At 39.1% G+C, this 67387-nt stretch overlaps 4 protein-coding genes across 9 annotated transcripts in view; 3 read left to right on the forward strand and 1 right to left on the reverse strand.

The window, feature by feature from the left end:
- slc4a10a (solute carrier family 4 member 10a) overlaps positions 1-10109 on the forward strand; it is a 46391-nt gene extending 36282 nt beyond the window's left edge. For 4 of the 5 annotated variants that reach the window (XM_017477622.3, XM_017477623.3, XM_017477625.3 and 1 more), the window contains 10 exons: positions 1527-1688; positions 1817-1930; positions 2175-2336; positions 4685-4936; positions 5029-5097; positions 5645-5818; positions 5911-6033; positions 6938-7002; positions 7142-7252; positions 9670-10109. In XM_017477622.3, coding sequence (XP_017333111.2) covers positions 1527-1688; positions 1817-1930; positions 2175-2336; positions 4685-4936; positions 5029-5097; positions 5645-5818; positions 5911-6033; positions 6938-7002; positions 7142-7252; positions 9670-9751 — 1314 coding nt within the window. In that variant the 3' untranslated portion in view covers positions 9752-10109. Of the gene's footprint in view, positions 1-1526; positions 1689-1816; positions 1931-2174; positions 2337-4684; positions 4937-5028; positions 5098-5644; positions 5819-5910; positions 6034-6937; positions 7003-7141; positions 7253-7680; positions 7718-9669 lie in introns of all 5 variants that reach the window. The other variant, XM_017477624.3, reaches the window with a different exon arrangement.
- A 5204-nt stretch (positions 10110-15313) lies between these two features.
- On the forward strand, positions 15314-20234 carry si:ch211-227n13.3 (uncharacterized). Of its 2 annotated transcripts, none has more exons than XM_017477755.3 (6): positions 15314-15448; positions 15638-15731; positions 17566-17845; positions 18031-18106; positions 18230-18343; positions 18738-20234. In XM_017477755.3, exons 3-6 carry the CDS (start codon positions 17590-17592, stop codon positions 19405-19407), a joined length of 1116 nt encoding a protein of 371 aa, XP_017333244.1. In that variant the 5' UTR covers positions 15314-15448; positions 15638-15731; positions 17566-17589; the 3' UTR covers positions 19408-20234. The 2 variants fall into 2 exon arrangements, with proteins under 2 accessions (XP_017333244.1, XP_017333245.1); XM_017477756.3 differs by having other exon boundaries at positions 15427-15519.
- Positions 20235-20466: 232 nt separating this feature from the next.
- nxph2b (neurexophilin 2b) lies at positions 20467-28215 on the forward strand. Its single transcript, XM_053683230.1, has 3 exons — positions 20467-20771; positions 20988-21095; positions 25272-28215. Exons 2-3 carry the CDS (start codon positions 21036-21038, stop codon positions 26007-26009), a joined length of 798 nt encoding a protein of 265 aa, XP_053539205.1. The 5' UTR covers positions 20467-20771; positions 20988-21035; the 3' UTR covers positions 26010-28215.
- On the reverse strand, positions 27558-49959 carry spoplb (speckle type BTB/POZ protein like b). The gene is made up of 12 exons (XM_017477733.3): positions 49741-49959; positions 39599-39727; positions 39203-39319; positions 37628-37749; positions 37355-37506; positions 37135-37262; positions 34707-34884; positions 34564-34619; positions 31446-31568; positions 31211-31353; positions 29852-29905; positions 27558-28597 (listed from the first exon to the last, which is right to left on the reverse strand). Exons 2-12 carry the CDS (start codon positions 39626-39628, stop codon positions 28453-28455), a joined length of 1248 nt encoding a protein of 415 aa, XP_017333222.1. The 5' UTR covers positions 39629-39727; positions 49741-49959; the 3' UTR covers positions 27558-28452.
- Positions 49960-67387: the final 17428 nt, after the last annotated feature.

A 67387-nucleotide genomic window follows, 5' to 3' on the forward strand; every position in this document is an offset into this window, starting at 1 on the left:
TGGAGGGGAAAAGGTAACACGTCAACATGTCCAAACAGTGGACTGTTGTCCAATCTAAACTAGGCATGTCTAATCTTGCTTCTATCTACACTTGTTGTGTGTATCTTTCCAGTCCTGGCAATGAGTGATCCCTTAAAAGGAGAACACCAAGATTTATCCAACATTATCCATCACATCTGTAGCATATGACTTATTTCATATTTCTCTCTATTGAGGAAAGTCACTTAGAATGGAAGTTTAAGGGCAGGTGTTCAAATCTGTCAATAAGCATTTAAAATACACGATGATATAACTGTGTCACAGCCGCAGTGTGTATTAGGATCCAAGTGCAGATTTACTGAAAAACGGAAATACAAAAATGTAAACGTTCAAGACAACACAATCATTATTCAACATTATTCAACACAACACAACCAAAATTCACAATCATGAATAATACAATGAGTAAGGCCTGTCGTGATTGCTAGGGCTAATCAAAACGGAGTTCGATACTACAGGCAATCAAGGTTGGGTGGTGGAACAATGTGTAATAAATAGTACTCAGGAACAGCGACCTCTTCTGGTTGGGAAGCGTCTTTTTTTGTTTTGTTTTCAGCAATAGAGCAACGTAGTAAACAGTCAAGTTTTGTGGTTACTGTAGGAAGTGTAGACCCACACAACGATGTTGGTATCACATCACTACAAATTGTTCTGTCTGGGGAAAAAACTCATCTCTGAATGGACAAATACTACAGACTTAGTTGCATTTATTTACTACCTTTTTTTTAAAACTAAAGAACGTGTTTTACCATTTTCCCTCCTATTATATTTTACAAGTTGTTAGTAAAAATTATTTCTTTTCTCTGTACAGGAAAACAAACGTGTCAAATTGCCAGTAGCACATACACAGTAGATGCAGAAGATATTAATGCAGAGAGACAGATACAGCTATGGATTAAACAGTCACTGAATTACACAGGAGGATACAGGTGGAGAAATAATAATAATGGGGTGAGGGAATGTAGGGACAAAGAGTGTTGCCCTGCATCTCCTGTTATACAGAAACGTTTCCTAGTGACGCAGAACAAAAACCAGGAGCTTAAAAACCTAAATCCTCTCCAGGTTCACTCCAGTTCATTCTCTCATAGGTTTTTTATTTATTTATTTTTTTAAAAAATGGTAAGAGATGCTTTTACTGAGCTTAATTAAAGAAATTATTCACTTGAAGCTGTGTAACTCGCACAGTATTATAAAAATCTACTATTCTATCATTTATTGAATTTCTTATTAATGATATATACGCAATAAACGTTTCTTCCCATGAGGAGTGTAGTTGGTCAACAAAGATTAGAGCATTTTATGGCCAGAGCAATAGCTTAAATGTTAGTTTTAATTAGTTGGTGCATTAATATTCAGTAATTCAATTATTGTGCTACCGTCACAGAGGTGCGTAGCCTTATGACGAGGAATTTACAGCAGTTTCAAGCTTAAACGTTGCCTTCTATAGAAAGTTCTGTGCTGAAGATGCTGTGTGTTTTGTGCTGCAGAGCTGTGTGGAGCTCAGGGGCGAGTTCCAGGGCAGTGCATGCGGCCATCACGGCCCTTACGTCCCAGACGTTCTCTTCTGGTCCGTCGTCCTGTTCTTCTCCACCGTCGCCATGTCTTCTTTCCTCAAGGAGTTCAAAACTAGCCGCTACTTCCCCACCAAGGCAAGTGTGTACACGTGCGGCATCGTAGTACATTTTAGCTTCTGGTGCAGTATGGGGATATTAACGTGGATCTTCTGGGTCTGTATCCTCACCTGTGCGTGTATCTCTCTGACTGTTTTCTACTCCAGGTGAGGGCAATCATCAGTGACTTTGCAGTATTCATCACTATCGCCACCATGGTGGGGATCGACTTTGCTCTGGGGGTTCCCTCTCCCAAACTGCAGGTCCCCAATGAATTTAAAGTGAGTCGCCTAGTAATGCACTTTACAATGATGAACGTGACTGCAGTGCTTTCAGCAGAGCTTTGTCTTACGTAGCCCTGCATTGTTGCCTGTTAGAAGTCAATAATTGTATATTATACTTGAGAGTATCTGTATTTAGTACTAAATCAATATGTCTAGCTTTTAATAGTAAAAAAAAAAAAAAAAAAACCCACACACATCAACATGATCCTCTGTACGTATCTGATCTCCTGACCCTCTATAGCCTACCAGAGATGACCGCGGCTGGATCATCAGCCCTCTGGGACCAAACCCGTGGTGGACAATCCTCATCGCCTTCATCCCAGCATTGCTTTGCACTATCCTCATCTTCATGGACCAGCAAATCACAGCTGTTATCATTAACAGGAAGGAACACAAGCTGAAGGTACAGGAGAGTCGAACTGTACGAGTCAAACGTAAACACGTGCATGCGGTTATTTTCACCATGGTGGTCAGGTGATTTTCGTTTCATAGCTCTAGAACACAATTGTGATGGTTGGTTGTTTTTACACCTCTGCTACTAGATGGTGAAGGTATAATTTTTTCAGTTGTTTGTGCATCTTTCACTCAGTCTGCCTGTTCGAGGTTCGAGATTCTCATTAGCGTGCTATCTGAAAAACAAGTGAACTGATTAGATTTTCTGTACGCATGCAATGAAAGACTTCCAAGTATCTTATGTATGGCAGGACTCGCATGACCGATCCATAAGCAATAGAATACTATGGAATATAGCTGAGTTTAGTTACACATTTACATCTTCAAAGTTGGTAGAGATGGAAGAACGAGCATTCGATGTTGAATCGATCATCAAATCTTGATCTGGTGCCTGTAAGTCCTTGAAGCTTTAACATGAAGGTTTTGTAGTTATTGATGGCAACTAACCTTTTTTAAAATCCGTTCAGCTGTACTGTATGTGGTGTAGATTGGTTTTGCATCCTGCTTACTCTTCAACAGTAAGAAGTCGCCATGATGACAGAGTAAAATATGACTTTCACTTAAAAAAAAAAACAACAAAAAAACAAAACACAACCTTATTGAAGTTGTAGTGCAACTGCAGTGCTGTCCATACATAGCCACACCCTTATTCCAAAGGTACTCCGGGAGACGTAAGAATAATATACTGTAGCCAGAGGTGGAATTGGGATTTTGGAGGTGGCTGGTATATACTGTCATGGAACCAGTATTTGGAATCTCTCAGGGACAGGACCTGAACCCAAGTCAGTGGCATGAGAGCCAGATGCTGGATCAGTGAGCTACAGGAGAGGGAATGAACCCAAGTGCAGAGACGAACTCATATCCACAAAGTTCAGTTGGTAAATCCTAAGAAAAAATCCGCAGCACAAAATTCCCCTCAATGAGGTAAGCCAAAAAAAATAGATCCTTCAAGAGGCAAAGGCAAAAAAATCTTAATAAAAACCACAAAAATGTTTTCACTATTTCAACAGGCAAGAAAACCCAGTGCAACTAAAGCCGGGTGCACACTGTGCGATTTTTAATAGTACTTTTTTGCGACTATTCGAACTTGATCCTTGCTGTAAGCCACGTCACACTGTAGGATCTCGGTTGTCATTAACGTTGGACTGTACGTCAATCAAGACGCCAAAATCGGACGCACACAAGAAGACTCGTATGGAGTAGGAGAAGCCAGACTACAGGATTGTGCCTCAAATCTTCTGACACTGCCAGGATTTAATCGCAACGGCAAAAAAATCTGCTGTCGGGGAACACGCCAAACTAGCGATCAAAGACTACAGATTTTGGCCTGGGATTATAGGAATCTTTTAGGATTCTCAATTTGTCTCAGACGGCCAAATCGAAGCCAAAATCACACGGGCCACTAAAGACTCGCCTTAGCACAACTAAATATCGAGTGAAGAAACTTATAAATAGGACAACCTAAATACACACAGGGGAAATGAGACACAGGTGGCAGCAATGACACAATTAACAAACAGAGGAGAAAAACGCATTGGGAACAATGGGGGCCTCTAGTGTCCAAAACACGACATGACACAGTCAAACTCCTGACAGAAATAGTCCTTTTCAATTTCTGTGTTATTATAATGTTGTTAGCAACAATATTATACTGTTGATGTTATGATGTCTGCAATGATCTGTTTCTAAGATAAGGGCTTAGTCTAGCTACAGTTTGGTGACCAGACCTAACGTTTTCACTCTTTCCCTGGACTTTCTGCATCATCGTTATTATTATTATTATTATTATTATTATTATTATCACCATTACGCAATGATACGATTTACATTTGTGACGTTATTGTACCAGAGCTCTACTTTACTTGTATTTCAAATAAACCATGGATATCCGGATTTAGCAAGTCAGAGGAGCAAGGTAAAACTCCCTGAGACAACCGGAGGAAGAAACCTGAAGTGGAAAAAAGGCTCAGAAGGTTTCTCGGTGACATTGGATATTAGGAGTTTAAATCAGTATACATTTGTGCAGAAATGGGAGTCCTGGGATGAGCACGGCATTGTCTTTATGATTACAGCAGCAGAGCTGAAATGTAGTGTCTGGAATGAAAACTGATGAGAATCTCTACACTGTAGCACAAAATGTTGTTTTTCTTCTGATTGTTGGTTTAACGGACTTAGCAGTTGGTCACAGGATTATTAATTTGACTTTAGAGAGAACTATCTTCACATGTCTTCTGTGTGTGCAAAAAAGAAAATGAGTTCCTGATGAAAATGAGATTTACACTTAGTGTGTATCTGCAGAAAGGCTGTGGCTACCACCTGGACCTGTTTGTGGTGGGTGTGATGCTTGGAGTGTGCTCAATTATGGGACTTCCATGGTTCGTGGCTGCCACAGTCCTCTCCATCACACATGTGAACAGCTTGAAGCTGGAGTCTGAGTGCTCAGCGCCGGGAGAGCAGCCCAAGTTTTTGGGAATCAGAGAGCAGCGCTTCACCGGCCTCATGATCTTCGTCCTCATGGGCTGCTCTGTCTTCATGACTTCCGTCTTAAAGGTCAGTGACCCTTTGACCTGTGGTATGTAAATCTCATTACTTCCTTTTACAAACAAGCCGTGTGTGATTGAATGCATTCGTTTTGTCTGTAGTTCATCCCAATGCCTGTGTTATATGGCGTTTTCTTGTACATGGGGGCGTCGTCTCTCAGAGGCATACAGGTAAGTGTAACTTGCGCACGCATAACATTCACACGTTTCACTTGTTCGTGAAACATCTCTAGTCGTAGGTCTGTATTTTACAGGAACCATTTTTCCCATTATGAAATGTATGGGGGTCTCAAATGGTGCAACACAAAAAGAGGTCACGAATTTGAATCCACGATAGCAAAAGACAGATCGTGTTACTCTCTCCCCTGTCAATCAAAGCGACACTAAGCAATCATGGGTGTCTATATACTCACGAATGTAGTAGAGAATAGATAGCACTTTTCTCTGTGTTACGCCGCCCTGTGCTGCGGTTTGAAAAGATACAGTGGCTGGCGTCACACGTCTCCAAGCAAACAAGCAGGAAGCTTTGGGCTTGCGCTTATGAAGACTTACTACTTGTTAGCTACATTAGTGTTGTTGTGCCAGTGCAAACCAAAATAAGAAAACAGTTAGACACCAAATATATCTTTTACATCTTGAATATGTTTAAAAATAGTACATCGTGTAATATTCCACCCAGCTTGTGTTCATGGTGGCGTGTTTTCTGTTCTGTTCGCAGTTCTTTGACCGTCTGAAGTTGTTTGGGATGCCAGCGAAACACCAGCCGGACTTCATCTACCTGAGGCATGTTCCTCTGAGGAAGGTCCACCTGTTCACCATCATCCAGCTGAGCTGCCTTGTCCTCCTTTGGGTCATCAAAACCTCCAGAGCTGCCATAGTTTTCCCGATGATGGTAACTCCAGCTCCTGTTTAGGTGTGAACGAGGAGGATACTGTTAAGACATAGAGACACAGTGAATCTGAGTGAATCTGCTTTGCTGCACAGGTGTTAGCGTTAGTTTTCATCCGTAAGCTGCTGGACTTCATCTTCACAAAGAGGGAGCTCAGCTGGCTCGATGACCTCATGCCTGAGAGCAAGAAGAAAAAATTGGAGGATGCACAGAAAGAGGTACAGTGTAACTCTGTCCAATACAGCTGGGGAAATAAGTATTGAATGAGTCAACATTTTTACAGTGAATATATTTCCAATGAGGTTATTCACATGAAATTTTCACCAGACTTCGGTATTAGCTCAAGAAATCCAGAAATGTAAAGAATTCACAACATTAAAGTCAATAAATAAAGTTATGTGTAATAAAGTGTAATGACACAGGGGAAAAAAGTACTGAACACGTTAAGAAAAAGCAGTTCTCCAAGGCAAGGTTAGGCAAGGAACCAGCTGAAATCCGTAAGTAATTATACCCCCTATCTGTGCAAATTAATATCAGCTGTGTTTGTAAATTGATGGTCTATAAAAAGGCTTTTCGTTACCAAGGTGTCACACAAGAAACATCTCACGATGGGTAAAGGCAAAGAAATTTATTTAATACTTAGTGGAGAAACCTTTGTTTGTTCCTTGCCTTACCTTGCCTTGGAGAACTGCTTTTTCTTAGCGTGTTCAGTACTTTTTTCCCGTCTCATTCCTCTTTATTACACATAACTTTATTTATGGACTTTAATGTTGTGAATCCTTTCATGTGTGGATTTCTTGAGTTAATACTGATGTCTGGTGAAAATTTCATGTGAATAACCTCATTGGAAATATATTTACTGAAAAAAATGTTGACACGTTCAGTACTCAGTGAGAATGATTGTACGTTCATGTGAATGAGCCGTCATTATAGAAACGATCATTTTCTTAAATTAGATATTACAGCAAGTGCATTAATCAGTGATTCGAGAACAGTGCTGTGGTGTAAAACAGCACAAGTTTAGCGGCACAATCTAAGTGTTTTTACGATAAGTCATTAAGCGGCTTTTTTCCCTGTGATTTGAGACAAACGTTGAATCGGGTGATGCTTGTTCTCTTACAGGAGACCCACAGTGTGATGGTGGAGGATGAGGGAATTGTCCAGGTGCCACTTGAAGGGCATTACAAGTAATCAAAATGCATCACATTTTTGTCCATTGTAGACTTTTCATACTTCTCTCAAAAAGAATGACATTTTCATGAATTGTGATAAAAATGTTGGCTTTCGCCTGCATGTCACTGAAAAGGTTTTCTGTGTTGTTTTAAGGGACGACCCGTCCACAGTCAACATTTCAGATGAAATGACCAAGACCTCTTTCGGAAATATCTGGAAAAACCTCAATACTGACAACAGCAAAAACGATAAAAGCGCAAAAAGGTTTGCATCTGTTGTATAATTCACTCCTTCAATCTAATCATACAATACAATTATAACTTCCTCATTGCACTAAACTGTTGCCCATAGAAGCCAGTGCATAGTATTGCTTTAGTGTTGTTATGAGATTGGCTTTTATTCTAAATTATGACACAAATATTTTGTCCCGGTTGATTTGCAATCCTCTTCATGGACAGTTTCTGCCCGTTCAAATGGACTCAAGGCTACAACCCTTGCATGTTCATTCTGTGCTGTTTATGTGCGAGTGTGAGCGCTAATCTCGAGCTGTATTCCCATGAAAATCCCCCTGAGCCACAATCCTTAAAACCTCCACCAACTAAAAAACGATTAATTTGCTCTCCTATTTAAAGCTTCTTTAAAGTACCTTTCTCCTATTTTGATTGAATTTCTCCTCCCATGTCACCCATTAGCTCCTCTCCTAACCTCCCAGCTGCAGACTTTCCAAAGGTAAGATAAGCTCCCAAATTGTTTTCCCATCTAATCCTGGTCACATTAATGAGAATTATTTCTCTCAGTTTTTCTCTCTCTTGTTTCCCCCCCCCCCCCCCCTTCAAATTATTATTATTATTATTATTATTATTATTATTAACTGCAGTCTGATTTATAAATGTAACCATTGCATACAAAGCCATAATTGTAACTGCTATGCTTTAAGTGTGTGTGTATGTGTGTGTGTATGTGTGTGTTGTGTAAAAACCATACAGAAGAAGATGCATGAGGTTTTTTTTTTTTTTTTTTTTCCCCAAAAGGTGAAGCATGGCCTGTGTATCTACATGCTTACTTAAAGATTATACAGTTGTGTACCTGTCACAGTTATTTAGTTATCCGTAAAAAAAAAAAATATATTACTTGTTAATTGCAAATCTAGTAGTGAAAAGATGCATAACGTTAAAGCAAGCCTTCATTCATTCATCTTCAGTAAACATTTTCTCCTGGTCAAGGTCTCGGTGGATCCCGAGCCTAGCCTGGGAACGCTGGGCATGAGGCGGGAATATATACTGAATAACATGCCAGTCCATTGACACCACATACACTCGTTCACACTTAGGGGCAATTTAGCACAGCCAATCGGGGAACCCGGAGGAAATCCATGCCAACGTGTGAAGCTCCACACAGACAGTAACAGTGCTACCCACTGCACCTCTGTTTAAAAATGAAAAATCAATAAGGAGTTTTCTTTGAAGAAGTTACTGCAGATTAAGTGAGATAATCTTGCATCTGCTGCCAGGGCGTGAGAAAAGTTCTGTTGTCTGCCATGATGGTCATTTGTAGCAGTTCTTTGCCACGTTTTTTGGCCAAAACAAAAGTACCAGTCTAGCTTGCGAGGCTGATGGATCATACACTGTTATTAAATGTGAAACAGTATCACACGTATTACTAATACAAAAGGCCAAATTAAGATTCTGTTCAGCAGAGGCGTTAGCTGGACCGTTAATCATCCAGGGCTGAGCCCAGATTCTTCTCCATCAAAAAAGTTTTTAAAATATACTAATAAATAGACTGCTTCCATGCATGTGAGGGCTAATTGCTTATAAAATGTGAAAATTGGACAAAAAGTTGGGTTTTTGTCTATCTAACTCAAGACTAGGCTAGTTGGGTGTCGCTAGCCAAGGGGATTCACGGCTAAGCTATCACTGTATGGGTTTAGCTGCTACATTATCTGTCCTTATGCTCTGCTCACATCATGTTCACGTAACTTGGAACTCTATAAAAAATATATATATGTACACACCTTGTTTTCCTGCTCAGCATCAGAGGATGTTACTGTTTCAGTTTTAACCCCTTTATGGATTAAAAAAAAAGAAAAGAAATCTGCTTATATCCACATATCCCTTCACACTAACTGACTGTGTGTAAGCTAGCGTTTAGCACAATTGAGAGCTGTGAGCCAATAAGACACGAGTATTTCTATGTATTTTCCTGTAAACCCTGTCTGATTGGTCTTGCCTCGGTTCACTGAAGATAAAATACAACACGCGGTTCTCTGAAGATGCAAAATGTCAACACCGCCGTCTGCTTTTACTGTCGTTCAGTTACGTCGTGACAAACTGCTCCGAGTGGAGAGGAAAAAATCTTCGTGCATACAACCCCCATGTATCAGATTAATATTTTTAATATACTAGAACATGAGCTGGTCTGATTTGTTCTGCATTAACTTCAGGAAGATTTAGATCTAAAAAGTGGGCTAAATTACTCTAAGTCTGTTTCCCAGAGAGCATGGTTTTATTTTTAATTTATTATTGTTATTATTATTATTATTATTTTTTACATGCATCCAAAAGTTTTATTCTTTATACTATATTCTTTCTTCTTAATACTTTGTTTTGGTGTTTTGATTTGAGCTGCTCTTTCCTTCTCTATTTGGCTGACCCGCCCGTTATTTCTCTTTCTCTGTGTAGATCCCCAGTGACAAACATCAGGAATCCTAAGGAAACAGAAGAGGTGAAGGACTGGAACATTGACAGAGAGACGAGTTTGTGACGTCTCGTGTTGCTTTTAAAATACAAAAGAGAAGTATTGTGCCATCATATAGCACTAATCTATGTTTTACTGTAGCTCACTGTATGTAACACTGTGCTTACACTCCATTCGAAAATACATGTTTGTGTGTGTGTGTGTGTGTGTGTGCTGAGTGCCTGAAAATGTGTGTTTGTAAAGGAGAAAGCTGTGTGTGAGGTAATTTTACAAGATAAATATATTCACTTTTAGGAGTTTTACATTTAAAGCTGCTTTAGTTTTAACCTAGATGTATTTTTTATGTTTTGTATTTTTGATTGTAACGTAACTTTTTTCAATATCCTTGTCATACAGAATTAAAGATACCTACTTCATCTCTGAAGATATTTAATGTATTTTCAATGCAACTTCATGAACATAAGGATTGCAAAACAGTCAGGTGACAAATTAAAGAGAAAAACATCACACGGTGTCTGGTGTTGGGCCACAACGAACCGTCAGAACAGCTTCAGTGCACCTTGGTATCGATTTTTACAAATCTCTGGAACCGTACTGGAGGGATAAACACCATTTTTATGAAAGATATTCCCTCAGTAGGTGTTTTGTTGATGGTGGTGGAGAGCGCTGTCTTACACATCAGTCCAAAAAGGGTTTCAAATGGATTGAGGTTACTGTGAAAGCCATAGCATATGATTTATAGTGATGCTTGAAAGTTTGTGAACCCTTTAGAATTGAATAGATTTCTGCATAAATGACCTGAAACAACATCAGATTGTCCTAAAAGTAGATAAAGAGAACCCAGTTAAAGTAATGAGACAAATATTATGCTTTCATTTATTTATTGAGGAAAATGATCCAATATTATATATCTGTGAGTGGCAAAAGTATGTGAACGTTTGCTTTCAGTATCTGATGTGACCCCCTTGTGTAGTAATAACTGTAACTAAACGTTTGCAGTAACTGTTGATCAGTCCTGCACATCGGCTCGGAGGAGTTTTAGCCCGTTCCTCAGTACAGAACAGCTTCAACTCTGGGATGTTGGTGGGTTTCCTCACATGAACCGCTCGCTTCAGGTCCTTCCACAACATTTCTATTGGATTAAGGTCAGGACTTTGACTTCATTAACATTAACTTTATTCTTCTTTAACCATTCTTTGATAGAATGACGCATGCCTAGGGTCGTTGTCTTGCTGCATGACCCACTTTCTCTTGAGATTCAGTTCAGGGACAGATGGCCTGACATTTTCCTTTAGTACTTGCTGGTAAAACACAGAATTCATTGTTCCATCAACGATGGCAAACCATCTCGGTCTAGATGCAGCATGTTTCACAGATGGGATGAGGTTCTTATGGAATGCAGTTTTTTCCTTTCTCCAAACCTAACGCTTCTCATTTAAACTAAAATGTTCTATTTTGGTCTCATCCATCAACAAAACATTTTTCCAACAGCCTTCTGGCTCGTCCACGCGATCTTGATCAAAATGCGGATGGGAAGCAATGTTCTCTTTGGAGAGCAGTGACTTTATTCTTGCGACCCTGCCATGCACACCACTGTTGTTCAGTGTTCTCCTGATAGTGCACTCATGAACATTAACATTAGCCAATGTGACTGATGCCTTTAGTTGCTTAGAAGTTACTCAGGGTTCCTTGGTGAGCTCGTGGACTATTACACATCTTGCTCTTGGAGTGATCTTTGTTGGTCGATCAGTCCTGGGGAGGGTAACAATGGTCTTGAGTGTCCTCCATTTGTACACAATCTGTCTGACTGGTGGATCGGTGGAATCCAAACTCTTTAGAGATGGTTTTGTGACCTTTTCCAGCCTGATGAGCATCAACAACTCTCTTTCTGGCGTCCTCAAAAATCTCCTTGCTATGATACACTTCCACAAACATGTTGTGAAGATCAGACTCTGATAGATCGCTGTTCTTTAAATAAAACAGGGCGCTCACTCACACCTGATCATCATCCCATTGATTGAAAACACCTGGCTCTAATTTCACCTTCAAATTAAACTGCTAGTCCTAGAGGTTCACATACTCTTGCCACTCACAGATATGTAATATTGGATCATTCACCTCAATAAAATAGTGACCAAGCATAATATTTTTGTCTCATTTGTTTAATTGGGATCTCTTTATCTACTTTTAGGACTTGTGTGAAAATCTAATGTTTTAGGTCATATTTATGCAGAAAAACAGAAAATTCACAAACTTTCAAGCACCAACGTACATCATTTTCATTCTCATTAAACCATTCAGTGAGCTCTCGTGTCCTAGGGAGGTGCACATTCTGGAAAAGACTCTCTCTCTCATCAGCAGGGAAATGTTTCATCCTAGGATAAAGGAGATCAGTCCGAAAACCTTTGTAATGATTTGCAGTGACTTCCCTCTTGCCAGCAAAATTCCCTTACAGGTTTTCCTATAACTTGTCACCTGTCTGTATACATTACTGTAATTTTGAATGCAAACGAAACAAATATAGATATATAACATTTAATTAAATATTTTCTGACAACAAACACTTGTCTATATCAAGTAATCCCAGTCTATGTTAATAACTGTATATACATGTCTGTCTGAATATGTTAAGTATTTCACTCAGCATACTAACACTTTGTAAGGTATGCTGACACATTTCTTTGTAAAAACCTTCCACAATCACTCGACCAATATTTCCAAATGTACTTTTATGGACTGTTGTATCTTGTATAGTGTTTTTTTTTTTTTTTTTTTTTTGTCAGACTTCTTAGATTTACTATCCAGAAATACTGAACATAAAATCTTTACACTTTCAACATAAGAGCTGATGCTGCGTACACTTGCAAATACCGAGTAATATATTTTGCTAAAACACTGCTAAAAAAACAACAACAACAACAAAAAAAAAACAATATTTAGTAATACGTCTGTGTTTTGCTGTGGTCATACTGGTTTTAATGTGCAAAACCATCATGCCATCGCTAAGAGGAGATTCATGATCCCGAACAAACCTAATTACACAACTGTGGAGGCAAAATACTGACAAGAGATGCAATAATCCTTTTAATAAGAGGGGCATTATATCATGCATTAAAAAGAGACAAATGACCTCGGACAAATGATCTGTACATCCAGTTGTGTATGTTGTTGGTGTGTAATATGTAATAAATAAGGGCGTTTATTTCACATGTAGATAGGAATAAAATGGATGGGGGTGTGAGATAGCGAATATTTCCATGGTGATGTCAACATTATTGTAATGTCTTTGTTGCCATTTTATTATTATTATTATTGTTATTATTATTATTATTTTTTGTAAATATTGAAGATTGATGCTGAGTGATAAAATCAGCATTGCTTATTTAAAGTTGTTTCTATTTATGATGTTAAACGATGGCCATGTGTCTTTACACCTGTGTGACATCTTCGACAGTTACGGTAATGGCACATAATCATATTGCTCATGCGAAATACGTATATAATAAGAGGGAAATTATTTACAGATTTCTTTTCTCCAACATGCCACTGACATGTAACCACTGTATCATCCAAACACATTAAATATGTGCAATTTAAATGATAAAAAGTCCCTTTTTCATATTTTTTTTTCTGTTAAAAAAAAAAGATGAAGTAAATGTCTAACCTTATTTGGTGAATGCACCAATAGGTCCCTGGTTTGATCCTGAGCTCAGGTTACTTCCGGTGTAGAGCTTCTGTCCTATACAGAACTTCACATTACAAACCTAAGGATACTAATAGACATACAATACAGTCAATCTCTAATCTAAATGTATAGTCATTGGGAAAAAGAAAGTCCACCCTTCATCAAGTCTAGGTCTCATAGAATATCACAGAACAGATGAACCTGCCACTCTGTGCGATTCTTCTTTAATGAGTCCCAGAGGTTTATGGCCAGGGAATTGCACAAAAGTGTGGAGGAACCTTTTCAGTGCACGGCATACTGTACACATGTTCTGCATCACCCACGTTATACAGAAAACTCCATGTGGCAAAAAAAAAAGAAAAACAAAGGGGAATGCATAAAATGTGCTCCATGTGTGACGTTGGCGATGTGAGGTTTCAAAAGATGTGTTAATTAATGACGCTCAGGTAAATATTCTTATGGATATGAAAACATCCATATGTGATCTTATCACCCTCACATGACAAAAAAAAACAAAACAAAACATTGGACATTGGATAATCTGTGCTTCCACGTCCAATGGATCTTCAAAAGGGTACGCTATGCTACGGAAACCCTAAGCCATACATTATTCATTTTTATTTGTCTTCTCGTGATCTCGACTTAATTTTCTCGTGATCTTGACATAACTGAAAGCGGTTTTCTCACTGTAATTTTATCCAGAGAAAATCTGGTGCTTTGTGAATGGGGCTGGTGTTACATGTACGTTGGCATCTTTGCCATCATGAATGTAATAAGTGCCGGCTGTAGATATGGACTTTATCTCTGCATTAAAAGAGAGGGATGAGCTATTTTTCTAGGCCAACCCAGAACTCACCTGGTTCCTTTGAGAAAAAGCCAATAGGATTTTTTCATTGACTTTTTGGATAATTGCAGAAAATAAACTCTGACGAACAAACGTTTATGATTCTTACACGTTTCGTTCATTAAGATAATCTTCACAAATGAACACAACTTTTATGAATTTTGAAGCCTAAATACAATCACCAGAAGTAAACAGCTTATGTTAGGCTTTAAACGAACTACACCACAGTCGCATGACTTCAACACCAACACTACTTTTCCGACAACTCTTTCAATCTCTAATTAAAAAACAAACAATACAATTGGAAAATACTATAAATTGATAAATCTACAAATTGGGAAGTTTGAGTTGCAAGAGTGCGAGTATAAACACAATGAGGCTGTAGTAGATGCGTTTTCCTGTTCGGCGTGATGACGTTTATGTCCCCGACAACCTCTGTAGTCCTATTTAGCCACTTGATAGCATCTGTCTTTTTCAAGACATGTAAAAGCTTTTGAAAAAAATCCTGAGTGGGGTATTACTGATGTATTTTATGGCGTAGTATAAAACGTGAACATATCTTGAGCTCGTGTTAACCACAGGCCATATTTCAGGCATTTAACCTAAAAAACCCATTCAAAAACCCATTGACGTCGGGACGATGGATGTCCAGTACACAGGAAAATGAAGTCGAGCTCACGAGAAAACAACTTTTGTTATGTCGAGATCACGAGAAAACAACAAAGAAAAAAAAAAGAATAATGCATTGCCCCTTAGGACTTCCGTACTATGTTCTGTCAGCTCTCAGAAACAAACCAACCCTGGAACTTCAGAGAGTAAGTTGCTATGGCTACTTACATACTTTGAAAGTTGCCTCCATTTTTGGAAGCGAAAGTTGAGGTTGCCTGTTAACCCTGAGTAAATTTACCCAGGTAAGTCGCATAAACTGGAATACACCCCATTATTTATTTATTTATTTATCTATCTATCTATCTATCTATCTATCTATCTATCTATCTATCTATCTATTTATTTATTTATTTATTTATTTATTTATTTATTTATGTTTATTTGTTTGCTTGTAGCAGTAGCGTTAGAGTGCAGTTCCTGTCCTTATCCAGCAGGGGGCGATACACATCACGACTGTTTGTTTAAACACTTTGTACCATGAAGAAGAAAAGTGGCACCAGCGGACATGTTTAAATCAGTCAGAGATAGAGATGGAGTAACGCTGTGGATTTTTTTCGCAGTAATGGTATGATAGAAACGCTAGAACTCATATAAACCACGTATTTCATTTGTTGTTTCTGTCATTTTGATGATATGGTATGAGTTTACATGTTCTTTATGTAGTGAGTTTATAAAAATAGGTTTCCAGCTCGGCGTCTATCTGGTGTTTGTAGGAGCTTTCATTTCCTCGCGCTGTGTTTTCTTCTTCACACAGACGCGGACAAAGCGGTGAATCCTCCATTTTTAATAAAGCAGATGTGTTCCTCTCCTGTCATCCAACACCCACAATACCGTCATTTCGAGTCGAGGTAAGAACTCCGTGTACTGCGTTGTAGCTGCCTGGTTATTTTACAAGCCGCTGAATCAGATTTGTCCTGCACCATGCAGTAGGAGCTGACTCCTGGGAACAGTTCTGGTAAAGGTTTAAATCCGGACAAATCAATTCAGAACCAGTTTCGTCATGTAGACCAATTTTAAATTGAGAGATTTGGGAAGGAAAGGAGATTTCTATTCGAAAAAAGCGAGTCTCTGTTATTCTACTAGGGGGCAAACTAGAGCTCCAAACTCAAGGCCACAATCTCAGATCCTGGGGAATATGTGCAAAAGTCTGCAGACCATCACACCCGTATGTGGTTCTTCCCCAAACTATTGCGACAAAGTTGGAAACGTTCAATAATGTCCTTGCATTTAGAGTGCACCTATTGTGGTTTTTCAAATATTCCCTTTCATGTAGTGTGTTATAGAGCTGTTTGTGAATGTAAAAAAAACTGCAAAGTTTCATAAATCAAAGCGCATGACAAAAAGAGTTATCGACTCCCAAAAGAAGGAATCGATTCTGAACAGCTGAAACGAGTCGTTAGTGATTCCAGACTTACTTCATTTACTAACCTATGTAGGTTTGTAACAAAAAGCCCCGCCTCTGGTCTTCTTTGGCTGCTCGGTGACAGCGGTAGACCAATCGCAACAGACTGGGACATCTGACCAATCAGAGCAGAGTATGCCCTCTGAAAGGAGGAGTTTAGAACGAATCCTTTAGAACAAATCTTTAGACACTGGGAGAGAGTGGGGGGGGGGGGGGGGATAATACTGCAGTTTAAATTAAGAGCACATTAAAGTGTTTTTTAACCTTGGATGCATGTAAATCTATTGTATGAGAGCTTTAAAACAGAGCTAGGTGTGTTTCAAAACCATAATAGGTGTGCTTTAACATAACAATTTCCCATCACTGCAACTAAGGGGTGACAGTGCATCTCTGGGGTTGGGGGTTAAAATCCCGCCCTCCACCCTGTGTGTGTGGAGTTTGCATGTTCTCCCTGTGCTTCGTGAGTTTCCTCTGGGTACTCCGGTTCCCTCCCCCAGTCCAAAGACATGTGCTGTAGGCTGATTGGCATGTCCAAATTGTCCGTTGTGTGTGTGTGTGTGTGTGAAATTGTGCCCTGTGATGGGTTGGCACTCTGTCCAGTGTGTCCCCCACTTTGTGCCCCAAGTTCCATGGGATAGGCTCCAGGCTCCCTTGTGTAGGATAAGTGATATTGAGGATGGATGGCCCAAACCTGTTCCAGCATGACAGTGCTCTTGTGCACGAAGTGAGCTCCATGAAGACATGGTTTGCCAAGCTTGGAGTGGAAAAACCTGAGCAGACACCTGACCTCAACCACACTGAACACCTTTAGGATGAACTGGAACACCGACTGCACCCCAGGCCTCCTCACCCAACATCAGTACCTGACCTCACTAATGTGCTTGTGGCTGAACGAATACACATCCCCACAGCCACGCCCCAAAATCTAGTGTAAAGCCTTCCCGGTAGAGTGGGGGCTGTTATAACAGCAAATGAGGGAATGGGAAAGCACATACGGGTATGATGGTCAGGTGTCAACAAACTACTGGTCATATAGTGTATGTAATACTTCATTTTTCATTTCACACTGTAACCCTCTCTCTCGTGCTCTGTTTTTTGTACTGTCAAAGAAAATTTAAATAACAATTAAACAGGGTTAACCATCTTAAATACAAGCAAATGCAGATATAAAGGTACAGGTAAATCAGTAGTGATTCTACGGCCTTGTATTAAAATGCGTCTCTATGTGATGTGCACTTTGAATAATTAACAATCTGTCTTTCATTCTTCTGATTAATCAGTGAAGGCAGAAAATATCCCTACCTATGGTGTCAAAGGCTGACGATACACTGAAAAGTCTCTGGTTGAACAGAGACGCTTCAGGCCACATGTGGTTATCTGACAGTCCATCTAAGTCGTGTGCAGAGAGTCCACTGGAAGGTTCCAGTTCTGAAGACTCTGTGGTCTCCGGCCCCAGCTCGCCTTCTGCTGCACTTCATTCACTGAGATGCACGATGTGTGAGAGACTTTTCTCCAAAATGAGGAGGCAAGGGCCTCCAAGCAAAAAACAAAGAGACCACGGTAAACATTTTATAAACGTCCATTTTGACAATTGACTCGTTCAAAACCGGACTGAGATCTTCACACAAAATACTGATATTCTGTTTGATGCTCTAGTTGCTTTGAGAACATCACGACCCAACATCTGCCCCTCGGGACTTTGGTTATTTGTAAACTAAAGAGTCCTCTCTAATTACCCCTCTCAGATCCAGCGTCGCTATCATGTGATGAGTGGCTGCTTAATAAAACCTGGCACCCACAGAGACGGAAGCAATCCAGAGGGTGTGTATGTTTGTTTATTTATTTATTTAGTTATTTATTTATGTATTTATTTATTAAAGGATTTGTTGCGCTACATGTTCTTGTGATGTGTAAACACGTGTGCTGTATGGTTTCCCCCCCCAGGAGGTTATGGGTGCACTTGAAGCACATCAGGCTGCGAGCTGCAAAGCAGTCAGACCATGACATGGCAAATACAGCATGGTGGCTCTGCTCCAGACCTCACGTGTTCCTGCAGAGGTCTGTCCACAAAATGTGATTGGAAAAGATTTCTAGATTGGACTTTCAATAATAAATATACTTCTTTGTAATTCTGTTTAGTATGCGATGGAATGCAAGTTTACAGTTCTTTAAAGTCATTAGCGTAATGATTGAGACGGTATCAACTCCTATACAACTATAAAATGATACTATTTATCCTGTAATAACTGAGTCTGGGTCATGACTGTATGCACCATATGGATGAGAAAACAGTAGATGACCCATAAGACCTCATTAGTTCCTATCAATGTTAAGGTGCAGGTCATAACAACAATACTAATACTAATAATGTTCTAATGGATGACAGTTTATGAGAGTGTTTCCATTGAAATTGATATAACAGTTAGTCGTTTTGTTTTGTTTTTACTTCTAGGAACTTGCGTCGCTGCAAAACGATGTTTGGAAAGCCATCTAAAAGCAAAGCGAAGTCGAGAAATCAGCAGAGAAATCGAGCAAAATCCACTATTTGTCTGCGCAGTGGAAATTATCAGAGGAGCAAGAGAAGGAAGTCCTCAGAGAAAGACGATACACCGGAGCATCTTTCACCAGTGGATCTCAGCACTACCTCGGAAGACGAGCTGCCTGGAAACGACAGGACTCGCCGTGAGGGTGTGCCGCGGTTGGAGACAATTCAGAGCAAACAATGCGTTAGTGATACGAGTGGCTTCATGGACACTCACGCTGATTGCAGTGGCCTGGAGGGAACTCGTAGGGTGCTGAAATTTGACACTTTTCCCAAAGCTGTGCTCGCTGAAACGCAGAAACCAAAGCACTACCTCGTAAATAAGAGTGCAGGAGGAAAATTACATGAAGGCCCAGCAGATTTCGAAGTGAAGAACGGACATTGTCCCAGAAGGCAAGATGAACTTCCGTGTGAGGATTTGGATGTGTTTAGAACGCCAACGGATCTCTTCAGTGCAGATTTGAAGATCACCAGGAAGAGCAAGCCATTGCGTCCACGGAAACACAGCTTCAGGTCCATGTTAGCTGCACTTGGGCACGGTCATAAACAGATTATTAAGGAGTCCCATTCCCATCACTGATGCTTTTGCAGAAATCCACGATTTATTGTTTTTGTTTTCTCCATTTATTTTTTATTTGGTGTTCATTACAGACTGCAAGCCAGTCTCTGTATTCAGCTTGTTCAGTAACAATTGCCCAGTCTGTACACCTGTTGTCAGATACCTTTCCAAGATACATGTTTGTGTTTTGCATGAAGATTATGTGTACTAAACCCTCCAAGACTGTGCATCACAGATGCTTACTAGACCTATTTGTTAACTGTAAATGTTAAGACTATTCAAAGGCAAGCATCAAAAGTCATAATGTTGTGGAAGCCAGAATATCGGTGGCTTTATTGAAGTTTAAAAAAATGTTAAATTGTAAATTCTTGCATAGAGTATTATTTTCCTTAAATTATTTAGTCACATTCTCCTTTTTTTGTTGTTAAAACAATAAATAGGTTGATGCAGGATAATGGCTCTGGTGCAGTTTCAACTATGGCCACTAGGTGGCAGTTGTAGAACATAAACACAACCATAAAGTCAAACTTAAACCATTATTATTATTATTCAGTCTACTTGCAATAAGTCAGTTTATTATTAGAGTTATTGTATGGAGGAAGTGCTGTCAGTATAGAAAGCTTATCAAGTGAAAACTGAAGTATCAAGTATATTAATATGCATATTAATATATGTTCAATCATTATCCCATTATCTGTCATCTTGTAAATCAGTTTCGTGTTATGGAGACTTTTCATTGCTGTTCTGCCACACACACTGTGTGTGTGTGTGTGTGTGTGTGTGTGTCAGTCACAGCTTGTGGCCAAACCTACGAAAACCATGAATATATTCATAAAGTGAAAATACTTCACTATACATCGCCCACTCTGAGATGAATCATGCATTTATAGCATTTTAGGACTCCATACTGCAGCTTGAAACTAAACAATACATTTTATTTAAAATATTCCAGCACATTACAGAACTTCTAGAGTCGTAATGCTTTAGGGACACTACATTACAGAATACTCATCCTTCTGGGTGTGTGTACCGACCCTCAGGTTAACCTTTTGTGGGGAAAACGATGCTTAAAGAAAAGGGAAAAAAGGCAGTTCTCTGTGAGATGGAGCGAGTTTTGTGGTGTCCTCGGTCCTGATTGGTCCAAAACTATCCGAACTGGAGATCTCCGTCCAATCAGGAGCTGCGCGTGCTGCCCAGCGAACGCCACTTGCTCAGAACTGACTTCAAACCGCGGAGGGAGCGCGTGCGTGCGCGAGACGGATCTCGAGGGGATCTGATGACTTTTCCCAGCACGCGAGTATTTTTTTTTTTGCTACGAACCTCCGTTTCTGAACGCATGTGTAGGTCGAGAAGGCGCTGCGCATCAACATGCACGGGGTTGAGCTGTGAGTTTGAATCCTTATCATACTGACGCATTACTCTCATTAATGTAGCATGTGTGTTGCTGCAGTTTTTTTTTTAATGCATTGTTTTTGAGTAGTTTGTCTTATTGTTTGTCTTGATCCATTATTTGCAGCCATACAAATCTTAAGCTTGAATCATCTTAATGTAATCAACTATAGTGCTGTGTAACTTTGGGATCTGTTCTTCCTGACTTGCAGAATGAAGAGCAGCTTAATCAGTGGACCTGTTTTCTAATAACCATAGTCATGTTAAAAGCCTTAAAGATGAAGCATCTCTCAGCTCTGCTGGTTTTGTGCTTGCACCTGGTAAGCTGTCTGTCTGTCTGTCTGTCTGTGAGGTAAATTTGGCCATGTGCAAAAACAAAAATTCCAACAATTCCACACTTGAAGAAATTTCTTGATACACAATTTATTTGGCCATATTTATTATTTGTTCTGAGTAGATCGTGGATTTACACACGCAAAAACATTTAAGTAAAGAAAAATAGTTTTTCAAAAAAAATAATAAGTAAACAAAACCAGATCATGGCTAGTCTATGTTGTCTTTTGTTTTGTGTGTGGTAATGAAATCAGCAGGTCAGAGTTTCAGAGCACAGCTTCTAAAGCACAACCCTACACATTTGCATGTTTCCCCTGCTCCCAGCACACTTGATTCAACTAATCAGCTATATAACAGTTGATGTGGGTGTGTGAGAGCAGGCAAAAAACTAAACAGGGCATACTCCAGGACCGGAGATGGGATCTGTGTTCTGTAAGCACTTGTAATACGCCCGCTACACTCTGAACTGCTTATCATGATGCCATTTCGAGCGAGGATAATATCCAAGCATACGGTCAAGTTGCCTCATCCACCTCAAGTGAAGGTGAGGCACTGACACTGTATAAAACGTATAGAGTTTGATAAAGAAATGGTGTTGCTCTGCTTGACCGTAGCAGAGATTCAGCAGAAGAAGCTGCCAAAAAAAATATATAATATCCTATTGTATTCTTGATTTGTACAATAGAATACAATCATATGTATAATGCATTACGCTATTACTATTCAATATTTGTGAAATATGATTTGTTGCAATGCTGAGTCAAGAAAAAAAAAAAAAAAAAAACTGTACACACAAGTCAAAAAACTAATCAAACAGTCCCTTAGTCTGAGAAAAAAGAACGAGGAGAAAGACAATTCCAGTGATCCACAAATGAAATACAACAATTGGAAGTTATGGACTGAACTTGACACCTACAATAGAGCAGCACGATGGGCTCCTGTTCTGAAAATTTCCAATCCCGTTGTGTTACGTGCATTTATTTAAAATAATCTAAAGCGTACAATTGCTGGCTTTCTGCATGTTCAAGGCAGAATAAGACGCATTTCTAGTGAATCTTTTACTGCGACTGTATAATTAAATCCAATGTGTCCCTGGAAAGTATTTAGTGCAGATTAAACTGACAGATAAGCAGTTCGGTGGAATAAGCAGAACTGCAACATGTTATATTTACCTAATCTGTCTCCTCAAGAAATCCGTAATGCACCAATTTTACCCACCAGATTCTTGCTCGCGGAGAGGCGAGTGCGTGATTTACTTTCAAACATGGTACATGTTCATGGCGAGGCCCAGACACAGAAAAGACAGGTTTTAGTCCTTAATCCAGTTAAATTACAAATGAGAACGGCTCAGCGTGGAGTCCTGCCTGAGCTTAATCCTCTGTTTTTCCCTTACGTTTTATTGCAGCTTATTTTTCTTTAAATTGTATTCAAATGTTCTTACATTGGATTAGATCTCCAATCTCGCTCTCTCTTGTTTTATCTAATTACATTCTTAGTAGAGTTGCAGAATTTGAATAAGAGATTAGAGCTGACGAAATTTCACCATCAGTGATATTGACTTGGATCTTTACCCCAACTGGCTTCTGAACCTGAACCTAAGGCGTATTTAATTGTACAGACTACTCCAGAATGAGCTTTCACCTCAAACCTAATACACCTCATATTTTTCGGTGAGCCAGCATGCTTACTTCTATTTGCCTTCTGTATCTAGGAAGGCATTTTCCAGTAATGACCTCACCAGAATAGGTGGCCTTTAAAAGGTCTAAACACGAACATTAACCCTGCATTCTGATTTCAGAGAAGTGCCGTCAGTGTGAGGCATGCTGCTTAGTCTCTGAAAACCTGTATATTTAACTCTCAGGCAAATCAGTGGGTTTGTGAATTGCGGCACCTTAGTGATTGATGAGCTGTGTGTGTGAATATGCACAGGTGAGGGCAGAGATAGTGCACACTGGGACTAAAGCCTAACTCATGGAAGCTGTGTGAGGAATTCTGGTGATCAGACTGCGTACAGACGGTCTTGTAGTGGAAAAGGGCCTGGAGTAGTGCTGTAGTGAAGCGGCATCTTTCCACCTTCTGATATTCTTCGGCGTCTGGTGTAGATGCTCCACATCACTGTTCTCACCTGAGCAGCCATCTGAATATGGTTCCAGCATAGGCCTGCTAACGTGCCAGAAATTGTGGCCCATTGTCTGTGGTAATTGCCAACGTCGGCTCACAGCAGGCAAGAGTCGCCAATAACTGCTTGGGTCACCTATGGCCACATATCCCAAAGTTTTACATTGTAGAGCAGATGCCCACTTTCACCCTTTTGAATTTTCTTCTAGAGGTTAAACAGGATGTTGTGGTTGAAGGCCATAAAACCCATTCGAACAAGGCACGCCCATGCAAACTTTGAGAACTTTGACGACGGACACATTGGCATCCAAAATAGTGATACCAAGAGGATCACTAAGTATGTCAAGAAATACATTTATTAAAATGAACTTTCCTAGGGCAAGGCCCAAAAGATTTGCAGGCAGTGTGATAAGTAAAAATCGAGAAGAAACTAAGTCAAACCATATTTTGGCATCTTGTCTGAAAAGATTGGACATTTTGAAGTGTTTCAGTGCAGTGTCCTTCCATCCCAAGACACCAGGTTAGCAGTGTACGTTTCATTAAATGTTCTCTAGTCCAAGTGCCACTAAGTACACTATGTGGTAAAAAGTATGTGGACACCTGACTATCATACCCATATGTGCATGTTGAACATCCCATTCCAAAGTGGGTTCCCCATTTGCTGCTATAACAGCCTCCAGTCTTGTGGGAAGGCTTCCCACTAGACTTTGGAACGTGGCTTTGGGAATTTCTGACCTTAGTGGCACAGCCAACGTTCCAGTTCATCTCAAAAGTGTTCTGTGGGGTTGAGGTCAGCTCTCTGTGAAAGACACTCAGGTTCTTCTACTCCAAACTTGACAAACCATATCTTCATGGAGCTCGCTTTGTGGACAGGAGCATTGTGATGCTGGAACAGGTTTGGACCTCTTAATTCCAGTGAAGGGAACTCTTAAACATACAAGACACCATTGTATGCTTTGAATTTTGTTGCAACAGTTTGGGGAAGATCTACATATGGGTGTGATGGTCAGGTGTCTACATGAATTTGTCCATATAGTGCATGTCTGACAAGACTCTGGTCAGCAAGACAGTTGGCACCATGGGTTTACCTGGTACTGCAAGGAACAAGAGGGTAGCAGTGTAAACGCAATTCTCACAGATTTATATTGGAAAAAAGTGGACTCAAAACTTAACTACACAAATAGACAAGACACACTTTCTGGACATTGAACCAACTGTTGGTCCAGTGCTGCAGCTCTGTATAATGTGTTGATAGACTAGTGCACTAATATACTCACTAGTGAATGAGTCTGAAACTGTTGACTAGTTGGGGGAGGATAAAATAGCAAGGCAGATGGTAAAGAAAGCAGGCTAAATATATTCCATTGATCTGGAAATATTTCAGATTATATGAAACCAAATCTTTAGTCAACTGCACTGACTCTGCTGGGAGAACTTCACTGTTTTATGCAGAGGTGTCCATCCCCATCCACTCTCAAAAAAGTTCTGAACAATTCTGACTTGCCTGATCCTGAAGAAATTCGGACAAATCTGTTCATTTGAACCATCTCATGAACTTTCTTCATTCATTTTATAATCCAATTGCAAGTTCAGATTCAGACATTTGCCATTCGTCTTACTTTCCTTCTGAGGACCTTCCACTGGTATAATTATTTATGCAGCTACTTGATGCTATGCAACACCTATATGTTTTGTTAAAAAGGCAGTTTTCCTAATGGGGACCAGACAAATGTCCCCACAAGGTCAAAACTTGGATATTCCTATCCTTGTCAGACATTTGGTCCCCACTAAGATTTAAGCACACAGACACACAGCCACATCTTGTGCATAGATAAATCATACATAGCGTCATATGCCTGACACTGATGCGTGAAGGAGGTTTAGGTAATTGTTTGTGTGTGCTTATTGTCAGTTGATACAAGTGTCTTATTTCCATGGTGTAATGGTTATTCTTTACTAATTCAATCTGTGATCGTACTTTGTTTTGAAGAGTAATGAAACCTTGAGGTAACCAACCACATTTTCCCACTGTTTTGTGTCTAAAGGTCATATCTGAGGCAGAGCCCAGTGTAGCACTAGGCCCACTAGGATGGAGAGAAAACGATAAGGATAAAAGCATTTCTCAGCATGGTTCGCGCTCAGATCTCCTCAAACCTGTGTGGCTTTTCTCACACCTGTCCTTAACCAGTGAAGCCCCCCAGCAGCTTGCAGTACAAGACCCGTGGGCCTGGCTGTTTAATCGCACAGAAGAGAACGAACATAGTCTGGCTAGAGCCAAGCGGCGACCCATCGTCAAGACGGGCAAATTCAAGAAGATGTTCGGTTGGGGTGACTTCCATTCCCACATTAAGACAGTCAAGCTCAACCTACTCATCACGGGCAAGATTGTTGACCACGGCAATGGCACGTTCAGCGTCTACTTCCGTCACAACTCCACAGGTCTCGGCAACGTGTCGGTGAGCCTGGTGCCGCCTTCCAAGGTTGTTGACTTTGAGATCAGCCAACAGGAAACCCTGGACGTCCCCAAAGACACCAAGTCCTTCAACTGCAGAGTGGAGTACGAGAAGACCGACCGGAACAAGAGGACATCCTTTTGCAACCACGACACAGGCAGGGTGTGCTTCCAGGAAATGACGCAGAGCCACGTCTCCTGGCTCTGCTCCAAGCCCTTTAAAGTCATCTGCATCTACATTGACTTCTTCAGCGCTGACTACAAACTGCTGCAGAAGGTCTGCCCGGACTACAATTACCACAGTGACATGCCTTATACTTCAATGGGGTAGAGTTCCAAGATTGCCACGAGCTTAACACGTCTGTGGAATTGAATTTCTGTTATCACAGCCCACCTTTCCTTGTTACCTTCTTGTGATGAGTGGGCAGAAGAAAGTAAAGCAAGTTGAAGGTAATGCTATGAGCAAGCCTCACGGAAGGTTCGAGATTATTTTAACGAAAAGAATCTTACAAATCTGTAAAGCCTAACAAATTTTGTCATGATCCACCTTTTGATAATGTTCCGTGTTTTGCATGTCGTAATAGTATTTGTAAACTTGATCGTCAGCAGTACTTCGGTGGATTTACACACTTGCAAACTTCTCATTACCTGACCTCATGAGTGTAACAACGTTCGTTCATTCACCTTGAACTATGATTCCTTACCAGATGATAAAGAGAACAAATCCTCTGTTTCTGATGTCCATTATGACATCACCCCTTAAATGTGCTCAGTGACATCTTTATGTCGTCCGCCAAGAAAACAAGCTATGACGTGATCCGTTTTATAATCGTAGTGAATACCCGTCTTCTTGATTCATTCTGTACAATTCGTTTTTATCATTAAAAAGCTGTGATCCCCAGACACTCTAGACTAACCGCGTTCTCATGGTTGTTATGTGTGATGTTTTGAACACAGGCCTGATTAGGGATTATATAGTACAAGACAAATTGAAAAGGCAGCAGTGAAAGGAATGCAGAAAGAAGCCAACAGCTAAAATATAATAGTGTTCTGACAGGCCTGACGTTAAGCACATGGTTTCACTATAATACAATATGAAAGGCTTTAACAGTGTGTCTCAAATACTGCACACATATAGAAAGGTTTCATATTGATGCTGGGAAATCTCTTATATAATATTTCAATTATCACTGATCTCACAGGAATGCTTTTTTCTTCTTCTATAAAACGGCTATGTATCCCCCCGCCGTGTCAGCAGTAACGGCGCACTTAACTGTTCTATAGGTTATTGTGTACATATAGTTCATTCCTACACTTGCTATATGCCTGCAATACCTTGGAACCACAATAGTATTATATTGCTAATGGAAACCAAATGTTTTTGACTGTCTACAAGGACCAAAGGGAGACAAAACTCTGCTCTTGGAGACTTATTGTCTTGTCAAGATTAAACCATAATTGAACCCATCTGACTAATATGGAGTTGTTTAGTTTTTATTTGCTAGATCTGATGATCAAGGTCTAAGACTGTAAGTACGACAGGGATCATGAAGTCAAGAGTCTATCCAGGATCTTCGATTCAATCCTGAGCTCAGCTTACCTTCAGTACGGAGTTTTGTATGTTCTTCCTGCGTCTATGGGTTTTCTTTGGGTCCGCCAGTTTCCTCCCAACTCCAAAAAACATGGTGGTAGGTGGATTGACAATGCCAAATTGCCCCTAGGTGTGAATGCATGTGCGTGGTTGCTCTCTGATGGACTGGCGTCCTATTCAGGGTGTTCCCGGGACAGGCTCTGGATCCACTGCCTACGGTTACCGAGAACAAATAAACGCATTCTACTATAAACAGTGGGACTAAAGTCCAAAAATAAGCAAAGCTACTTGTGCTTTTTGTGTTTTAATTTCAAAGCAATAAATCAAAGTTCTTTTAAACCACAATACCTTTTCCAAACACAAAGAACTCTGCCATTTCATAGAGAAAGCAAAGCTGCTAATCATAGAAAATAAACTCCATACAACTAAAGTCAAAAATAAGTCTGTGTGAAAAGGGGGAGAAAAAAAAACGGTTTTGTAAACAATATGATAAACAAATCTTCATATTTACCCAATAGTTAAGGAGGTGCAAAATACCAACATGTTCAGTTCCGCTTTCATGTAATACTCAATTACATACTCAGGAAGAATGCATCACATTTCACCAAGTATTCTAATGCAGAATCTCAGTTAATACTTGTGCCCATATTTACTGATGTTAAACACACTAGTAAACATTTCTGAAAACACCACGGGCAACATCATTTTTAAAAAGTGTCAGAGGAAATGATTTCGCACTTGACGTGTGGATCAGTTTGTGTGAGTTCACACACTATCCTTGTTTTTTTTTCTCCTTTTGTCCTCCAAAATGTCAATATCACAGGCAGGGCTTTAACATTCTGGATGCCAGTTAATGTGCCCCTGTTGACAACACTTCACAGACAAGGGACCTAAACATCACCTTAAAACTACGGTGTTACAGAAGAGTTAGTGCAATCTGGACAGGCCTGGAAGGGGAGAGCATGTCCTTTAAGGCCATTTATCAAATGACACATCACTGAGCAGAGAGAAGCCAGCTCCGAGGCGGCCATTTTAAAGCTGGTTCCTTCGTCTGCAGTGAGCAAAGAGCACTGTAAGCTAGTGCAGTCCTCCAGCTGGGCTTTAGTAAAGGAGAAGGGAGTGACAGGGCACAAGGGAATCAGGGCTGGCTGCTGCATCTTTCTAAAGTGTGTGTTGGCAAAGGTCAGGACTGTTTAAGCCGTTTCCTGGGCAGGCCGAAAGGAGGGCACTGGGCCGACGCGAGGGCACGAAAGGCTTCAGCCACTAGGTGAGGATGGGACTGGATCATGGCCTTCCAGCCTGCAGTCTCCATTATGTCTGCTGCATGACTGAAGGACCGAGAAAGAAATGGAGTGAGTAAGTGACTACAGTAATGAGTACTAACCAGAGCTGGGAAATAAAAAGAAATATTATTGCACTAATTATTATTAATTTTTTTTTGTAAAATGCCTCAAACAAATTTTGTGATGAGAACTGTTTACAGAAATTATTATCCAAATTTGCTTTACACTTGAATATAAAACGCAATTTACAAGCTTCTTCGGTATAAACACGGCTTAAAATCTTCAAGTCGTCCACAGTCAGGTCTCATCATCCCCAGAAACAAACTTTGGATGCTGTGCTTTCTCATTACAGCTACAAACACCTTCATAGTTTAGTCATCAATTTAAATGAAAACCATCTTGTCTGAACAATTTATTTCTACATTCTGAAAAGTCTATACATAAATACTTTATAATATAGTCTTTTGTTGTTTTTTCTTTCACATATGCAATAGTGAGGAGTTTATTTAAGATGTGTGCTGCCTTGGCTAGAGGTCGACCAATTGATTGGTTTGCTGTTTAATCAGCACAGAAACCGATTGCTGGAACCAAGGTTGGGTCCGTTCCGGGAGCGGCTGAGAAGGTCCGCTGTCATTATACGGTACGAGAGCGGCCTCTAGAGTTTAAATAAAAACCATCACTGACAAATTTTGTTGTGTTATTTGAAGTCTCCATTTTTATTTGTTATTGAGTGTTAATTTGTGGTTCAGTTTGGATGTATACCTTTTATTTACTGTAATATTAATAATTAATATTTATTTAATAAAAAAGTACAGTACATTTTCACGGTACAGTCAGTACTGTATTTTTGTAATAAAGTTCAGCAATATTTTAGTTTGTGTGTTATGTTTTTAGTTGATAGTCAGCAGGTACCGCCCAATTTAGTTATCGGTATCGATAAAATCCACTATTGGTCAACCTCTAGTCTTGGCTTATTGAGTTGCATCTTACACCAATCACTAGATTCTTAACTAAGCTGCTGTTCGTTTTATTTGTAGGATAAATACATGCAAGTAAAAAGTAAATACTTTAAAGCCCATTGCACAAGCCGCTTAAAATTATGCCTTTAGTTCTCCGTCTCTTTCCAAAATTAGCCATATAATCCATCAAAGATTAGCACAGATTACGTTAAAGATCACCAGCATCTGATCATGTCATCCCGAGCTCATTCAGCAGCAACATTTATTTTTAATTATCTCCCAGCTTTAATACTGACAGCTGATATATCAGAATATGGCAGCAGAACATGTGTATACGTACTTGCTATTCCAGTTCTTCCCATCTTTACAGCCCAGTTGTCTGAGAACACTACATCTGGAGTGGAAACAGGTAGTGTTACAAAAATATTTGCACTGGCATGTAATAACTACCAAACCTATAACATACCTTTAAAAAAAGAATTGAAGGTCCATAATTGGGCCATAATTAATGCAATAATACAAGGTACAATATATGCACCTTTCTAAGTAAAAGATGAATATTAAAAAAAGGTACAAAACCATCCCAGTTAGTACACCTTATTAATTTAATTATCACATATTACGTCTGCAACAACAAAAGCGATAAAATCGATAAATAAAATAAGCGACGACGAAGGTCATTATGGATTAGTCGGGTCTGTGAGGTCACTGTGGATAACCCCCATCAGGGATGTCACTTCACAACGGTGCAAATTTCTAGTAAAAAACAAAAACAAAAAAAACGTCTGAGAAACAGCAGAGGTCACAGAGTGAGCTGATGTGCAAAAAGTGCACGATCCAGGTCGTCCAAAACATGAGAATGTTTTATATTAATCGCTTTAAACAAACTCCTAAGTGTATTAGCGCGGCTTGTCGTGTCAGACGCTGCGACAGATACATGTAGTGTTTGATGCGTTTCTGATGTGTTTTCTTCAGTGCAGAAATGACACTTCTACCTTCATATCCTTATCTGTAAATATTAGAAATCCTCGCCAGTATTTCCATTCTACATCAAGCCTCGTCCTGACAGCGAGTCAGTCTCCGGTAAACTTCACTGAACGCGCGCGAGTCCAAGCGTAAATGAAACAGCGCGCAATAGAAAGGAAGAGTAAAATATTCATTTTGAACAAATATGTTGTTTGATGCTATATTTAGCGATATTTATAAACAAAAGTAGTTGTGTTTATGAGAGCGGTAACTAATGAGGTTATAACATGTAATTGTATATAAATGAAAGAAGTGTCATACATTCACAGAATAAAGTGACATGTTACTGTGTTCAGATGAGTGAAGGTGTCTGACTTGTACCAGTTAACACTTAGCTTGTGCTTTTGCTTTTCATAGCCTTCAATTTACACAATGTTTGACAACATTCAACCCCCTCCCCGAAAAAGTACAGAAAATAAAAACTGGCCTATTAATCCAACTAATTGATAAATCAAATAAATAATCAACAGATTAATCGATTATTAAAAATAATCATTAGATGCGGCTCTATTACATATACATTTCCTCATATGTACTCCACATGTGCATGCATGCATGTGGTGGTGGAATAGAGCAAAAAACAACCCTAAATAAATAAAATAAAATAAAAAACACCCCCCCCCCCCCCCCCCCCCCAAAAAAAAAAAAAAAAAAAAAACGAGAGCAGGCTTGCCTGTTGATGAAGTCTATGGCTTGTGCTTTGAGCTGTTCTGCACTGTGCAGGTCTGCTAGAATGAGGATGTCTGCCACATTCTCAACAGATAGACTGTTACACAAAGCCTCCTCACACATCACCTTCAATCTCTCCAAAGCGTACTGCAGAACCGGACAGAATTGCAGATAACATACTGAGCAATGACTCATGCACTTTGTAAGATCTTATTAATTAGTAACTCATTTACAGTCACCTTGTCTGCTGCAGCTAACAGATGATCAGCCATTTTCTCCAGGTTTGGAGCTTTGTCTGTGTAGATAAAGACCATCATCTCTCTAAACACATCTGGTTCGACATCACTGATGTCCACGCGGTTCTGTTGGAGAGGAAAAAAAAACAAAAACAACTGTAAATATCTCCAGGAAACCATGAAAGATCTGCTCTGTGATCAACTTGCAGTATAATGCTAAAAGAGCATCTGAAAGAGCTCTGTACCAACACCACACAGACTACCGCGCCACTACCTCATGAAACGTAACGTGAATAACGAGAACCGTCAGAGACGTGAGAGTCGCACAAATTGTGCGACTGTAGAATACACAGTGCTGTGAAAAAGTATGATTTCTTCTGTTTTTGTGTCTCATACTAAATAGTTTTAGATTTTCAAATGAAATACAACATAAAGCAAAGGCAACCCGAGTAAACACACAACACAGTTTTTAAAATGTATTTATTTTATGAACAACAACAAAAAAGTAATCCAACACCCATCATACATGTGAAAAACTAATTGCCTCTTTAAACTTAAAATCTGGTTGTGCCATCTTTAGCAGCAATGACTGCAACCAAACACTTCTGATAAATGGAGATCAGTCTTTCACAGCGCTGTGGTGGAATTTTGGTACACTCTTCTTTGCCGGACTGCTTTAGTTCAGACACACTGGAGGGTTTTGAGCATGAACTGCCTGTTTAGGGTCCTGCTACAGCGTCTCACTTGGTTCAAGTCAGGACTTTGACTAGGTCAATCCTTGTCTTGCTGCATAATCCAGTTTCACTTGAGTTTCGATTTACAGTTTGAAGCCCGGACAGTCTCCTTTAGGATTTTATGGTAGAGAGCAGAATTCATGTTTCTTTCAATTACTGCTACATCCCCACAGCATCACACTGCCACCACCATGCTTGACCATAGGTATGATGTTCTTTTTGTGGAATTTGGTGTTTGGTTTACATCAGATGTAACAGGACTCCTGTCTTCCAAACAATTCCACTTTCGGCTCATCAGTCCACAGAACATTCTCCCAAAACGTTTAAGGATCATCAAGGTGTGTTTTGGCAAAATTCAGACGAGCCTTAATGTTCTTCTGGGTTAGCAGTGGTTTTCACCTCACCACTCTTCCACGGATGCCATTATTGCCCAGTGTCTGATAGTGGAGTCATGAACAGTGATCTTTATTGATGCAAGAGAGGCCTGTAGGTCCTTTGATGTTGTCCTTGGCTCTTTTGTGACTTCCTGGATGAGTCGTTGCTGTGCTCTTGGAGGAATTTTGGAAGGTTTTCAACTTCTGGGAAGGTTCACTACTGTGCAGTTTTTCCATTTGGAGATAACGGCTGTCACTGTGGTTCTTTGGAGTCTCAGGGCCCTTGAAATAGCTTTGTAACCCTTCCCAGACTGATGTATCTCAAGTAGAGATGCACCGATGTATCGGCCAATAATCGGTATCGGCCACAAAGGGAATGTGTCACGCTTTCGGCCATTGGCCAATAGTTTAAAAACATCTGATGATCAGGTCTGATTATATCCCGTCAATCAAAAGAGGGCGGGAAAACACATCGAATTCGTGCTGTGAGTAAAGATGTCTCTTGTGTGGAATTACTCAGAATTGGGCGACAATGACAAAACTGCCGTTTGTAAGCGCTGCTAAAATTTTACACCGCATGGTGCAACAGAGCAGAAGCAGTGTGTATTTATTTCAGTGTGCACGTTAATGAATGAGTGCTTTTACACCAGATGCTGCAGCAGTGAAGCAGGAGGTTCGGCGTCGAGTCTAATTTTTATTTTGCCGAGCTGCTCACACTGAATAAAAGAGCCAGTACACCGTTCAAAGATTTAAATCAAGAGGAGTTGACCAAAAAAAAAAAGTGTGTGTATTTGATATATATATATATATATATATATATATATATATATATATATATATATATATATATATATATATATATATATATATATATATATATATATATAGCACAGAAACTCTCCTACTACTCTATTTGTAGAGTAGTAGGTTTCAAATCCAGTTAATGTTAACATGAGTTAATATATAAAAAAAAAAGTTTATATAATATATCAGTTTGATGTTAATGATGAAGTAGAAATGCTTGTGTTTGTGGAGAGTGAATGTGAGACTAACAGGAGGTTTTTTACAATTCAGTCAATGTTAATATGAATTAACATTCAATAAGTTACTAATCTTACTTTAATCTTCAGAATTGAGTTCATGTGTTAATGTGTTTTCTGTTTATGAGAGCAGTTACTGTGAAAAAACATGTTGAAATGCAGAGAATAAAGTTTTCATTTGCATTTCCTTCAGAATAAATTAATTTAAAAGAAGGTATAAAAGGCAGAACTATTGGTATTGGTCGATATAACTCAAAATTTAGTATAAGTGCATCTCTAATTTCAATCACCTTCTTCATCATTTCTGGAATTTCTTTTCAATTTTGGCATAGCGTGTTACTGGGTAAGACCTTTTAACCAACTTCATGCTGTTGAAAAAGTTCTATTCAAGTGTTGATTTGATGCACTAATCAGGCCTGGTTGCGTCTAGTCCAGCTGAAACCCCATTATGAATGCAGTTTCACAGATTTGGGGAATTAGTAACTACGGGGGCAAATACATTTTCACACAGTGGGTATTGGATAAATGTTATTTACTGAAGTAAAACAGTTATTTAAAAACTGCATTTTGTGTTTACTCAGCTTGCCTTTGTTTTATCTTCGATTTTGTTTTAATTTCTGAAACTATTCAGTATGAGATACAGAGAGAAACAGATGAAATTACATAAAATATATTTATTATATAAATAACAGCAAATCTGTTCAGATATTCTTTTCAGACAACACTGGTCTGAGATACACCTTAATTTTCTCAGTACCCTGGATGGTACCCCAGTATGCACGGACTATGGACCCTATCCTCGCCTTGCACATCTATTGCACTGGAAAGCTAAGCGGTGAGAATTGTATGCAAATTATGTTAAAGCAGGTATTTATGTAAATAAACGACAGATATGACCTCTTTCTCTCAATAATCTGTTGATCTGACAGAAATTAATCCTGGTAAGGAGAACTTTCAATCCTTAAAATCTTACCTTTTGACTCTCCTCCATTTTGTGTTCGAACATGGCATTGAATACTGGTGACCTCGCTACAAACCAAAGTTAAAAAATATTAGCAGTGGCCAGTTCAAAACTAAAAAACAACAGAATTATTCAATTTGTACTATCAGCCACACCTGCCAGGATGGATTTGTGCGCTTTAAACTCCTGTCCTCCGACAAACAGACTGCAGTCAGTAAACCTGGAGCCCTCCCACAGGCTGCCCAGGTCGTCAGCCAGCTGACACTCGGGCACCTTCAGCATGTTCATGTTGGACTGACCGGAAATGTTCACCGAGTCCTGCACCACACTCACCTGTGAGCAACAATGAAGCGTGCAAACCCAACATCAGTCATTACAGAACAGCAGGACATGCACACTAAATCCTGTTCTAGCTTTAGTGCTGCTGCTGCACTGTTACTTATAACTGACTACAGTACCATCAACAGCAGTTGCCATGGTTTCATTATTGCTAAGATTTTAGGAAGGACATTGAGTTGCAATCAAAATTATCCAACCCCCACTGCAAATAAGGGTTATTTTCAAAATTGACAGACTTTCAGCTGTTTGCAATGAACAAATCAAAGAAAAGCAATTGAAATAGTTAAAAACAAATGCTTCAAGTGGTTTCCCCAAACTCAACTGAAAATGTAACTTACAATGACTTCTCCAGTTTCAAAGTTATTCAACCCCCTGAATAAAATCCCTCACAACAGCACAAATATAAAAACAGGTGTTGCCTCAAGCACACCTGATGCAACTAATCAAGGTCTTCATTAGATGCACAGGTGTGCTTGAGCTGGAACACATGAAATACCTGAACTGGTTAGGGGTAGAAAATGCATGAAATACCTGGATGGGACAGAAAAAGGAAGCTATCAGCGGCTGCACACAGATTTCTGAGAAGGCAGGTTGTGAAAAACCCTCGAGTGACCGCAGAAGACCTGCAGCAAGACTTGGTGTAACAGACACTGAGGTTTCAATGAGCACAGTAAGGCACGTACTAAATGCAGAAGGTTTCCATGACAGAACTCAAAGACGTACACCACCCACTACTGACCCAAAAGCACAAGAAACGTCGCTCAGAATCATATAAATAATCCACAGAAGTTTTGGGATTCTGTTCTGTGGAGCGATTAAACAAAACTGGAACTTTTCGGCACGATGGATCAGCGGTATGTCTGGAAGAAGAAGAATGAAGAAAGAACACTCTGTCCACAGTCAAGCATGGTGGTGGCTCGGTGATGCTCTGGGGCTGCTTTTCATCCTCCAGCACTGGAAACCTGCAGCGTGTGGAAGGCGAGATGGATTCATTAAAGTATCAGGAAATCCTAGGAGAAAATGTCATGCCGTCTGTGAGGAAGCTGAAGCTTGGGCATCACTGGACCTTCCAACAGGACAATGATCCCAAGCATACATCAAATTCCACCAAGGCTTGGTTGCAGAAGAAGTCCTGGAAGATTCTACCGGGCCATCACAGTCACCTGACTTGAACCCCATCGAAAATCTCTGGTGGGATTTGAAGAAGGCGGTTGCAGCACGCAAACCCAAGAATATTACTGAACTGGAGGCCATTGCTCATGAGGAATGGGCTAAGATTCCTCAGGAATGCTGCCAGAAGATATGCATCTCGATTGCAGCAGGTCATAACAGCAAAAGCGTGCTCTACTAAGTACTAAGGATGATTGCCACGAAGGGGTTGAATAATTTTGAAACTGAAGAAATCATTATAAGTTGCATTTTCAGTTGAATTTTGGGAAACCACTTGAAGCATTTGTTGTGTTCAACTATTTCAACTGCTTTTGTTTGAATTGTTCATTGCAAACAGCTGGAAGTCTGTACATTTCGACAATAAACCTGATTTGCAATGGGAGTTGAATAATTCTGATTGCAAGTGTAGGCCCGTCACGATAACTACTTTTGTTGATGTACTCCAGAAATAATCGCAATAAACGATATTGTCATTTTAAGACCATTTTATGCCACTGCTATAATGATAATATAATAGCATAATAATGCAAGTACACCCTTTCAAAGAGCAATGAAATTTTAATTCTTAGAAATATACAGGATATATGTTTGGGCGAGTTAAATAACCCGCTAGTAAAGCGCTTCAATTTACCGTTGTTCATTCAGTCAATCCTTTACGTTATTGACTATGACTGGATTATTTGAAACACTACATCTATTCTGTCTAGATTTTTCTTCTTCAAAAAACATTTCATGTGTCATTTTTCCCCCCAACAGTATGCACAGTTTTTGCATGCGAATGTGCATTTTTATATTAAATTTTGAGGAATATTTGAAGTTCGAATTAAATTTGATTTATTTATTTAATTGACAGTCCTAGAACAGACGAGAGGACAGAAGCAGCACAAACAGCTAAAATGTTGGAGAGATTAACTCTTATGTAAACAATATTGAGACCAGCAAAAATGATCGAAGACATGACCATACATTGTAGGATAAGTCGAACGTAATCATCATGACGGGTCTACATATAGTCGTATTGGGCTGCAAAAAACATCACCTATTGCATATATTTTCATACAGAAATCACAATACCTCACAGAAAAGTGTTAGCTTGTCATCTGGTAGAAGTCCATTCGCTTCGTCAAGTAAGAAGTCCCGCCTAATAAACTTTTTGAAGCCCCAATCCTTTCCCTGGACAAATCGATATGCTCTTTGACTTTCTAAAGAACAATAAAGCATACGCGATTAGTAACTGCACATACACTACAGACCCCACACTGAATTATTATTTTGTGTGTGTGTGAGGGCTCACCCATGGCTTTAGTTTCTTCTCTTTTGGCATTCAGCAGGGAAAACTTGAACTTTGCTCGCACTTCACTTTTTGGACAGTTTACGAGCAGTAAGTACAGGGACAAATAATCTTTACTCTCGTCATCTAGCCCTTTTGGATTCACTCTTAAACACCTACAGAGAAAGAGAGAAAGAAAAAACAAACAAACAAAAAAAAAAAGACATGTGGATATGGACATTGGATTTGGAAATGAATTTAAGGGGAAACAACTGCTTGATGGAAACTTAACCTCACCACTTCATTTTGTCGTTTGGGCCAGAAGAGAAGGTGGAACTTTTCAGCACCTCTCCCATCTCCTCTCGGCAGAAACTGAAGTTGTTTATCGTCCACATGTAGGAGAACTTCACAACCTTGACCTGCCAGGCAAGATACGTTGTGCATCAATAATTAAACGTACGTGATACATTTCTTCTAAACAGGAAATGGGTTCAGAAATTCAAATTGCTACTGTTTCAAATACTGCGACCGGATATATATGCTTCCTACAAGACCAAGCCACTCATCAGAAATACCTGGTCTTTCATGGCGAGTAAACGTTGGGTGTCAAAGCATGTCTGTGTATTGGTGTTATGATGAAGAGAGGTGGTTTATGGCTAAGTGTAACACTAAAAAAAAAAAGTGCACAGTCACTCCAATACTAATCTGCTCTTTTTGAATGCAATAATAATCGTACATCCCATTGTAGCAAAATGTTTTTTCATAATTTAAAAAAACAGCCTTTTACAAATTGCACACTGTCTCTCATTTCAATCCAATATAACATTCATCTGATTGCAAAGAGGCCACTATAATGAGCAGTTTTGTTGTGCGGGGCTGCAGCTGGATATTACTTCATATAATAATAATAATAATAATAATAATAATAATAATAATAATTTCTATTACTAGAAATGTAAAGTCTGAAAGTGAACATGCTGAAAGTTGAATTTTAATACAATGATAGCATTGCTTGTCATTGACTCACAACACAGCATGAAACTTCTCTCGGCTGTCTGAACAACTGAGTCACTGGCTGTCTTCAATTGATGACTAATGACCTTCCTCTTCACCAAGAACTTGAGTTAGCACTTTGTTTTTCCTATTGTGAAAAACTCCTTGTCTTGTTTCCTTTCCATGCTGTACTAACCTCCCCGACAGGGTTTTCAGACTGGTGGTTTTCATAGTCCTGGACTGAATGAACTAGCATGAGGATATGTTTTGATTTTTAGGTTAAGGATGTCTACTGTGAACCCCAGAAGTACGTAGTGACCCTCAGCATGATCACATGCTGGTACTTTCTTCTTCTCTCATAAAATGTTTCTACAGTACAACACAAGATACTTATTAAATTTTTCACTTTCCGCACCCTAGTAGGCACGTTCACATTCGAGAATAATGGTGCACATATGCTATACGGGCAAAAGTTTATGGACACCTGACCATCTCGGCCATATCCCTTTGTTGAACATCCCGTGTTCGTTTAGCCAACAGCAGCATTAGTGGGGTCAGTGTTCCAGTTAATTCCAAAGGCGTTCAGTCGGGTTGAGGTCAGGGCTCTGTGTAGACCACAGAGTGGAGTTCTTCCACTCCAACCTTGACAAACCATGTCTTCCTGAACCTCGCTTTGTGCACAGGGACATACTGGAACATGTTCGGGCCTCTTCGTTCCAGTGAAGGAAAATCATCTACAGCATAAACAGACAACCTATACAATTGTGTGCTTTGAGCTTTGTGGCAACAATTTGGGGATGATGGTCAGGTGTTCACATATGCATCCATATTGGTGAATATGTGGATACAGGTGTATAAACCAGGGGTCTCTCTTCTCACCTGTGTGTAACACCAGCTCTCTGCCACAGGTCCTGATGTCATCTCCCCTGGAGGAGGGGGGGTTGGGACCCGTGACATGGCCAGCTTTATCCTCTCACTTCCCTTATGAAGCTTGACCTGCACACATGAATAAAAAAAAATGTTATGCTGCAACAGACAGAGAAAATGCATCAATAGATCAAGTCTATAACATCAAGGAATATGAAAACTAGTCCCATCTCTAAGAATAGCATTAAATACACAACACTTCATTTTTAATCAAGACGTGTAAAGTTTCTTAGTTAGAACCAGGACAAAATATCAATAGAGCAGGCAACGTAAAACAGGTAAACGCCTAGGCTCATGCCTCAGGTTATTCTGACTTGCTAGTGGTTATTTATTGTATTTATCCCTTACCTTGTGCTCAGAGAGGGACAGGTTGCTCATGCCATCCCTAGGAGCATGCTAATAAAACACAGCACTCCGCACACTGCTCTGATACAGCTTCAACACTGCATGCTGCCTTCAGACTCCTCATAGCCCATCCTACACACATGAAAAATAAGATCATTTTTACGCACAGCCTCTGTAAGGCAGTCCCTTTCTGTGTTAATGAACACCACATGAAAACAAAACATGGACATTATTACTTTCATTTAATAAAAAAAAAACAACCCACAATTAACACCAACTGGCCATGTCTCTGAAAAAGCGATCAATGTGAAAACAAAATCAATTCGGTTACAACGATCCAGAATAGGCAACTCCAGAAGTATTGGCACCCTTCAAGAGAATAAGGAAAATGACTATAAAATAAACGAGGCTTGTACGTACACTAGGCTGGTGTGATATGACTTTCATTGTCTGTACACATGACATAATATATACGCTACACTGGCAAAAATATCCAGTAACGTTTACTTCATCTATAATATATAACCAGACCTGCCATTCTGAACACAATTTACATAGGAGCTCAGCAAATTAATACTGGAGTATGCTAGTACGCGTTATCACTCAAAAATCTACCAAAAGAGCGGTCTGTTTCTCCCAGATAAAGTGAACTGACATGTGAATCTGCAATTTGTACAGGTGCATAAAAACTCTCCATTATTAACGGACACCTATTGGAGGCCCCGCCCCGTCCCCCCAACCTCACAAGCTATTGACTGGACTCGTTATGAGTTTGTTAGTATAAAATAAATCCATCCATGTAAATCTATCAACTTAGCTAACACTAGACAAGTATAACATTAACAGCAGTTAATATATTTAAATGGTTAAAATTTAAATGGCACTCCAGGCGTGTTCAAAAACTGAAAGCAGAGCAGAGAACATATCGGGTATATCGACGTTCAACACCCGATCTGTAAAACGATCATAGAGGAAAATGTACTGCTATGTTTTTGTTGTTTAAAAAAAACAAACAAAAAAAACAATAAAAAAAACAAAACAAAAACAAACTATTGTGCAGTAATGCAGAATCACCTTAAAATCCACTATCTAGCCGAGTTTTTCTGATTGCTGTTCCCGAATGCACAGCTAGTAATATTATTACTCCCTCCCATACTCTCCAATAAACCTGAAATGGTGGAAATGCTCATTTGTCTTTTTTAAGGCCATCAGTTCTGGAAGATTAAACACTTTATTGTGAGCAGAGAGAGAAAAAATAAATCACAGTGATTCTTATTTTCAACCAGTCAACCAACTGGACAAACTAAACAAAACATTCTCATAAGCGCAGCTTTTTAAATGGTGGTATTAGCCGTAAAACAATTTTTAATTTTTTTTAAGCAAACATGAAAACATTCCTTTAGTTTGATTTCTCCAAATATGAGGCTGCAAGCACGATATCATGGGGGGTGGGGGGGTCTACCTATAAAACTCAAGTAAAAGATCTATAAATATCAAGCAGTTAAAACAAAACAATGTAATAAAAATATCCCAAATGTCTATGGCAGACTAAGAAGAGGATGTATTACTGTATTAATGTACGTACTGCTATTCCACACACACAGAAGGACCCTGGGGTTGTCAAGTTTCAAAATCAGATATTCGAGGTTAAATTCATAGGAAGCGTTTTTTTGAGAGAACTCTCTCTCTCTCAAAAAAAAAAAAAAAAAGTGAGTGAATGAACTTGCAGCTAGATAAGACTTCACACTAACAGCATGTTTGGCTAAAAAAACAAAACAAAAAAAACCTAATACCAAAAGAAAAGAAAAGAAAAGAAAAGAAAAGAAAAGAAAAAAAACCCACCACATAGCGCTGAAATACGTTGGTGGATTACTGACTGCTTGGGGCGGTTTTGTGGTTGGTGGTTGAGCGTCTTTTGTAAAGATTGATTACATCATGAATACATGAGACGATACGAGACATATCAGGCATCACGAGTATTTAAAAAAAAAAAAAAAAAAAAAAAAAAAAATAGATACGTTTAATATATTTATTTTGTAAAGAGAACAAAACAAACCACGGTAGAAATCAATACATTGTATTGTAAGAAAAGTAGATTTTTTATTTAAGGCGCAATTTTCCCCTATTATTATTATTATTAACAACATGTTATATTAATCCTTTTCCACCGTCATAAATGTACTTGATGGCAACATTATTAATATGGAAAGTTTGTCTGGCAGCAGTGTGCTTCGAATGATTACACTAGATAACACATTAGTGTCATCACCACCGCTCCTACTGCAGTCTGACATCCTCCTGAAATGCATGGGCACGTCACACTTACCAATTGAACTGCTCGGATCAGAAGAACAAACGTGATCGTTATTATACTTTGCATCTTTCCTCATCCCACCCAAGATGAGTTTCTGGTTATGTGTTTCTCAAACGTGAGTGTGACACGAGTCACTAGCGCAGGATACATGCATTGATCTTAAACCGTGTTTAAGACAGCAAAACAAACCAGAAACGATAGAAACCAGAGCACGTGCGTAAACGATGGTTTACGGTAACGGCCCTCGGACGGCTACGCTACGGATCCGCTGTGCATGCTGGATAGCCTGGAAAAGTTGAGCATTAGGTGTACTGCGTTCCGTTTCAAAAGGGCTGGGTGATATGACAAAAAAGATCATATCACGATACTTGAGGACATTTCTGCGATATACGATGCGCATCACGAGATATAATAATAATAATAATAATAATAATAATAATAATAATAAAGTCAAATCAACGACATCCATTTAATTTGTACTTATTAATAACGTAAAATAAATAAATACATCAATATACCAACGATATTTCTCCCAGATATACGTATCAATATACGTTCACGAGGGCCAAACGAAATGAGGATGAGAGCCTTGTGCTTGTAACATGTGCCATAAGGCATTCTTCTGAACTTATCTTTTTAGACTATTAAGTAAGCAAGCTTCAAGGCAGTTAGGTTCCCACTTGCAAACTTCACGTGCTGTATGCTACTACCTCTAGGTGCTGTGTCCAATGTGTAAGAAGAGGTAGCGCTCATAGTATATATTTAACAGGGACAACGTGAGACGTCACAGAAGCAACATTGGTTTTGCAAGTACTTGACGTTCGAGATAACAAAATTCTGCCTTATACCTAATCGTAAATTATGTGAAACGGGATATTTTAGCCCAAAGCATACTTGCATCTTGTGTGAGCTGAAGCCACAGATACATCTTTCACAAAGATAATGGTCGTAGACTTGCATCCAAATCAACACAAGAATGGCTGCAGAAAAAAATAATAATCACACCCCCATCCCCCCACCAAATCACCCACAATGTTTTAGAAGGACCGTATCGGTTGGAGTTGGGACTACTGAAAATCTCTCTCGTGCAGATTCCTCATCATGTGCCTTGTTAACACATTACAAAAGATCAGTGCTATTAATCTCTCCATGAACTGCCTCACCAAATATCGTGCGCGCGCCACTGGATTACGCAATTTACAGCATTCAAATAAAAACTATACAATGTGTATACCAAACGTTTTGGCTCAAAAGATCACTCCTTGCATGCATCATTAATATTTGATCATTTTCATGAAGGGTGCCAATTAGAACCCAGTGATTGAATACAGCCAGGCTTGCTTTATCTTATTCACGTACACAGTGCTAACAGGGAGGGGAAAAAAAAGAGAGAGAGAGATAAACGTTTTTTCTTCGTTTTTTAAAGAGTCTCGAAAGAGGTACAAAAGCATTTCCGAGCCTCGCATTTCACTAAAGCACATTAAGAGCCAAATGGAGAACACTTGGAACAGTAATGAATCCTCCAGCCTGCCAAAATGTCTCGAAGGGTACAGCTCAATTATCCAGGAAAATTACAAAGCATCCTAAGAAAACATCCAAAGAATGCTTGGCTTTTCTTGCCTCTGCTAGGTTTTAGTGTTCAGGATTCCACAACCAGAAATAAATTTGGCAACAATGAGTTTCATGGGCAAGCTTCAAGAAATGCTAATAAAAATAAATAAAAACCACCACTACCAAGAATATAATAGATGCTTGTCGTTTTAGCTAAGATGAATCTGGATGATACCCAAGCCATGCGGGAGAATGTTCTGTGGTCAGATGAGTCTAAAGCAGATTTTCTGGATGCCACGAGTTATTATGTCTGGTGGAAAGCAAACAGCATTCCACAGTAAAAGCATCATAGCACCAGACCTGCTGGTGTTACTGCGATGAACGAGACGCTTTGGATAATTCGTGGAGAACATCAGCATGATTAAAAAAATAATAATAATAATAAAAAAAAAAAAAAAAAAAAAAAAATAAAAAATAAAAAATAAAAAATTTATATATATATATATATATATATATATATATATATATATATATATATATATATATATATATATATATATATATATATATATATATATATACAAACCTTTTAATTGGTTGAGGCAATGTTCAAAAACTTAGCATTCCCCAAAGAAGCAATGTGAGGGGAAACAGCTACAGTGATGTGAAAGACTGATATTCATTTAGAGGAAGTGTTATTTCTATATTCAGGTTCCCTTTAGCTAATATTAGATTGTGTATCAACAGATCTGAAAACCTCCAATATGCTAGAACAGCAAATATGCTTGAACAGAGGACTGCATGCAAGCACAAATTGTTTTATAAAATAAATAAATAAATGAACGGAATGGTGAGGTTAAAAGAGATCACTTCTGATTAATTGCAGTGGCGGAAGCACCATTCATACTTGGTCCAGTTGAACTCTGACTACGTTTACACGGACAGCGGTAATCTAATTATTGCCCTTATTCTGAATAAGACAATATTCTGATTAAGGTGTTTATGAGTCGCTTTTATAATATTCATGTTCCTGTTTTGTGTGTTATAGAACATAGAGCGATTATCGTCACACGTCATCACGTCCCCACGCCACGCTGTCCGACGTTCCCTCCAGAATTTCACGTATCGACATACAGTTGGTCTTCGTTATGCAACCATATACAGTTTTGGCGGTTTCATTTTTAATTTTACGAAAGCTTCAAGTGCAGTTAATAATTTGTCGTGCTGTACGTGCAAACAGACGACTGCTTGAAGCCGTGGGCGGCATCCGAAAGCACGTACTTACCTACTATATAGTAGCTGAATTACATGTATTTCACCTACTATATAGTAGTTAAGTACACGGTTTGGGACGCAGCCGTGCTCTCGTTTACCGTCAAACGGTTGAGTGCTGCCGTGTATGAACGTGTCCTGTCGCACAATGCGGTGAAAACTCCCACACGACGTTAATAGTGTGATTAAAAGGTGTGTACGTGTCTGTAATGCAACTAAAACAGGAATACACCACGTCTTCATTCGATTTGTGTTTACTTCAAGTATGACTTCAATCGGATTAAGGTCATCAATAATTGCTGTTTACATGCTAGTTTCTTAATCGGGTTAATATCGGATTATTGTTGTCCATGTAAACGTACGGGCTGTGTAATTAGTCTTTTAAAAATGACGTGTCTCACTACACGAGATGACCAATAAAAGCTTTTATTCTATAACAGACTGTGTCCTCCATACAGTGACGCTCCTCTTATGATAGATCTATGATAAAAGAAAACGACCACGTTCTGCTTGTGTCATCAATCAGCGTGATCTGGGCTTGTGCAGAAAATGGGCTTGTATAAACAAAGCCCTCTGGGTAATAGTGATACGAGACGATAACGGTCATGTTACGAGAAAACACATTTTAAAAAGGTAATAGTTTGAGTCGTACATGGCCGGGTAAAAGAGACACGTCACGTGTGTATTTGTCGCAATAGTTTAAACGAATCCTACGCTGCCCTCCTATTGTTGGCACTGTAGTAGCATTCGCGTTCTAAAAGGCCAATTCACACTGGATGCGTCGTGAAGGTGTAAATTCCACAGAAACCCACTGAAATCCCAAAACCACACTTTCTAATCCCTGTGAACTTTATTTAAAATCACAATCTATGAAAAAAAGTCCTGACAGCAGCATAGCAAACTGTTTCTACACTACGATACTCATTTTACAGCAACATGTGGAAACAAAATCAACCAAAATATACCCATTGTTCACTGTCCCATTGTGTCATGCCATGTTTGTAGGCGAACGGTTTTGTAATTACAGCTGGCTGACTGCTACAGAAAAAAGAAAAAAAAAAGAAAAAAAACAGGCTTAGTAATGAAGGCTCGAGGGCAAACTGCATTTCTGCTGCAACCCACTGTACTCTGACCTCACAGGGGAAACAACGACGACCTCCAACATGGAAACATGCACCAGGACAGACATTCAACTAGGCATTCCCAGTCAGGACATAAACGCTCCTGACGTCACAACAACATGGCGACTCACAGCCAATGATAAAAAGACTTCCCATTTGCATCATTTTCTACTTTATATTTGATGTGTTGTGAAACGTGTTTGTAATTTTAGATTTGTAACTTAATTCTACTGATTTCAGCTACTAACATATGACCATGAAGAAAGATAAACAAGACAGTTGACCTACCTTACGGGCCGCCTCTCTTTGCTAATCGCGTAGAAATCATTTATGGATATCTTCTTTATACGTTGGTCATGTTCAGAGACTAGCCATACAAAACATAGCTCAGCTCTAGACGCGCTGGAACACATTTAGATCGGAAATTGGGAAAATGGACTGTCCAATCTCCGAATACAATGTGTCGCAGCATTAACAACACAAGCTCTCGTGTTCCTTCTTTTGGTTTTTGGGTGGTTTACACCCAGTCTATTGGATTAGCACCCTCTTCAGTTTAACAAAAACTTGCAAGAAGCTATGCAGTTACTTTGGTGGATTCTTGTATTCTATTCAATTTGTAGCAAAAAAAAAAAAAAAAAAAAAAATGCTTTTAAGACCAATGATCTGAATTCATGACCAAAAAAAAAAAATTTTACAAAGTGATGTTTTTCTCTGTGACAACACTGTACAGCCAGGTTAACTGTTTAAATCCCAAGTAGCAGAAGATATTACTCAAAGTTATAAACTTCTGTAACTTCATCGATTAAACATCAGTTATATATGGTAAATTTTTTTGCTATATATAGGGCTTTCCAGAGGGATTTTTTGTGATTGTGGCTCGATTTTGCTGCAGCCTTTTTCAAAATTTGCGAGTTTTTTGTGGAAAACTACATGAATTGGCAAAACCACAATCGTGCAAAATTGTTTCACGTTTGCTTGGTCTTTCGCAGTGATGCTTGTTGGTAAATGAGACCTTTTTTAGCTGTACATGTTCGACACATGAACTGTAGAGGGTTTTGTCTGAATGCACGTTGTGATGTCACATGGCGCGTCTTGGCCCAAATCCGCATCAATTAAAAAAAAAAAAAAAAAAAAAATATCGCAAGCTCTTGCGAATATTGTGTCATTTGCTTGATTTTGCGTTAATTTCCGCTATCGCAAAATCCCGGAGGGACTGATAGTCATTTTGTTCACATCACTGATTAGTACCATTCACGAAGCCTTCAAGCACATCTTTCTCATTAGTTTTGGGAGACTACCACATCAGTCGGATTTAATGTAACTGCAACGATGACCGTATATGATAGAAGGAAGGAAGCATCCGAGTTTGTTCGGATCAGTAATTTGCAGTATTTAAGAAAACAAAATGCTTCGATTTGCTGCAAGTCACCAACATCAAAACCACCACCATGCTTAGAAATAAGGACCAACAGCCAGTAAGGACGGTAATAATTACACTACGAATCATTTACAATGTAAAATGCAACCAAATTACTGTCATATTATACCAGCTCGTAATTTTTTCTCCCAGCAAAAATCAAATCCCTTTTGTGTCTAATACATTTAAAAGGTGTGACCGCTCTGAAACCCTGAAACTCAGGCATTTGGTGTGCTGAAATTAATTAGACTAGGCACCACGATGAGGATTTGCAGACCACAACACTTGGCAGACGAGTGGAATTCTGAGAAAGGCCACTGCCAACAATATGCGAAAGTGAAGCCTGTAATGTAAACACAAAACTAGATCTTCTGAAGTGTCTTAGGCTTACAGTAAGTATTAGAAAAATCTCAATCAATTACCATTTTAAAATATGTCAAGACGTAGACAGACATTTAAGTAATGAAGACACATCAAACGTAACCACACTACACACATTTGACTGAACTGGAGATGTTGTGAATCATGTCAGTATTTTTTATTTATTTGTTCCAAAGCACTGAAAGCTCTATTCTTGACACGTAAAGGTGAGAGAAAGCAATCCCGGAACACTCGACACTGGTGATTCATTTGACTAATAATCTTAGGCAGAACTGGAAGTTGCCTGAAACACAGCTGTAAGTTTTCCGGAAGCCTCCAAACAATTACTTTTCCACAATACTTTCAAATATCTGTACTTATAAAACAAGTGATACAGACAAGATGGCTGTAATGCACCACTGAATCAAGTGCTCTGCACCCACGTTCTTATGCAAGCAAGTTGCAAACATCCACAAATACCTCAAAATGTAGATAACAGTTGCAAACCAAACACCGTCAGACATCTGACTGGCACTTTTCTTGCTGTTCAAACATGTAAATAACTTCATGATAACAGCAAAACGATCACCCGCAAATCCTAAACACACACATTTGAGACAGACTGGAAAAACAAACAAAAAAAAAAGTCAAAACAACCAGTCATGCCAACTTAAGAGACTTTGTTACTTGATTTGGACTTTTAAGACCCCTTCATTAAAAAAAAATAAAATAATAATAATAATAATAATAATAATAATAATAAAAAATAAAGCCCAACAACAAACTTGACTTTTAGCAGATGGTAATGAGTGTCTTCAACTGGATTAGGCTCTCCAGCTCGCCACAGTTCCCAACAACCAATCACTGTTCCCAATCACCAATAACCATTGTTCCAAACAACCAATTATGACCACCATTCCCAATGACCAATCACATGTTACCATTATTTCCACCGACCTATAACAAATCACCACTGCTCCCAACAACCAATCATTGATCACCACTGTCTGTCCCACACTCCAAGTATTATATTTAAACTTTTTATTTTTTTTGGTGATGGTTAATACTTTCTATTAGAAATAAATTAAGGACAAATGCAAGTCTATTCTTTTCTGTTCTACTCGAAGGGAAAACATTCCTCCTTCATGTACCATAACTGATATGCCACTGACCAAGATGAACAGATTCATATGCAAATTAGTCTGTGGCGACTTCTGGTGATTTCTCAGCATACTTTAGCTAACTTTCCTCAAGAGGTGACAACAACTGAACGTAAAGGTAAATTAACTAGATTACCAAATTCACAGCTAAAACAAAAGTTTATTTATGACTTAGGTAAACTCTGAACAAACAAGGGGGGAAAAACAAGACAAAAACAAAAACCGGTCGTTCATGAAAATATTTCTGGTAAATATTGCTCAGATTCTGTCCAATTCTAATCCATGTCGTGCCAATGCAAATTAATAAACAAATTACAACAACAACTAAAGAAAACCCCAGTCACTGCGAGCTAAAACGGGGTAAAATCTTGGATAACGACGTGCTAGTTAGCGACAGTTTTACTAACCGAGACTAGTTTGGCAGCAGCAAGTTTGAACTTTTATGCGGCGCTAATGGCAGACAAATTATCTTCCAAGCTAAGGTGCTAAATTCAATTAGCTCCATCCGAGTGAGTTTACAAAGCTTTAAAAAATAAATAAATAAACACAAACACAAGAACTGTATAGAATAATAACAGGTCGTTGTTACACTCATAAGGTTAATCCGTGTTTAGGTTTGCTGTGTGGATAATGAGTCAGAGTTAGAGAGTCGAGGAAAAGAACCTAGCCAGCCGAGCTAGCTACCTTGGCCTAGATTTCATGCACGGCCCAAAACAAGTACTCAACCGAAGACAAAAGCGAACCAATCATTTCTATTTGAAATAATAATAAAAAAAACAACAAAAAATCTCATCGAACAATTTTTAAAAAAACATTCCCTTTTAATAAGCAGGAAAGCGGTATAGCCTCGCTTTTGTTTCCCTTTTTTTCTTTAAATAAAGAAACCGAGAATGCTTTCTGTCTTTGTGTCAGCGAAGAGAGCGGCGTTAAGATGAAAATGTTTTACAAACCTCTCGGTCAATCCTCACAATTGGTCACGCTAACTCTTTTACAATTATACATATATTCGTGCGCAAACGGGGGACTTTTTGGTCCTTTTCTGGGATAAGGAGTGCTTTTCTGCCTTTCAAAACAGCTCAGCGCGAGCACATAGCGGCGTCTGCGATTCTACCGGAGCGCATTGCGCATGCGTGTCAGCAGCTCAGAACTTCCTCCTGAAACCGTCCGTCCCGCACAATCAGTACCTAAACCAGTAATGTTCAAACTTTATTCTGCACAGCTGGGGCATTTCCTTACATCCAAATGATCCAAAAGGATTTTCCCTGCAACGAATTGCTATTCTAAAGAAAGAAAGAAAGGCAAGTTTTCTTGTCTTGCTGGCTTTTGTTGTGCCTTTTACAACTGAACCAGAGGGAGGGTGTGGGAAGTTTTTGTTTTTGTTTCTTTTTTCTTCTCCCAAGCAGCTGAATATGAAACTCAGTACTTGATACTGAAAAGAAGATACAAATCTTAAAAGAAAACCATTCTGTGGAAAAGAAAAGTGAATATATAATACACAAACAGGATCAATTTTCATTAGGGCATGCCAACGTGTCACACTGAAAAGAAAAACATTCACCCCACTGTTTTTTTTTTTTTTTTGCTTGATTTCTTAAGTCAAAACCAATCAGCAAGTTTTATTTTAAGCAATAAAAGCTGAATGTGTGTCAGAAGTAAATGTAAACCATCTTTAAAAGTAATTCATGCTTTTTTTAAATTTAATTATTATTATTTTTTTTTTGCATTTCATTTCACTGTGCAGATTGAAAAGCATTCACACCTCCCTTTGACCCTATAATAAGCCTTTATTGATCACATATGTACAATGAAATTCTTTTCTTTGCATACCCCAGCATGTCAGGAAGCTGGGGTCAGCCATGATACAGCACCCCTGGAGCAGAGAGGGTTAAGGGCCTTGCTCAAGGGCCCAACAGCGGCAGCTTGGCAGTGCTAGGGCTTGAACCCCTGACCTTCCGATGAGTAACCCAGAGCCTTAACCACCATGTCACAAAGCAACTTTAAAGAAATATACACATTCAGCATATAAATTTGAAATGCATAAATTTATCTCTAATGAGCTAAGCAGAGGCGACAGTGGTAAGGAAAACCTTCCCGAGACGGTATGAAGAAAAAACCTTGAGAGGAACCAGACTCAAAAGGGAACCCATCCTCAGAATGGATAGTGCAGTTATTAATAATTTCCTTCTATAACCAGGTACTACATGGTCAAAAAGTGCAATTGCGTAGTCAGAAAATTCTTAACCAAGAGACTTGAGTTCAGAACTGTTCATGGCAATTGCAACCCTAAAGCTATTGTAGCACTTGTAGTTCTAAGCCATCGTAGCAAAACCGTTCATATCAGTTGGAGTTCAAAGCCATCTCCATGGTTTGTTAAGTGGTCCCATCCTCAGTAATCTCATTCACCTTAAGGCTGTCCATGTTAGGTCATCCTCAGCAACAGCGAGTGATTTCCAAGTGATGAGAACTCCAACCAGAAGTATAGCATCAGGATGGATAGGCAGGTCCAAAAGCAGAAGGAGTCAGGATCACTGATATCTTAGGATTAGCATGTGACAGAGACACACACAAAGAGAGAAAGAGAGAGATCATTAGGTATACTTATTGTAACGTAATGGTTAAGGACAACGTACTGTGTGTATTGTGTGCAGAGTGCAAGCAGGGACTCTGGCAAGACTTGCTATGACAGCATAACTAAAAGGGAGAGCCAGAAGGTGACATGGGGAGGTCGGAGGTCGGTGGGTGACAGCATCCAAACATCCCAGTTCACTACAACACTCTATGCCATGATCCCTCCCAATCTGTTCCTTTACCTAAGGAAAAACTATTCACAAAAGGCCTATCTAAACAAATATGTTTTCAGCCTGGACTTAAACACTGAGACTGTGTCTGAGTCCCGAACACTAATTGGAAGGCTTTTCCATAACTGTGGGGCTTTGTAAGAGAAAGTGCTGGAGACTTCACTATTCGAGGTACTAGCAAATAGCCTACACCTTTTTATGCATGGTGCAAAGTAGGTATGGACTAACTAAAGCTTGTTTGTGCACCTATTGGAACATTCAAACAGTAAGGCATTACAATAATCCAACCTAGAGGTAACAAAAGCATCGTGTAGTGACATTATAATTCTTATCTTAGCAATATTTCTTGGATGGTAATGTGTTTGGGATCATTGTCTTGCTGCATGATGAAGTTCCTCCAAGTTAGATTGGATGCATTTTTGGCTTTTGGCCTTTCCATCACATCAGGCTCATCTCTGTATTTCTTTGCAAATTCCAATCCAGCCTTCTGATTGTTACTGCTGATGAGTGGTTTGCATCTTGTGGTATGGCCTCTATATTTCTGCTCTTGAAGTCTTCTTCAAACGGTGGACTGTGATACTTTAAACCCTGCCCTGTGTTGGTTGTTGGTAGTCACAAACTGCTGTTTTTGGGTTTTTCTTCAAAGCTTTCACAATGTTTCTGTCATCGGCTGTTGTTGTTTTCCTTGGCCGACCTATTCTGTGTCTGGTGCTCAGTACACAAGTGGTTTCACAGGAGTGATCAGACTTTGATGAATCCCTGTTCTTTAAATTAAACACCATGCTCACTCACACCTGATTGTCATCCCATTGATTGCAAACACCTATCTTTTAATTTTACCTTCAAATTAAACTGCTAATCCTAGAGATTCACATACTTTTGCCACTCACAGATATGTAAAATTGGATCATTTTCCTCAATAAATAAATGACCAAGTATAATATTTTTTGTCTCATTTGTTTAATTGGGATCTACTTGATCTACTTTTAGGACCTGTGTAAAAATCTTATGTTGTTTTGGGTCATATTTATTCAGATATATAGAACATTTTAAAAGGTTCACAAACTTTCAAGCACCACTGTACGTCCATGGTTTCATGCTCAGAACTAATTTTTTAAGCGGGATGTATCTCAGTGGGGTCATATGACATTGTTCGATATATCTGTCTCAGTGGTAGGATGTTAGGAAAAGGGTGTCCCTGATGTGGTCCATTGAACAAAAGCCAAATGAAATCCATCCATCTTCTATACCACTTATCCTTTTCAGGGTCATGGGGAACCTGGAGCCTATCCCAGGAAACATGGGGCACAAGGTGGGGTACACCCTGGACAGGGTGCCAGTCCATCACAGGGCACAATCACACACCCATTCATTCACTACGGACACGCCAATCAGCCTACCTTGCATGTCTTTGGACTGGGGAGGTGAAAAAACAGTGGTTTACCCAGAGGAAACCCCCACAGCACAGGGAGAACATGCAAACTCCACACACACAGGGCCAGGGTGGGAATCAAACCCCCAACCGTGGAGGTGTGAGGTGAACATTCTAACCACTAAGCCACCACGCCCTCCTCAGGTCAGTAAAAAACACCTTTCCAAAGTTTTTTCTTCTTCTTTTTTTGTGCTCCACTATAATATTTTCTTTTATCTGACATGGCAGTGAACTAGCTAATATCAAATGCCCAAGTGACTGCACTTGTGTGAGCTCATAACCCTCCCATTATCAAAACATAAACCAATACAACAAAGAGATGTAAAACTAAGCAAATCAAAGCACACGTTTCAACAAAGTATTATTCTTGGATGCACCAGGTTCAGAGTGCTTAAATGAATTTTTTTTCATTCTTGTTTTTAATTAATTTGAGGGCCCCCTTTCACCTGGGGCCTTAACTATAACTCAGGTTAACCTGTGCATGAGTTTGGCCCTGTACACCAGTGAAAACATGTCAAATGCAATACACAAACAGCATTGCTTTTCATTAATAACATGCAAAAACATGACACAATAAAAATTGCTCTTACATTGCTTTGCTCTTACATTACGTAATCTCTTTAATGAAAAGAAAATACCCCCCCCCCCCCCCCCCCCCCCCAAACAAAACAATCAGCAGGCATTGGCTTTCTAAGAAATGAATGTTGAACTTGTGTCAGAAGTAAATGTAATTCATTCTGCTGCATTATATTTCACTTCCATCAGTGTGCAGGAACTGTTACCCATTGAACTACCCACTTTAAATGTGATCGGATATTCCTCTGTCATGCCGTCAGCATTTCATTGTTAAAAAAACAATCCCCTGCTGACTGGTTTTCAGCGAAGAGATCATGCAACAAAAGAGCAATGCAATAAATGTTTTGCTTTTCAGTATCACATGTTGTCCAAATGTCACTAATGAAAAGCAATGACATTTCAATCCCCCCCCCACCATTGTGATTCCTTTTGAATCTATCACTAAATCCTCTGAGTGAGATCTCCAACAAAAACTTTGCATATGCTTGAAATATAACTAAAATGTTTTAAAAATATGGCCTCGGGTTTCAATTTCTGACACCTGTTCTAAAACGTCGGAAGGCAGACCCGCTAGTGACGAGAAATATGCAACGTTTTAACAAAATGAACACATTGCAAACTAATACTACTGCAACACTCTCAATAGAAGCAGTGTTCCAACATAGCATTTCATTGTTCTTTCTCTTTTTGCACTACTGTGTTAGCTATAGCTGTGCATGCTACAACGACATCAACAGCAAAACAACAATACTAACAACAATACACTTGCTGCCCCACTCTATCAATTTTCAGGCCAAAATGGCATGCACAGAAATCCTCTGATGTTTTCAATTATCATTCCAACACTGAATCAATCACAATGTAAAGAGCTGACTGATCTCATCATCTGGAAGGTGTCTGGAGCAGATTTAGTTGAATAGATAACAGAAGCAGAGAGAGAAGTGAAGAAACAACTGGAGGGCATTACTTAGAAGACATCTTTGATCAACACAGTGCATGATTAAAGTTGGGGAAAGAAATTCTTAAGACATACCATTTTTATAAAAATGTTTGGCAAAGTTCTGCTTTGTTCCGTTGACCTAGAATGCATTTTACACCTGCACACTAGGTGGCACAACCCACTGTTCAGCTGATCGGCCTATCGTCTTTGACCACCGAGAAGAAGAATCACTTAAATGTTGGCGCATAGGAAATTCTTTATATTTAATACATATTTTAGCCTACGGAGGCTGCCATTACATGACATGGGCAATGTAAAATGGTTGCACTTGAGCACTCAAAAGAATTAGCTACTAGCCCCGCAGCAGGAAAAGAACACCAAACTGTGCTGCTTTTGGCTGTAGTTTTCTAGTTCTTGTGTGCTGTAATACAGGGGACATCTGTAAATATAATCAAACCCGTAAGCATCTTGTTAGCGCTTTTTTCTGTATATTCTCATAACATAAAGCTCCTGTAAAATGAGCTTAAAACGCCTAGCCAAGGCATACCCAAAGTAAAATTAAAGCTCTTCTTGAATCATTTGGAGTACATGCATGGTTTTGGTCTCTTCTGAAAGGTGGACTAAATATTTTTACATAATTGGATTATTTGGACTGTTTTTGTTGGGATGTTATGGATCAGTGGACTAATATGAGGCTTCATAGGTGAGTTGTGTGCGTGTTTGTTTGTATATCTGTGGTCTGACAGAGATGTGAGTACCTTCCTACACACAGGTGTAGATAAGCTGTGTAGATAGTATAGATTTGCTCATAACATGGCGACAGTGCACTGGCAGGCCAGTGGAATTTTAACAGGATAAAGTACACGACAGCGAGATAATAGCTGATAATCTCTAAAATGATTGATATTAGAATATGTTTAATCATAAAACGGTAGTTTATTCCATATTCTTACCATGAACAACAAACGTTCTCTGTTGGCATAGACATGCAGTTGCTGCACAGACACCATGGGGTGTCTGTGGCTCAGGTGGTAGAGTGGGTCGTCCGCTGATCGTAGGGTTGGCGGTTCGGTTCGGCCCTCATGACTCCATGTGCCGAAGTGTCATTGGGCAAGACACTGAACCCCAGATCGCTAGCGCCTTGCGTGGCAGCTCTGCTACCATTGGTGTGTGTGAATGGGTGAATGAGACACAGTGTAAAGTGCTTTGGATAAAAGCGCTATATAAGTACAGACCATTTACCATGGATTTTGCCCCTCTCTTGCCTCCTCACCTCTCTGACCGTCTTCATTTTGTGTACTCTGCATGCTGAAGACATGTTTATATCCATTTGAAGTCACTAACCAGAATGCACTGCGACGTACACAGCAATGGTGGCATTAATCTAATAAGCCATACACGTCTTCATAATCGGGGTTCCCTTTAAAGAATTTTTTGAGTAATTGCAAAGACATTGTCATGCGTTTATATATATGCTCAGCAAAAAAAGAACATTCAACTGCTTTTATTTCCAGAAAATTTCGAAACATGTATAAATGTTTTAACATAAAACATAAAATGTATTATCATAAAAATATTAAATAACTGAGACATAAACTGAACAAGACATCTGATGAACAGAAATGGAATAATGAGTCCTTGAACAAAGGGGGGGGGTCGATATTAAAAGTAACAGTCAGTATGTGGTGGCCTCCAGCTGCTTTAAGTACTACAGAGCATCTCATCCTCATGGACTGCACCCGATTTGTTAGTTCTTGCTGTGAGATTTTGCTCCACTCTTCCACCAAGGCATTTGCAAGTTCTCCATCACGTCTGGGGGGACACACGGTTACATGTAATTTTCCACTGCAAGGACGATCAGCTGTCCTTCCTGTCTCCCTGTAGCGTTGTCTTAGATGTCTTACATTACAGTTTATTGCTCTATTGTCTCCAGCTTTGTTTATACATAACAGGAAGAGGCTCAGTGCTGTTATTCTTTTCAGGGCTGGCTTCACCAAGTGTCAACTGTAAGTATTCGTTTTAAAATCAATGTTTAGAAGAAAAAAAATGGGCTACTTAAAAAAGTTTTTGTGTTTGAAATTTTGCCTTTAAAGAATCCCCATATGTTTAAGCCTAAAACATAACTCATTGCATATGTTTTTCTTTTTATATATTATTATTATTGCTCAGATACATGAAGGGTACTAATAATTCTGGAGGGCACTTTTTTGTGGTTTTGTGAGATAGCAGAGAAAGTCTGTTTTTTTTTTATTTTTATTATTATTATTTTTTGCTATTACATTTGTACGGTCATGCATTGTACTTTAATCCGTCCGTAGTTTTATCACACTGTGCCCAAACCATGTGGGCAGACCCACTTCAATAGGGTTACCTAACATGTTGAGGTATGTTTGCATGTTGGTAATTGGTGGTTATAACTTGCATTACATGTTGGAAGTTACAATGCAAAATTAAGCACCCCAAATGTGGACACCCTGAATAAACACAGCTTGGGACTTAACCATATAAGTACCTTTTTATTATACTGGTGAAGTCAGATTCTATTATAGCTTGAGCTAAACTTTGTTCAGGATTTTTTTTATTTTTTTTAAAATTCCATATCAAGAAGACTATGCGATTATGATCATTACTTTTTTTTATTTATTTAATAAATGGTTTCTAAAGACAGATATAATAGAGGACAGAACTGAATGAGTGACCCAAGTAGAGCTGAATGGCCTAAAAATTGATATATTATTTCTTATTGAAGGCCGATTAACAGTACTTTCATAATTCTCCATTCCCTTGACAAAACCTTAAGGATTATAAACTAACTGAAAAAATGATAGCCCATACAAGTACATATTTATGGAACTATTTTACTTAATCACAATATTATTTTATTATTTTCTAGCAAGCAAGTTTGGTATACCATTCTGTTGGTTATATTTGCATTGTATGGGCTATCTGAGATTATCTTGTGGGAGAAAGAGATAAAGAGAGAGAGTTCTTGGTTGCATTTTCCCCTCTGGTTTTGAGTAACCCAATTAGGGATAGGAGTTTAATGTCAGATAGGAAAGTTATCTGCACAGAACTTCCTCCAGACTCAGACTGACAGGTCAGTGTACGATCTCATTTTTACAGTGATGCTGTAAATACAACAGTAACATGGAAATTGAATATATATATATATATATATATATATATATATATATATATATATATATATATATATATATATATATATATTTATTTATTTTACATAATTTCTGATTTCTTAATCCATGGTTTACTCCTTAATGTATATTTGCAGGATAATCTGAAACGTTTGCAGCAATGCTTGTAATCTACTTAACGCATGCTCATTTTATGGGTGGCACAATGGGTTGCAATGCCACCTGACAGTTCCAGGGTCACTGGTTTTCCCCCATTACCTGCATTAGGTTTCCTACAGGTTCTCTGATTTCCTCCCACATCCTAAAAACATAGCCTGTAGCTAGGCTGGTTCTAGATTAGACCCCTAGATGTGAATGACTGTGTGAATGTATGTGCGATGGTGCCCTGAAATGGAGCAGTGTCCCATTCTGGGTGTGTTCCAAGCTTGTGCTCCATGATCCATGTTAGATCGGTTACTGGCCAGCAGCTGCAGAAGATGTACTCATTTTATAAGAGTAAAATCATTCTGCAATTTGCACGTACTGTATACAGCGGGGAAAATAAGTACTGAACACGTCAACATTTTTTTCAGTAAATATATTTCCAATGGGGTTATTTACATGACATTTTCACCAGACTTTATTAACTCAAGAAATCCACACATATAAAGAAATCCAAACATTAAAGTCCATAAATAAAGTTATGTGTAATAAAGAGGAATGACACGGGAAACAAGTATTGAACACGCTAACTGAAATGTATTTAATACTTAGTGGAGAAACCTTTGTTTGTAACGACAGCTTCAAGACACTTCCTGTATGAAGAAATTAATGGGCCGCAGTATTCAGGTGTGATTTTGGTCCGTTCTTCTAAACGTTTCCTTTACTGTATGCTTTGGATCGTTGTCCTGCTGGAAAGGTCCACCCACATCTCATCTTCATCATCCTGGTGGATGGCAGCAGATTCTTCTCAAGAATCTCCCGGTAAAGAGCGCCATTCATCGTTCCTTCAATTATATGAAGTCTGCCAGTACCATGTGATGAAAAACAGCCCCACACCATGATGCTTCCACCTCCAAACTTCACTGTCGGTATAGTGTTTTTAGGGTGATGTGCAGTGCCATTTCTTCTCCAAACACGGTGAGTAGTATGTAGTATGTAGTATAATTGCTCTCGTCTGACCAGACTACACTCTCCCAATATTTCATAGGCTTGTCGAAATGAGTTCTTAAGTAATGGATTTCTTTAGTAATGGAGTCTTGTGGGGTGAGCGTGAGCAGTGGAGTGCATTGCCTATTGTTTTCTCTGTGACGATGGTACCTGCTGCCTCCAAGTGTTTCTGGAGCTCTTTCCAAGTGGTCATTGGCTCTTGGGTCAGAAATCTTGTGAGGAGCTCCTGTGCATGGCCGGGTGATGACGGAATGATGATGCTTCCACTTGCAGATAATGGCTCCAATGGTACTTACTCGAGGATTCAGAAGTTTTGTAATACGACTGTATTGGATTCCATCAATATGTTTTGCAGCAATAAGGTTGTGAAGGTCTTGGGAGAGCTTTTTGCTTTTACCCATCATGAGATGTTTCTTGTGTGATACCTTGATCGACCATCAATTTACAAACCCAGCTGATATTAATTTGCACAGATAGGAGGTATAATTACTTACGGGTTTCAGCTGGTTCCTTGGCTTACCCTGCCTTGGAGAACTGCTTTTTCTTAGCGTGTTCAATACTTTTTTACTGTGTCATTCCACTTTATTACACATAACTTTATTTATGGACTTTAATGTTGTGAATTCTTTATATTTCCAGATTTCTTGAGTTAATACTTATGTCTGGTGAAAATTTCATGTGAATGGCCTTATAGGAAATATATTTACTGAATTTTTATTTTTGGCACATTCAATAATTATTTCCCCCGCTGTAACTCTAAGGAAATTCAAGTTTTTCCTCTAAAACCTTCGGCTGAGGAACATTTTTGCGCCTGTCAGAGTAAAAAAAGCATCAGCTTAGCTGCGTGGCTCCAGTTGGTGTGTCAGATTTCCCCCATCGCCCTGCCTTATAATTATCAGTCTTAATTAACTTTATTGTTTGCGTTCTGGAGTCTAATCTGGGAAATGGTAATGAGTTTTAAAACCTGTGTGTGAAAGAGAGGGAAAGAGTGTGAGCGAGAGAAAACTGAAAGAGTGAAAGAGAGCTGGCAGTGAACAACCTCCAGATTTTAATGTCAAATTATGCAAGGAATATATAGAAAGACAAAATGCAGACATACAGTGGCATCTTCTATATTTGTATACTCATTTCTAATCTCTTCCTTGTCTCTCCAATCATCTAATCTATTCTAGGGTCACCTAATGTGATACTCATCCAGTACTCAGTTTTAATCCCTAGACTAGACTCGTGCTCGTTTGTAGTCTTTTAAGCTTTTCATAGTGATGAGTATTGGGTGTATGTGGGTGTATGAGCGAAAGCAGGACCAAGGGAAAGAAAGTGTTCCTGTTTGTCTATGGGGGTATGCATCTCTCTCTCTCTCTCTCTCTCTCTCTCTCTCTCTCTCTCTCTCTCTCTCTCTCTCTCTCTGTGCATATGTAATCTTATTAGACAGAGCATGGGGTTGAGCATGCAGCAGAACCAAGAGCTGGGTACAACAGAGAGTTAAAAGCTGAGTGATAATCCTGCCTGGAGTAGCTGTCTCTTATGGATAAGTCGCAGTGGTGCTGTGGTGCTACTTCATTAATGACCCTGTTACAGAGAAAACTGCAGAAAAATGGTACAGATAAAAAAGCATGAATCAAAAGGCATAAATCATCATACTCATTAATTATGGCAAGAAAATACAATTGAGCAATGGAGGGTTAAGGGCCTTGCATACAAGGTCAACAGTTTGGCAGTGAACTCTTAACCATCCAACCAGTAAACCAGAGCCTTAACCACTGAACCACCACTGCCCTTGTCAGCCTAGATCAGATAGCACGGTTGATGTTAACAGCCTTTTTCAATTAAAACAATTAAGCAGTCTGTTTTCCCTCTTGTAATTGAACTGGTCTAAACACAAGATAACATTTAGTTATACAGGCATAGAATAGCACAGGGCAGTAATATGTAATATATGATGTAATATGTACAGTACAGTGGGCATAAAAAAGTCTAAACACCCCTGTTAAAATGGACTGTTTTTGTTTTGCTAAAATAAAATTAAACCAAGATAAATCATGTCAGATATTTTGTAAAACTTTTAATGTGATAGCAACCAACAGAATTCTAGGTTAAAAACAAATAGAAGCATTTAAAGGGGGGGTGGGGGGGCTTCGAAAGTATGCTTACCCTTTAACTATTCATCCATCCATCTTCTATACTGCTTATCCTTCCTTCAGGGTCACAGGAACCTGGAGCCCATCCCAGGGCACAATCACATACACATTCACACAGCCATTCATACACTATGGACACGCCAATCAGCTTACCATGCATGTCTTTGGACTGGGAGAGGAGACCCCCACAGCACAGGGAGAACACACAAACTCCACACACCCAGGGCCATGGTGGGATTTGAACCCTCGACCCTGGAGGTGTGAGGCAAATATGTAACCACTAAGCCACCGTGCACCCTACCCTTTAACTAATATTTAATCAAAGCACCTTTTGCTTGTAATACAGCACTCAGTCTTTCTGGATAAGAGTCTAACAACAGCAAGATGTTATTGGTATTGGTGCATGATCATGCTGCCACCACCATGCTTCACAGTGGGTATGGTGTTTTGTGCCAAATATATCTTTTAGAATTATGCCCAAAAAGTTCTTATCAGACCGATTCTCAAGGTGATTTAGGCAGCCTTGGATGTTTTGTTTTTTTTTGTTATGCGAAAGTTTTTTTTGTTTCGTCTAGCCACCCTATACCATAGTCCAGACATGTGAAGAAGACGAGAGATTGTTGACAGATGCAGGGAGTGACCAGTACTTGCCATATATTCTTGCAGCTCCTTTAATGTAGCAGTAGGTCTTTGGTAGCCTCCTTGAAAAGTTTTCTTCTTGTCATTTTGTCTACTTTACAGGGACATCCTGTTCTTGGTAATGTCACTGGTGCCCCATTTGCTCCACTTGCTTAATGATGACCTTTACAGTATTCCATGGTACATTGGTTAATTTTGAGTACAGTCACATGCCCCATTATAAGAATGTGCACACTTGTGCCAATTATGTCATTTCTTTTTTACATCACAAAAACATGCGATTCCGACAGGGGTGTGTAGAATTTTATATCCACTGTCAATTTACAAAATACTGCTCAAGAAGGCAGAAACTGCAATGCTTTGTGAGAGATCATTTGGTCCTGATGTCTCATCCAAATTTGGTGTAGCCTGGGCACACTGTTTGGATAAAATGGGACCTCTGCCAACTTGCTGGACTTCCGTGCACTAATAGATGGGGTTAACTATTTATGGACAGGAAACACTGCCTTTACTAAACTGCCTTTACAACTTCCTAGCAAGCTAGGATATGTGAGGAAAAGAATTTCACTGTGCTGTAATGTATATGTGACAAATAAAGGCTTCTTCTGGACTGAAACCACACATGTTAGTATGTTCCCATAATTAGTAGCTATATGCATGAACAGGGCTAAAGTGTGTAATGATGTAACAGTTTAAGGAGTTGGATTTATCTTTATATTTTCATCTTTTTGTGGCCCTGCACCAGCATTCTGGCTTACAGGTCGTGTGGCTGAAATAGAGAGGGAGATGGGGGAGTCTATCCCTTTATGTCTCAGGACAGAACTCTGGCGTACTTCTCTTCTAAAAACAAGTATTTATTAACGCTAGCAGAAAGTTTGGTGGGCATGAATAATTAAGAAACATTAACTGGGGAATACCTGCAGAGTTTGTTAAAGAGAAAATGCTCCATAAGTTAATTAGCATTTTGCTATTAAAGATAAGGCAGCAGAGAAAAACAGCAACATTTGGCTTTATACATATATGGATATAGCTCTGTGCTTGCATGTTTCCCGAAGAACAACCTTCATCTGCATTTCATCACATATTTATATATTCATATTTCCTCGTCTCTCGTGCTGCAGCTATCTGTCAGGGAAAAAAGCAGAGCCTTGTGATTGGCGGGAAAAGAGAAGACGCACAAAGCGGAGACAGGAGGGGTGCTTGTGCGATTCTTGCGCCGCAACTGATAACATGCGCACACCATGGTGAAGGCAGCAGTTTTTGACAGGCCTCTGCTGCTTCTGCCCTTTCATCTCAGGAGCTGACTATAGGTAGGGGGAAGTTGCTGAGGTAGTTCATATGTTTTTGCGTTCTCTTGGGGTATGGGAAGACAAGGAATGAAGATAAAAATAAAAATCTCTATGTGAGCTGTCTTACTTATAGCTACTTTCCAAACCCATTACTGCTGCCACTATAGATGGGATTATGATTATATGAGTGAAATCTGCCGTACACTGAGAGAACTGGCCAGCAAGTTATGAGTATTGTGTTGCATTAGTGGTACAGTCACACAGTGGGAACTGATCTTGCAGAACATGAAATATGAAAAGGTTGAAAGAAATCCATTTGATGGCATGTTCAAACCAGTTTTGTGGTAGTATGAGGCATGCAGGGGTGGTAGTATGGAACAAGGCTAGTACAGAATTATACATGGGGGCTATAAATGAATACCATAACCTGACTTTCACATTAGAAATATGAGATTACATACTATAACATTATTAATATACCTACTTCTTCAGGTAATTCTAGACCCTAACGTTTCAACTCCATAAAATGTTCAATATTTCTAGAGCTCAAGTAAATTGCTTTAATTTTATAGGCTTTTAACGAAGTGTGAAAGTTGACAATTAATCTGTAAACTGTACCCAAATTCCTGTCTTTCATTTTGTGCTTACTTGGTTTAAACTGAAGCATCTAGTGCAAAGCTTTCCAGAATCACACCAAGAGTCTGCTCTCTGCATGCTGCCATACAAGCTTTTAACCACCAGGGCCAAGACATTTCAATAAAGCCACAAAGTTCCATAGCTTTTGTGATAAATACTTTTCTCATATATCTTTCCCTTTCTTTATATACTGAAGTATATGTAATTACACTAACGTTTGTGTTTTATTTTGATTGGTGTTAATAATATGGTCAGAAATGATAGCAAAGCTGTCCACAAGATAACACCTCTCTTCAGCTGTGACCAGTTGTTCTAGATGTGAAAACCAACAAACATGTTGATTGTTGACAACCCAAGAAGTAATTATTTTTCACTCTGGAAGGATCTATTATAGTGATTTTGTTAATTTAGTTTCTGCAGGCTAAGGAATGAAAAAAATCTACATATATATATATATAATATCTTTTTTAACTGTTTCATCTGTTGAGCTGGCCTCTTAATTCTCAGTCTCAATCCTCATAAGTAAGAGGATCAAACACTTTTTTCAAAATCAGGTCAACAACATTAGTAGAGTCTGCCATGTCACACTAACAAGCAACTAAGAAATTTACCTAGCTAACTTTCACTTTTCATGTAGTGACGGTTAGCTAGACATAGAATTTCACCTAGTAGTAGTAGTAGTAGTAGTAGTAGTTGCCATTACAGTCACAGAACACAAACTTTGCAGTTAATCTATCACTGATCAAACAACTTGAAACTATAGGTATTTAAAAAAACCAGAAAAACATTCTGATGTAAAAAAAATATGGGTCCTGGCCCGGGGTGGACTTGTGCATTTGAAAAATAAAAGAAGAGATACATATACTAAAACACTGGTATACTAATTTTTGAATCACTATATTTATATTACCTAACTATAACCAGCCCTTTGCTCAGAGCAGGGGTTCTTTTTTTTAAATAATTTGGTTGAAGTAGATTTTAATAAATCGACATAATAAAAAATGTACTAAGTAGATAATTTAATGCCCACTTGACACCTGCTGAAACCCCCCACGGGACAGCAGCTTCCAGTTTGAGGATTGAGGATTAGGCATTTATTCCTGCAATAATAAAGAGCATCTTATGGAGTTTGTAAATGCTAGAGGAAGATGTATTAGATTAATATTGTAGCTAGTGCCGGAGTAGTATGAGAAAGCCAAGGTGTATTCATATAAGGTTTTTGGTTTTCACATCTTTAGAATTTAGAGAGGTAGTGTTTTAAAAAGAAAAAAAAAAGATATTAGTGTATTAGAGATTCAGTATCTTATACTTAGGGGCACTCATAGATTGTTTTATGGAGCATGCTATTAGGATTAAGTAATTTATAAAGAAATTGACTCTCTGATATTTACCTGTTATGACCTTTAAGTAGACTACCTTGTATTAAAAAGCTAGCATAATAAATACATTAGGAACAGATGTATAGCATACCTTCAAAGATGTACGGCACCTGGGAATAATTTTATGATGTGACATTATTATCTATATTGGTTGAGAATAATTTTAAAGGTATAACTACATTGGTCATCACACCTATATGCACTTGTTGAAAATCTCTTTCCAGATTTAATGTTGTTAGAATAACCTCCACTTTTCTGCAAAGGCTGTCCGCTAGGTTTTGGAGCGTGGCTGTGGGGATTTGTGTTCATTCAGCTACAAGAGCATTACTGAGGTCAGGCAGTGATGTCAGGTGAGGAGGTCTGGGGTGCAGTGGACCATGTTTGGGCCTCTTAGTTCCAGTGAAAGGAAACTGTAATGCTTCAGTATATAACAGCATCCTATGCACTTGCATGCTTCCAACTTTGTGGCAACAGTTTGGGGAAGAACCACATATAAGTGTGATTGTCGGATGTCCACATACTTTTGGCCACGTAGTGTATTTCACGCTAGAGTGGACACCTCACAGTATACACTCACTAAACCACCGATGTAAAAGTTCCTTCAATTACCCAGAAATATTGTGGGGTTTTTTTTTTCTGTCCATTAGTCTACATGAGATACAAAATACTATTTGTCCCAAAAAACATTAACATGGCCATTATAATAATGGGTTAATTAACACTGACTGATAGGAACATGGCCAAGAAAAGGAGAAAAGAAGACCTTTAACCCATTATAGTATTAAAGGTACATAATAAATGGCAAATCTGTATTTTCTGCTTCTTTTTCTGCCGCCTCCACATCCACCACTCTTATTTAATCAGTACTTACTGACCCTGTCACCTGTCCGAACCTCCAGTGTATTGGTAGGGGTCTGTATTAAAATTCAACCCTCTGGTGAAAATAAAAGCCTTTTAATTTCCCTGTGACATTAAAACTGCATGGCTGCAGGGCATTCTCTGGTGTGCATGCAGTGCTATGCAAATTCTGAGCAAGTAGCAGTGGCACTGCATGGCTCTCTTTCAAGACTTAGTGTTCTGATGAGAAAAATGTCATACTGTGGAAGTTTGCAAGATATAATCTTCCCTAAAATTGCTTGTAAAAAAATCAAGGCCTGTCACACAGTTTATAATCTTATTCCCTGTTTCTTCTGTTAGGACGACAAGCGCGCGCATGCGCACACACACACACACACACACACACACACACACACACACACACACACACACACACACACACACACACACATTTATTCAGTATCATCTCAGGAATCTCTTCACCATCCCTCAATCACATGAGCTTATAATTCAATTGGCGCTGTCACTATGCATGAATGGGCTGCTTGAAAGTAAAGTTCATAAGTGACAATCATTTAATTACAATCTAAAAATCAAATGAACTGGAGATAGATTAATTAAGTGACATTTGCATGATGATCTGTGATTGATTGCAGTCCCAGTAAACATACATACACTTGACTTTATAACAGTACAGTATGCAGACAGTGTAATCACTCAAGAGGTTAAACTTTACATAAATGGCTATATTAGAATACTTTCTTTGTAGAAGAACTTATCTAATAATGTCTCTCCTTTTTCAATTTTTAAGTGTCTGCCTGATCATGGGTTCCTTTATTTCCTTATGTAATATTATTATTTTTTTTTATGTGTTTATTTTATGGACCAGCAAATATACTAGGAAAAAAAAAAAGAAACATCTTCTCATGTTCAACTGCTTTTATTTCCAACAAATTTTCTTAACAGGTGTAAATATTTGTATGAACATAAAAACATTCAACAACTGAGACATTAACTGAACAAGTTTCACAGAAATAGAATAATGAGTCCTTGAACAAAAGGGGGGGTCGATATTAAAAGTAACAGTCAGTATCTGGTGACCTCCATCTGCTTTAAGTACTACAGAGCATCTCATCCTCATGGACTGCACCAGATTTGTTAGTTCTTGCTGTGAGATTTTACTCCACTCTTCCACCAAGGCATTTGCAAGTTCTCCATCACGTCTGGGGGGACACACGGTTACATGTAATTTTCCACTGCAAGGATGATCATCTGTCCTTCCTGTCTCCCTGTAGCACCGTCTTAGGCATCTTACATTACAGACATTGCAGTTTATTGCTCTGAACACATCTGCAGTCCTCATGCCTCCCTGCAGCAGGTCTATGGCATGTTCACGCAGATGAGCAGGAACCCTAGACATCTTTCTTCTGGTGTTTTTCAGAGTCAGTAGAATGGTCTCTTTAGTGTCCTAAGTTATTGTAACTGTGACCGTAATTGCCCGTAAACTGTTCGTGTCTTAAGGACTGTTCCACAGGTGCATGTGCAATAATTGTTTATGGTTCATGGAACAAGCATGAAAAACATCGTTTAAACCCTTTCCAATAAAGATCTGTAAAGCTTATTTGGATT

The sequence above is a fragment of the Ictalurus punctatus genome, chromosome 10 (genome assembly GCF_001660625.3).
Source record: "Ictalurus punctatus breed USDA103 chromosome 10, Coco_2.0, whole genome shotgun sequence".
NCBI lineage: Eukaryota > Metazoa > Chordata > Actinopteri > Siluriformes > Ictaluridae > Ictalurus > Ictalurus punctatus.

Coding starts and splice junctions, on each gene's coding strand:
- si:ch211-227n13.3 (XM_017477755.3), top strand. CDS start 17,590: ATGGTGTCAAAGGCTGACGATACACTGAAAAGTCTCTGGTTGAACAGA. Junction 17,846..18,030: donor CAAAAAACAAAGAGACCACG/GTAAACATTTTA, acceptor TACCCCTCTCAG/ATCCAGCGTCGCTATCATGT. Junction 18,107..18,229: donor AGACGGAAGCAATCCAGAGG/GTGTGTATGTTT, acceptor TTCCCCCCCCAG/GAGGTTATGGGTGCACTTGA.
- spoplb (XM_017477733.3), bottom strand. CDS start 39,628: ATGAGCAACCTGTCCCTCTCTGAGCACAAG. Junction 37,750..39,202: donor AGAGCTGGTGTTACACACAG/GTGAGAAGAGAG, acceptor CTTGCCTGGCAG/GTCAAGGTTGTGAAGTTCTC. Junction 31,569..34,563: donor AAATGGAGGAGAGTCAAAAG/GTAAGATTTTAA, acceptor CCTCTCCAACAG/AACCGCGTGGACATCAGTGA.
- nxph2b (XM_053683230.1), top strand. CDS start 21,036: ATGTTAAAAGCCTTAAAGATGAAGCATCTCTCAGCTCTGCTGGTTTTG. Junction 21,096..25,271: donor TGGTTTTGTGCTTGCACCTG/GTAAGCTGTCTG, acceptor TTGTGTCTAAAG/GTCATATCTGAGGCAGAGCC.